The 72,089-nt window shown below is 37.5% G+C and overlaps 3 protein-coding genes, 1 non-coding gene and 1 pseudogene across 4 annotated transcripts; 3 read left to right on the top strand and 2 right to left on the bottom strand.

The window, feature by feature from the left end:
• Window positions 1-14,040: 14,040 nt before the first annotated feature.
• On the top strand, window positions 14,041-18,412 carry LOC107816046 (putative sulfate transporter 3.4). The gene is made up of 12 exons (XM_016641721.2): window positions 14,041-14,549; window positions 15,053-15,260; window positions 16,013-16,184; window positions 16,273-16,338; window positions 16,419-16,526; window positions 16,601-16,717; window positions 16,803-16,929; window positions 17,022-17,308; window positions 17,412-17,602; window positions 17,693-17,778; window positions 17,871-17,947; window positions 18,048-18,412. The coding sequence occupies exons 1-12, from the start codon at window positions 14,168-14,170 to the stop codon at window positions 18,189-18,191; spliced, it is 1,965 nt and encodes a 654-aa protein (XP_016497207.1). The 5' UTR covers window positions 14,041-14,167; the 3' UTR covers window positions 18,192-18,412.
• A 4,050-nt stretch (window positions 18,413-22,462) lies between these two features.
• On the top strand, window positions 22,463-23,992 carry LOC107816042 (protein NRT1/ PTR FAMILY 1.2-like; annotated as a pseudogene).
• Window positions 23,993-25,172: 1,180 nt separating this feature from the next.
• Window positions 25,173-27,939, bottom strand: LOC107816044 (uncharacterized). Its single transcript, XM_016641720.2, has 3 exons — window positions 27,441-27,939; window positions 26,395-26,621; window positions 25,173-25,482 (listed from the first exon to the last, which is right to left on the bottom strand). Exons 1-3 carry the CDS (start codon window positions 27,662-27,664, stop codon window positions 25,409-25,411), a joined length of 525 nt encoding a protein of 174 aa, XP_016497206.1. The 5' UTR covers window positions 27,665-27,939; the 3' UTR covers window positions 25,173-25,408.
• A 1,029-nt stretch (window positions 27,940-28,968) lies between these two features.
• On the top strand, window positions 28,969-29,042 carry TRNAR-UCG (transfer RNA arginine (anticodon UCG)). Its single transcript has one exon. It is a non-coding gene; the product is annotated as a tRNA-Arg (tRNA).
• A 137-nt stretch (window positions 29,043-29,179) lies between these two features.
• On the bottom strand, window positions 29,180-33,743 carry LOC107816043 (MAR-binding filament-like protein 1-1). Its single transcript, XM_016641719.2, has 4 exons — window positions 33,257-33,743; window positions 31,897-31,937; window positions 31,637-31,774; window positions 29,180-31,228 (listed from the first exon to the last, which is right to left on the bottom strand). Exons 1-4 carry the CDS (start codon window positions 33,528-33,530, stop codon window positions 29,504-29,506), a joined length of 2,178 nt encoding a protein of 725 aa, XP_016497205.1. The 5' UTR covers window positions 33,531-33,743; the 3' UTR covers window positions 29,180-29,503.
• Between the last annotated feature and the right edge of the window lie 38,346 nt (window positions 33,744-72,089).

The following is a 72,089-nucleotide window of genomic DNA, read 5'->3' on the forward strand; positions in this document are numbered from 1 at the left end:
GATTTTGGAGTAAAAATGAGGGGTTAGGGCTTGGGATTTTGAAGAATTTAAATTAAGGATTTGAAGGACCAAATGATGTCGGATTTTGATGAATTTTGTATGTATGGACTAGTGAGTAAATGGGATTTCTAGTTTTGTAAATTTTTTCAGATTTCAAGATGTGGGCCCGGGGGCCCGGTTTGAGTCAATTTCGGGTTTTTGGGCTAATTTGGTAGATTTTCTTGTGGAATCATTCCATTAGCGTATATTGATGGTATTGTACTGATTGTGAATAGATTTGGAGCATTTGAAGGCCGAGTCCAGAAATAAGAGCATTGCGGGATAGAGATTAGACCGGTTTGAGGTAAGTAACGATTGTAAATCTAGTCCTGAGGGTATGAAACCCCGGATTTCATATAATTTTACTATTTTGAAGTGACGCACATGCTAGGTGACGGGTGTGTGGGCATGCACTGTTGGGGATTGTGACTTGGTCCGTCCCGTAGCAACTGTAAAGTTGCATATTTTGTTGAAATTATATGATACTTATATGTTTTAGAAAGAGTTTATGTAAATTGGGCTGAATGCCATGTTTGGGGCCTTGTGCCGATGTTGTTTGGACCCTTAGGGGCTTTCCTTAATATCCCCTCACTATTTTCGATTGAAAGTTTATAATCAGTCATGGTTATATATGTTTATTGCATAACTCAGTTTTCTTACTCTATTTTGATGCATATAAATGTTGTTTTGGGCTGAGTACCCTATTTTTACTGAAATGCCCGAGTGGCTTGAGAGGTTTATGACTGAGTGAGGCCGAGGGCTTGATTTGTGAGGATATTTATGGGATCGGGCTGCACGCCGCAGCATGTTCGATATAGGCCGAGGGACTGAGTGATTTATGCCATGATTTGGCTTGATATAGCGCTTGGGCTGAAGGAGCCCCTCCGGAGTCTGTACACACCCCCAGTAAGCGCAGGTACCTACTGAGTGAGAGTGCCGAGTGCTGAGTGACTGGGAGGCATGAGTGATTGTGAGGTATGCCCGAGTGGCATGAGTGATTGTGAGGTATGCCCAAGAGGCATGCGTGACTGTGAGGTTTGCCCGAGGGGCTGTATACGAGTGATTGTGAGGTATGCCCGAGAGGCATGAGTGACTATGAGGTTTGCCCGAGGGGTTGTATACGAGTGATTGTGAGGTATGTACGAGGGGCTGTTGTTTATGATTTCATCATTTTTCTCACCTTTTCATTTAGCCTCTGTTTGAAAACTGTTGAAAAATATCTTTAAATGATTTTACTGGAACTGGGTTTAAACGAGATATTTTGATGCAAATCCTGATTTTTAAAGCATGTGGTATTTTATTGAGATTTCATGATATGAACTTTTTATGCTTTATTGCTCATCACTACTGCTCAGTCTTTATTTATTATTGTTACTTACTGAGTTGGCATACTCACGTTACTCCCTGCACCTTGTGTGCAGATCCAAGTGTAGCTGGATACGGTAGCCGTTGTTGATTATTCTGGCTGCAGATCTTTCTCGGGGATAGCAAGGTAGCTGTTTGGCGATCGCAGCCCTGCTCTTCTCCCTCCTATCTTCCTTTAGTTGTATTAGCTATTTTCCAGACAATGTTAGTCTTGATATTATTAGACAGATTATAGTATATGCTCGTGACTAGCGACACCCCGATGTCGGGCTTTTCTTTTCCGCATTTTTATTTTGATTTGAACTCCTTTATGAAGGTTTTTACGTTATATAGCCTTGAAATTATCCTTGAAATGAAAATATCGGTATGTTTTGGAATGAGTCGGCTTGTCTAGGTCCACAATAGGCGCCATCATGATAGGTTAGGTTTTTGGGTCTTGACATAGTGGCAGTGCCCTACATAGATTTTATCTCATAGTCTTAACATTAGATTTATCAGACTTGAGTAAACCATGTAAAGAATACTTATTTGACCCTTGTTTAGGTTTAGGTTTTGGTTCTCTTTTAGTTTAGGTTCGTTTAGGTTCAGGTTTAGATTTTGGTGGTTGAATTCTAATTAATAACGGATCGGTCTCCAAACTTTTGTATTGGTAAATACAATTTTTGATTTTTCCACTTCTCTATGAGCAAATTAATGTCGATTTTCAGACTTTTTTTTTTTTTATAAAAGATAAACTTCTTAGTCTTGTTCTTGGTTGTAAAAGGATAGAAAAGACGAGGGGGACTTGGCCTAAACCTATTAAATGTAGTTCCAATTTAGTCATTTTTTACCCTAAATATATTAAATGATTTCCAGTTATAATAGACTTTTTTTTAATCGAGTAGTCTTCTTAAAATAAATAAACATAACAATAATCATTGGAAAAAAACACAGACAATATTATAAGGAACAATCATATTAATCCAAAAACATGTTCTTACAATACTACTTTGATCCATTTGAAGTCACTACATATAACTAAAAGCACATATGACGAGCTAAGCATTAGGTGTTCATTGCACTTCAACAAAGAACATCACAGTCCCTGATGTAGCCCCAACTAGTTCAAAGAGAAGAACACTCCCTTTCTTTAGATTATTGTCGACAACAAATTGTTTTTACCCCTTAACGAGTCTTCTCCGAACACCATTTATGAGAGTCGCAGTTCACTCCTTCCTATTACATAGAAGAATTATTTTAGCCGAAATTGGAGGAAGATAGTCACAGATGCTCTTTGGAAGAAACTGCAAAAATATAATGTAAAGATAGGGTTCATGGTTCATTACTAGTTGGGATAATCAATAGAAATCATATCATAAAAATTAAAAAAAAATTACCAGATCATCAAGCTTAATGTACGATCTGGGCACGTTCATCCTAAACCATAGATAGAAATCATCTTCAATCCATCTGTTAGCATTCATATTTAGAGTATCTATTTTATTTGGAGAGTTGAAAATATTGTTTAAGGCTTTAACTTGTGTTTAAGAGATATATAAAGAGTCAAAACTTTTAATTTCCCTCCAATCGTATTTTTACTTTTCCCTTTGTTTCCCTCCGAAAATTTTATTTGAAATTTTAGTCCAAAAATGTCATCTTGTTTTCCCTCCTAATAAGGAAGCTAGAATACATTTTAGTCCTAAAATTTAATCATGTTTTACCTTTTATTATAATTAATATTAACTAATAAAAATATATAGAATTATATATTGACTACTATATAAATGATCAATATGACCGTAATGAATGAAATTATATATTGGCTACGTATAACATAGGCCATATGACTATAACCTTAGTCAATGGACTTATGAATAACTATAGGCCGATACGTATGACCTTAATAAATGAAATTATAAATTGGCTATTATATAAACGGTCAATATAACTATGAATCACAACAATACAATTAGCATAGGCCATATGACTCTAACCTTAGTTAATGGACTTATATGGTTGCTATGAATAACTAGTGGCCGATACGTATGACCTTAATGAATGAAATTATATATTGGCTATTATATAAACGATAAATATAACTATGAATCACAACGATGTAATTAGAATAGGCCATATGAATAAAACCTTAGTCAATGGACTTATATGGTTGCTATGAATAACTAGTGGCCGATACGTATGACCTTAATGAATGAAATTATAAATTGGCTATTATATAAACGGTCAATATAACTATCAATCACAATGATGTAATTAGCATAGGCCATATGACTTTAACCTTAGTCAATGGACTTATATGGTTGCTATGAATAACTAGTGGCCGATACGTATGACCTTAATGAATGAAATTATATATTGGCTATTATATAAACAATCAATATAACTATGAATCACAACGATGTAATTAGCATAGGCCATATGACTATAACCTTAGTCAATAGACTTATATGGTTGTTATGAATAACTAGTGGCCGATACATATGACCTTAATGAATAAAATTATATATTGGCTATTATATAAACGGTCAATACAACTATGAATCACAACGATGTAATTAGCATATCTCATATGACTATAACCTTAGTCAATGGACTTATATGGTTGCTATGAATAACTAGTGGCCGATACATATGACCTTAATGAATGAAATTATATATTGGCTATTATATAAACGATCACTATAACTATGAATCATAACGATGTAATTAGCATATGCCAGATGAATAAAACCTTAGTCAATGAATTTATATGGTTGCTATGAATAACTAGCGGCCGATACGTATGACCTTAATGAATAAAATTATAAATTGGCTATTATATACACTGTCAATATAACTATGAATCACAACGATGTAATTAACATAGGCCATATGACTATAACCTTAGTCAATGGACTTATATGGTTGCTATGAATAACTAGTGGCCGATACGTATGACCTTAATGAATGAAATTATAAATTGGCTATTATATAAACAATCAATATAACTATGAATCACAACGTTGTAATTAACATAGGCCATATGAATAAAACCTTAGTCAATGGACTTATATAGTTGCTATGAATAACTAGTGGCCGATACGTATGGCCTTAATGAATGAAATTATAAATTGACTTTTATATAAACGGTCAATATAATTATGAATCACAATGATGTAATTAGCATAAGTCATATGTGTAATGACCCGACTTGTCATTTTAAGAATTTACGCCCCGTTCAGTGACTTAAGGTCTCGAGTAGCTTCGTAATATGTATTATGACTTGCGAATGTGGTCGAGTTTGATTTTCGGAAGATTTGAAATTTAATTAAAAGAACAATTCTCATTTTTTAAGCTTAAATAAAAAAAAATGACCGGAGATTTGACTTATGTGTAAATGACCTCTGATTCGAATTTTGATGATGTCAATAGCTCCGTATGGTGATTTTGGACTTAGGAGCCTATCCGAAAAATTATTTGGAGGTCCGTAGTAGAATTAAACTTGAAATACCGAAAGTTGAATTTTTGGGAAGTTTGACCGGGGGTGACTTTTTGATATCGAGGTCGGAATTCGATTCTGGAAATTGGAATAGCTTCGTTATATCATTTATAGAATTTGAAAGTTCAAAGTTTATTAGGCTTGAATTGAGGTATGATTCATGGTTTTAGCGTTGTTTGATGTGATTCGAGGCTTCGACTAAGTTCGTATGATATTTTAGGACTTGTTGGTATATTTGGTTGAGGTCCCGAGAAGCTCGGGTGAGTTTCGAGGTGATTTCGGACCATTTCTAGGCCATTTTTAATTGCTGGTTTCTGCCTACAGAGGTGTGCATCGCGATCACGAACTTTTGGTCGCGTTCGCGAAGAGCAAACAGCAGTTTGGGGCCTTGTGAATCGCGATCGCGGAAGCTCTTTCGCGATCACGTAGAATAAATTTCTGTTGCACTGACCCGATTTTGGAAGCTTATATCTTGTAATATATAAGAAATTTGGAGATGATCCAAAAACAAAAGTCGTAGCCCTTGATGTTTAGTTTTCAGAAAATAAACCATTTGTCATTTGGAGTTGTGTACAAAAAGTTATGGTGGATACACTATAGGTTGTCTGGGAAGAGTTCGGAAATCTCTGTTGCACAGGGCTGATTTTGGAAGCTTATATCTAGAAATCTATAAGGAATTGGGAGATGAGAAACAAATAAAAGTTATAGCCCTTGGTGTTTAGTTTTCATAAAATTAAACCATTTACAATTTGGAGTTTTGTACAAAAGGTTATGACCATTATACTAGAGGCTGTCTAGAAGAGTTGGAGGAATTTGTTCTTCGCGATCGCGATTGGTTTTCCGCGATCGCGAAGAGCAATTTTGGGGCTGAAAATTTTTGTGCTTCGCGATCGCAAAGAGTAAATACCTGGGCAGTAGCTATATTTCGAGGTTTCAGCCATTTTTGACATATTTGGAGCTATGGAGCTCGGATTGAAGCGATTTTTGAGGCGTTTTTCACCATATGGATTATGGTAAGTGTTCTATATCCTAAATTGTTTATATTTCATGAATCTATGATTGTATTCATCGTTTAATTCGGATTTTAATGGAAGAAATTAAGATTTTTGTAAAATCTTCCAAAAACAAAAATTTAAGATTTGGAGGTCGAGTTGTTATTGGAATTCGATAAAATTGGTATGGTTGAACTCGTATCGGAATGGGTGTTCGGATTTCATGAAAATTATGTCGGGTTCTAAGAGGCAGGTCCCGCGCTGACTTTTGTTGACTTTTTGGAATAATTTTTTAAGTCGACATATTATTATCCGGAATTATTTCTGACAAATTTTAATGGAGTTATATAATTAATTTGGATAGATTTGAGCTGTCCGGAGGTCAATCCAAGCAAGAAGACTATTTTGGAATATCGACCTAACTTCAAAAAGATAAGTGTCTTGCTTAATCTCGAGTGAAAAAATTACCCCTTAGGCATTAAGTCTTATGTGCCATTTGTGAAATGTGAAAAGCCGTGTACGCGAGGTGACGAGTACGTACTCGGGCTTATACGTGCAAAAATTCATTGAATTAAAGTCTTAGGCATTATTGTGTAGTAAATTGAAAAATTGTGAAAAATTATTAAATCATCTGTTTGCTATGCCTAAATCCTTATTGTTGAATTTATTTTTATATGATAATTTGATGTGATTGTTACTTGAAATATTTATGAAATTTTGTGAGTATTGTTGGTTTAATAGTTCTTGGAAATTAATTCCAATATGAATTTTCTTATGCAAATAATTAATTTAAGCGAGCTTAAGAATAAGTATTAATATAATTATCTAAATTTGCATTAATGAAGGCTTTGCTTTATGCTGAGTAAGTTCTATCTCTATTGATTATTTTTGGGTGTTATATATATTGTGTGGAGCCTTGGGCTATTTGTTGTGAAATTAATTGATTTTGTTATATCTTTGAAATTTGGTTGTGGCCATTGGGCAAATTGTGATATGAATTGATTTTATTATGTTGCCGTGTTAATTTTCCGTGTAAATTATTGTGTTGTGTGAGTTATTATTTTGGGGAGATAAGGGTGGCATTTCACCGTTGATATTATGTGGGTGTAAGGGTTGCATTTCACCGTTGATATTATGTGGGTATAAGGGTTGCATTTCACTGTTGTTGTGTTTGTTGGAATATTGTCTGGGCGGAGCGATAATGGTGGCTATAGGAGCGATAAGGGTGGCAATAGGAGCGATAAGGGTGGCTATTGATATTGTCTGGGCGGAGCGATAAGGGTGGCTATAGGAGTGATAAGGGTGGCAATAGGAGCGATAAAGGTGGCTATTATCAGGGACGATATGTGATGATGTGGGGTTGTGGTGTTGATGATTTTTATGTGATATTGTGATTTTTCTTGTGTTTATTTTTATGCCTTGTGCAATTGGTCTTGTTGATAGTAAATTGATAACAATCTGTTTTATGTTGAAATTGAGAGCATGTGGCTATTGCCAGGCGGATTATAAAATGAAATGTGGGTACGAGGTGCCGTGAGTAAATAATAAGGATATTTGGCACGTGAATTGTCCGTGCAGTTGTGATATGAAATGTGGGCACGAGGCGCTGTGATGAAATGATAATGATAATTGGCACGTGAATCGTCCGTGCAGATGTAATATGAAATGAGGGCACGAGGTGCCGAGAAAATATGATGATTTAATTATGGGCACGGGGTGCCGTAGAAATATAAAAATGGACTGAGACCCGTGTTTAAGAAAAATATGAAAATGGGATGAGACCCGTATTTTTATGATTATGAAATGAGGTGTCACATGGTGACTTTTTAATTGAAAGAATTATATTCAATATATTTATTTGGAAGGATTTTTACTTAGAAAGTATTATATGAAAGAATTGTATTTGAAAGATATTTATTTGAGGAAATTATATTTGAAAAGATTTATTGAAAAATAATTATTTGAGAAAATTATATTTAAAAGAGAGTTATCTCGAAGAATTATATGTGAAAGACATTTATTTGAAGGACTTGATTTAATTGGGTGTAATTGTGTTTATTAATTGTTGAGTGATATTAATGATATTTTGTTGTCTGTTGTGCATATAACTGGTTTTATCCTGCCCTTATTATTATTTATTTTCTATTATTTTGTATATTATATTGCACAGGTTATTAGACTAGTGAGTGTCTTGACTGTACCTCGTCTCTACTCCATTGAGGTTAGTCTTGATACTTACTGGGTACCGACCGTGGTGTACCCATACTATACTTCTGCACATTTTTGTGCAGAGCCAGGTGTTGGAGATATCGGACTGAGCAGAGTTAAAGCGGGATCGTAAGGATTCAAGGTAGAGCTGCTTGGTCGTCGCAGTCCCTTGGAGTCTTTTCATTTCATTGTACTGTTAATTTGTAATCAAACAGTATTGTATATTCGGTCCTCGTGATCATTCCATATATTCAGTTAGAGTTCGTGACTCAGTACTACCAGTCTTGGGAGGTTGTATATCATAATTATTTCCGCTGTTAGTTTTGATTACTTAAAAAAATGGCTTTAAAATGTTATTGAAATCGGCTTACCTAGTCTTAGAGACTAGGTGCCATCACGACGCCTGTGGTGGGATTTTGGGTCGTGACAATATTACTATAACCTTAGTCAATGGACTTCTATGGTTGCTATGAATAACTAGTGGCCGATACGTATGACCTTAATGAGTGAAATTATATATTGGCTATTATATAAACGGTCAATACAACTATGAATCACAACGATGTAATTAGCATATGTCATATGACTATAACCTTAGTCAATGGACTTATATGGTTGCTATGAATAACTAGTGGCCGATACGTATGACCTTAATGAATGAAATTATATATTGGTTATTATATAAACGATCAATATAACTATGAATCACAACGATGTAATTAACATAGGCCATATGAATAAAACCTTAGTCAATGGACTTATATGGTTGCTATGAATAACTAGTGGCCGATACGTATGACCTTAATGAATGAAATTATAAATTGGCTATTATATAAACGGTCAATATAACTATCAATCACAATGATGTAATTAACATAGGCCATATGAATAAAACCTTAGTCAATGGACTTATATGGTTGCTATGAATAACTAGTGGCCGATACGTATGACCTTAATGAATGAAATTATAAATTTGCTATTATATAAACAATTAATAAAACTATGAATCACAACGATGTAATTAGCATAGGCCATATGACTATAACCTTAGTCAATGGACTTATATGGTTGCCATGAATAACTGGTGGCCGATACGTATGACCTTAATGAATGAAATTATATATTTGCTATTATATAAACGGTTAATATAGCTATGAATCACAACGATGTAATTAGCATAGGCCATATGACTATTACCTTAGTCAATGAACTTATATGGTTGCTATGAATAACTAGTGGCCGATACGTATGACCTTAATAAATGAAATTATATATTGGCTATTATATAAACGATCACTATAACTATGAATCATAACGATGTAATTAGCATATGCCAGATGAATAAAACCTTAGTCAATGAACTTATATGGTTGCTATGAATAACTAGTGGCCGATACGTATGACCTTAATGAATGAAATTATAAATTGGCTACTATATACATGGTCAAATCACAACGATGTAATTAGCATAGGCCATATGACTATAACCTTAGTCAATGGACTTATATGGTTGCCATGAATAACTGGTGGCCGATACGTATGACCTTAATGAATGAAATTATATATTTGCTATTATATAAACGGTTAATATAGCTATGAATCACAACGATGTAATTAGCATAGGCCATATGACTATTACCTTAGTCAATGAACTTATATGGTTGCTATGAATAACTAGTGGCCGATACGTATGACCTTAATAAATGAAATTATATATGGGCTATTATATAAATGGTCAATATAACTATGAATCTCAACGATGTAATTAGCATAGGCCATATGACTATAACCTTAGTCAATGGACTTATATGGTTGTTATGAATAACTAGTGGCTGATACGTATGACCTTAATGAATGAAATTATATATTGGCTATTATATAAACGGTCAATATAACTATGAATCACAACAATGTAATTAGCATAGGTCATATGACTATAACCTTAGCCAATGGACTTATATGGTTGCTATGAATAACTAGTGGCCGATACGTATGACCTTAATGAATGGAATTATTAATTGGCTATTATATAAAAGATCATTATAACTATGAATCACAATGATGTAATTAGTATAGGCCATATGACTATAACCTTAGTCAATAGCTATTGATTATTAAAATGGGGCTAAATATGCAAAACACATAACTTAATTCATTAATATTTCATAATCAAAATTGCTACTTAAGATTCAAGGTTACTCGAATTTATATACCGTATAAATTTTCGAAAAACAATATACGTATACATACAAAGGCTTTTGATCTTCCCATCTGTATAAATTTTTTTTAAAAAAAATACATAACATTATACGTATACATACGAAGACTTTTGATCTTCCCATGAGAATGATGATTTTATGGGATTAATGTTTTGGGATAATCAATAGTTATTAGTTTATTTGGGAGGGAAATAATGCATATTAAGCCAAATATGAAATCAAAGAGTTTTAAGGGGATTTCACGGGTGTGGTCATAGTTGGGCTATTATGAGTGTGGCCAAATAGCAACACTCTTAAATATAATGTAAACTTTTTAGCTTGCTTTTAATGTTTACTAAAGTAGTAGTTTGATCACATCCAATGTACGTACGTGCAAATAGGTAGTTCATGCGTTTTTGTATTAAATTTGAAAAGATCACATAATTTGTTCAATAACTACTAATTCAGTCTTTGTGATGTAACTTCTACCTTGGACATGAAGTTTATGATTTTCCAGTTGCCACTTGAGGAAAGGAATAAGCGACTCTTAATTAGTGAGATATATCCCAATTGGCCAAATTAATGATGCTAACTTTAGGCCAGTAAAATAGATCCCGTGCGCAACTATCAATTAGGTAAAATTCCATTTCTCGCAATTCGCTTCCTTTTCTTCAAAGAAAAATATGTTGCCAGCTATAAGCCCTACTTACCTACTTTTCTGTGCAAACCAAAATCTTAGTTGATGGAAATAATCAGGTAATAGGTATAATGCGAAAATTAATAAAGCAAATTTTGAACGATGATAAATTATCAAAAGAGACACAAACATTTAACGTAGATTCGCCCATGTAAAAGCATAATCTTACTGATCATCAAGTCCCTTTATGAGCTTAGCAAGTCAATCATTCCGCCTAATAAAATATTCATTTCAAATTTAAATTATAAGCAGTAAAGTCTTTTATTATTCTTAATTAAGAATTCTATTCCATATCAAATTTAAAGGTACATACATTTAATATTTGACTAGTCATGTTTTAAATACCTATCTTTTCTTCTTATGAGTAGTGGAGAATAATATTGGAATTTGGAGGTCAAAAGCTTTCATCGCACAATGCAGATGATTCTCCTCTTGAGAGAACAAATTAAACTAGAATTAAGCCACATTAATTTGATTGACAGAAGAAATGATCTTTGCATCGGCTGATTCTTTTAATCTTTGGTACTATATGTTAATAATTGAATACTTTGTATACTTGTCTCTTTATCATTTTGAAGTACCATAAATAACGGGGACAACGAATAGCAGTCTTTAACAATTTATATGCGCCGAATGCAGAGCGGAGCCATGATTTCAAGCTTATGGGTTCGGGATTCTAATTTTTTTTAAAAGTTATTGTGTTCTAAATTAATAATGTATACATATTTATTGATTTTTTAAACACAAATACAAAGTTCAAACCAAAGCTATTGGGTTCGGCCGAACCCGCTCTCGATACTCTAGCTCCGCCCTGCACGAATGGGTGGTAGATGCTCCCAATCTCTATGTAAATCCTCAATTTTTTTAAGAAGACAAGACAGTTATAAATCATAAATACTGTTCCAAGAATCCGCAATGGATGGACCAAATTAAAATATGGCCTCTATTGCCACTTCTACATCTATTTTTAGTAATTGCTCAGGGTGCCAAATTGGTCGATGAAATGAGTTATCTTCTAATTATAATATCGTCTTGACAATTTTCATGGTTTCACTTTATGAGTTAAATTTTGAGGTTGATTAACTTGAAGTTAGATTTTCAGGTTAAAGCGTCTGGTCCTAAGTGTGAGAGAATAAGATATTATTTACTTACGTGATCTTGAAAAACAATCATCACTATTTTGAGGTATGAGTTAGGCTGTGAATTGTTATATGAAATTAACATGTTATAGTACAGATAAATGTGAATAGATATCCTACGATATTTTATTTTATCAAGCATTAAATCGTAAATTAAATCTTCACGTATTTTTTCTCTCCCTTTTTGGTCGAGATCTTAATTATATTATTTAATTAAAGGCACAAAAAAAATAGGTGCACATGGCAGTAGCATCACATATAATAGGAGTATAAATCTGATTGCGTTACTATATATCTGTGAACAGAATAAGTGCTGATTCCAGATTTGTATTAACGTTGTTCAAACGTATACCTCCCCAGTTGGGACTGATGTTCATATTTCTAGCAGTAAAGGCTTCAAATATAAAGTTTTCCACAACTTAAACTTTGCAGAATCATCTGAATTTTGTATGGCATATGTGCCACCATTAGTTTCTAGAAGTTGAGAACCAAAAGAAAATCTTATGAGAATATATTTCAACAAAAAGAATGGTCGGTTTGGGAAACTTCGTCAAGATGTGAAGGGAATATATAGGGATAGAGCCACTTCAAAATTTAAACTTCATATAATTGAATTTTAAGAATTTATTTCACATAAGAAATTATGAATTTAGAATTTAATATTTGTTAAAATTATAGTCATTTTTCAATAAATATGAATATTAGATTTTTTTTGTTAATTGGTGAGACTTGAGAGGGATGTCATGACTGCATGCGAAGCTCCAAAAAAACAAGTCCTCTCAAACCATACATGAATACTGCAATGTTATTTTTCTTTTTTATTATTATATAAAAATAGTGACGGGGCTACTTGAACTCGCACCTCGACTATTCTTTAGGCACCTATATATTATCCGCTAAAGCTTAATCAGATGAGAAGAATCACCTAACTAATGTTTTTTGTCCCCGCTCAAATTTGAGTCCTAGCCTCTCATGATTCTCACCTATTTCACTAACTAATAGGCAAAAATGTCAAAATATTGTATCAACTCAATTTTTTTTTTAAAAAGTCCCAATTTCAAATACACGAATGCCACAACTCAAAATATAAAAAATGTCTCAATTCTTAATAAACTGAAATTGGCTATACAAATCTGCATCGCTATAAATTTTGTGTACTCAAGTTATATTCAAACGATTCATCATAGAAAATGCTAGCCTACTATAATTGTTACTATCTTTTATTTAGGTTTAATTTGGGACTAGTTACGCTTTGCCTCACAAAATGTTAATAACAAAAAAGCCTCACCCTCATATGATACAATTACCTAAATTGCTCAATAACCATTCAAGAGTCTCCACTCATTAACCAATTTCCTGTTTAATTAATCCTATACCAATATATAGTAAAGTCATATAATACCCAAAATAATTACGTTGGTATGCCCTAGATGCCTGAACCTACATTTGCTCCCATGTACTTTCCATTTTGAAGAAAAAAATAATCTCAGCTAAATCTGAAACGTTGTACCTTTTTAAATTTTTTTTTTATAAATAAATGCTAGGTAAAAGTTAAGAAATTGAAGTCATAGAATCTCAAATCATAATGTAAGATCGTTAAACACCATCCATAGGTACACGTTATATGTTCGGACTCTGTTGCAAATAAAATTCTATATTATTTAAGTGGATAAAAATAGAGGGTTAACCCATTATGTTATTAGCTCTAGATAATTCTAGTTTTATTATTAATACATAAAAGTGTTAAAGAAAACTATCTTTTAGAGAAATAAAATTTTGTCCTCTCAAAGTTGTTACTAGCACCCCTACCCATTTTATCCAATTATTTTAATTATCCCTAGTATTTCACTACAGTAGTATATTTTTTCTAATGTTTTGGTGAGATTAAACTTTTCTTGTATAAAAAGGGGAGTGTGTCCTTTTCCATTCAAACAACCAAAGATCAACTGCTTGTTATTAACTGATTCTTTCGTCTCTGATCCAAATCAGAAACTACCCCAAACACATGCCCCAACTTCTTATCGTTCTTGAACCAAATTTCTTGTAAAAAAAAAATGACATTAAATTCAATTAAAGTGGAAGATTCGTCATGCAATGCAACAGAAACAGAAGCGGTAACGTCTTCGTCAATGCAATCCTCAGGTGTACATAAGGTTTGTTTGCCGCCGTACAGAACCACTTTTCAGAAACTCCGGCAACGGTTGTCGGAGATTTTCTTTCCCGACGATCCACTTCACAAGTTCAAGAACCAAACGGGGTTGAGGAAATTTGTTTTGGGTCTTCAGTTTTTCTTCCCTGTTTTTGAATGGGGTCCTCTGTACAGTTTCAAACTTGTAAGGTCTGATATAATCTCTGGCCTCACCATTGCTAGCCTTGCTATTCCTCAAGGAATTAGTTATGCTAAACTTGCCAATTTGCCTCCCATTATTGGGTTATGTAAGTGCCACTCTTTTTATCTTTCTTTTTCTTCTTTCTCTATTTTAACATGATAGTCGCCACTAAAACCGGGGAGTAACAGCTTTAGCTGAAAAATTATACTATATATATATATGCCAAATATTACCTTTTGTACGTTCACCCTTAACGAAATTCCTTTGGTTCGCCAACCCTTACTCTTTGTGACGACTAAGGCAATGGTCGCATAAAGTCGCCATGAAATATTCTCATTTCTGGTCAAGAGGTAGTAAATTGAACAACATTCACCGAAAAATTATACTGTGTATATATATGTCAAATATGACTATTTATACATGTATATATAAAATCTTTGAATACCTTTAACAAAATTCCTTCTTTTGCTCGTGCGTGGAACCCTTACTTTTGTGGCGACTAAGGTTATTGACGCGTAGAGTCGTCACTAAAAATTTCATTTCTTGTAGTGTTAACTAAATTATGGAGTAAGTAATTAATTAAAGGTGGAATGGATTTTTGTGAAACAGATTCAAGCTTTGTGCCGCCATTAATATATTCAATTTTGGGAAGTTCAAGACACTTAGCAGTTGGTCCAGTATCTATAGCATCACTAGTGATGGGAACAATGTTAAGCCAAGCAGTTTCATACAGCCAAGAGCCAATTCTATACCTTCAACTTGCTTTCACAGCAACACTTTTTGCTGGATTGTTGCAAGCTTCATTGGGGTTTTTCAGGTATAGTACTCTGTTCATGAACTTTTTGTATTACATTTTTTATTGTGTATAAACAGTGTTACACTAAGTTCTTTTTTTCCTCATTTTCTTTACTTCATGAAGAATAGAATTGCTCTAGCAAACTTTCCCATTCCCAATATCAATGTTACTGTTAATTAAAGTTAATGCTATAATGTAGCAGATAGCAAAGTAGAAACAAACTTTTAGAAAAAGATATACCAACAGAATCATTTAAAAACATTGGGAACATTTGCTGAGAATTCGAAAAAAAAAAAGAAGAAAAAGGTACAGATGATTTTTGGAAAAAGAATAGAAAGGAAAAGGTTGTTGATTCCAAGGTTGACAAAATGAAACTAAATATATTTACCTGCACTTTTCAGAATCTCAATTAACCAGTAAGGCAGTAATCATATTTTGAAAAATATTTTCCTCAAATTTTACCTGACCAAGAATTATCAACATATGAGACCTATGCACTAATGTCATATAGCCTTGATGGTAAAAATTTCAAGTTAGTAACTCATAAATCAGGAGTATTTGTTTTCCCCCGGGGGAGATCATGAAACTGTTTGATTTTCACTTGTGACTTTGTATGTCATAACAATCTATACTTGTAAAGTAATCACTTGATTTTCACACATAAGATTAGCTCCTCAAACTGATTTGCTCTTATGATTTACGAATTATTGGGTTCTGCTGAATTTACTGCAGTTTAATCATAAGGAAATTGACTTAAATTCCATGACTTGCAGGTTAGGATTCATCATTGATTTTCTCTCGAAGGCGACTCTACTAGGGTTCATGGCTGGTGCAGCGGTCATTGTCTCTTTGCAACAACTGAAAGGATTGCTAGGGATATCCCACTTTACAAACCAGATGCAAATAGTTCCTGTTTTGTCTTCTGTTTTCACGCACAAAGATGAGGTTAGAAGTTTCCTCCAACATTGTGCTCTTCTGAGATAATATTGAAGGCATAAAATTGTCATTGTAACTCTGCAACATCTGTTTGCAGTGGTCTTGGCAAACCATTGTTATGGGTGTTAGTTTTCTCATCTTCTTGCTGGCTACAAGGCAAATCGTAAGTTTTTGGTTTATGTGAATGAGAAAGTTTTTGCTTCATGTTCATCTCCTTATTGATCATTTTCTAATTAATGACAGAGTACTAGGAAACCGAAACTTTTCTGGATTTCAGCAGCAGCTCCGTTAGTATCCGTTATTCTCTCAACTATCATAGTTTTCCTACTTAAATCCAAGACTATTCAGACTGTGAGTAACATGCATCATTTCTAGTTTCATCCCTTAAATTTAGGCGGAAAAGACTAAAGATTCTTTTGTTGTAGATTGGACACCTACCAAAGGGGATAAATCCACCATCATTGAACATGTTACATTTTAGTGGCCCTCATCTCGCTCTTGCTATCAAAACTGGCATTGTAACTGGAGTCTTATCGCTCACAGTAAGTGAATACTAACTACTACTACCAGCATTTTATTCCTCAAAGAAAGAAAAAGAGGAGATTTGTGATCGACATAGCCCTGCAGGAAGGGATAGCGGTAGGAAGGACATTTGCTGCTATGCAAAATTACCAAGTTGACGGTAACAAAGAAATGATAGCTATCGGACTTATGAACATGGCTGGCTCTTGTGCTTCCTGCTTTGTCACTACAGGTACAACCCAAGCAACACTCTTATTCTTAGTTGTAACTAAAGCTTGCTAAGTTTCCTCTTACTCTTATTCCAACTAAAATTCAATTTTGCAGGATCATTTTCTCGATCTGCTGTAAATTACAATGCTGGAGCAAAAACTGTCGTTTCAAATATAATAATGGCGGCAACTGTGCTTATCACCCTGCTGTTTCTCATGCCGCTGTTCCATTACACCCCTAACCTCATCTTGGCAGCAATTATCATAACAGCAGTGATCGGCCTAATTGATTATCAAGCTGCATTCCGTTTATGGAAAGTTGACAAACTAGATTTTGTGGCTTGCTTGTCTTCCTTTTTCGGTGTCCTTTTCATCTCAGTGCCTCTTGGCCTAGCAATAGCAGTAATCTTCTCCTCATAAATCTGACATACTCTCGGATGCCTTGAAATTTCTACTTCTCATGTTTAATAATATATTCTAATTTTGTTCATGAAAAAAATTTCAGGTTGGTGTTTCAGTTTTCAAGATCCTATTGCATGTTACAAGGCCAAATACTAATGTTTTGGGCTACATTCCTGGCACTCAATCATTTCAAAGCCTAAGCAGATATAGCGCAGCTGTTAGGATTCCTTCTTTCCTTATCATAGCTGTTGAGGCTCCTTTCTACTTTGCAAATTCTACCTACCTACAAGAAAGGTAAGTTTAACTTTCTACAATAATAAGTGAAGTAGTAAAGTTGTTAAATTTGTGTTACATCACAGTTGTATCAAGCAATTGTAATTACAGGACATTGAGATGGATTCGGGAAGAGGAAGAGAGGATAGAAGTCAAAAAAGAAACTGCAATCAAATGTGTAATTCTTGACATGACAGGTTGGTTGAAAAAGAAAACACATCTTCTCATGTTTTCTTTCACTAGTAATCTACACGTCTAGTAACGAAATTATGGGGTTATCCTTCTGCAGCTGTGACAGCTATAGACACTAGTGGCATTGATACAATATGTGAACTCAGAAGGATACTTGAGAAAAGATCACTGAAGGTAAATATACTGTCAATTATATTGTGTCAAGCTTTTATTTGCAGAATTGCGTTATCCTTTCCTTTCTTGCTCGTTTATGCTTTGATGTATACTGCTTCAGCTCGTGCTGGCAAATCCAGTTGGAAACGTTATGGAAAAGCTGCATAACTCGCATGCTCTTGAGGCCTTTGGATTAGACGGATTATATCTAACAGTTTCTGAAGCTGTGGCCGATATTTCATCTTCTTGGAAGACTGAACCATGAATTACTAATACTATACATAAGATTTGGTCGGAGACCAGCAGAATTAATACTCTGAAGTTTTGGTGTAACTTGCTTTTTTGGGTTAAGCTCTTCTAAGAAGAGATTTTGATGTATAATATTTATCTTGATCTAGAATGAAGAGAAATCATTTGCTTGAATCAAAGTTGGATTATCGTTTTTTGTACAGTATCTAGAAAGAAATGAAATTTTTATTTTTCCTCTCTTCTTCTATTCCCTTTGTTTTCTCTCTTTCGGTAACAAGAAGAAACTAAGAACTACAATCAGCAAAGTATTCTTTTCGTACCTCGTCCTCTTTGCTTCTTTAAAGTAACACTATGATATAATATAATACTCGATCTCTTTGCTTCTTAAAGTAACACTATGATATAATATAATACGTAACAATCATCCAAACAAACCGTTAGTTTTCCTTCTTCTTTTTTTAATCTTCATCAATAAGGAAAAATAAAATGAAAACATCTTCGGTGTTCTTCTCAAACTTGGAATTAATTTGTTGTTGAGGTGTGTTGTCTAGTGCAAAGAACAATTTATTACTATAACTTCTATTGAAGAACTATGGAAGAAATATATAGTTAAGTCATAGTATTTTTAAACGCTATATTTTATTGTTTTCAACTGCCGAGTTCAGAGTTAGAATTAAACTATCAGAAAAACTAACAAGTCAACTAAATTGATGAAGAGAAAGTAAACATTCAATTTTACACTTTGATGTAACGTTTTGTATCAATCTAATTCATCAATTATCATTTAGTATGGGTTAGGAAATAAACACCTCATACTTATACGGAATTCTATTCTAGCCCTCTAACTTCACGAGTTATCATCTAGACACATGAACGTGTTTAAGATTACTATTTTAAACACCTCCAATCTTACATGTGACGTGAATAACACATCAAATCCATGTCATCAACAAAAAGAACCCTTCTTCTCCATCTTTTTCATCCATTATTGATTTCAAGGTCACCACCCCAAAGGTAAACTCTGAACATTTTATTTCCATCTATACCATCTTTCCCACCCAAAATATATATCTAGGCAAAGAAATATCTTCTTAAGTGGATTTTATCTAAGGTGGATCAACATTAGTGGAGAGGGGCACAATTGGGCTATTTAGCTAACGATGGACATTAGGGGGTACGAACCTGATAACCCGCACCAACCCGATAATTCGAGTCAACCCGAAAAAAAAACCTACTAGTGGTTTGGTTTGACTTGATTTGATATTGAAAAATAAAACCCGACCATAATAGGTTTGGTTTGATATTAACTAAAAAAAAATCAAACCGAAACCAAACCAATCCGACATTACATGTATACATATTTTATATATTAGATAGATAAAAATATTTATTAGAATGTAAGTTATAAATATTTCTTAACTTTTTTATAATTTCTGTATTTAACATAATATTTTATGTTGGTTATATAGCCCATGTAAATATTTTTTTTTTATCTGGCCCATAAAAGAATAATTGAACCCAAACCAAAAACTAGTTCTAAAGCAGAACTAGACTAAGTCCCAAACTAGTTCTAAAACACTAAAACAATCGAAACCATTTTGCCTCTTCTCCACTAAATTGTGACTATTTAACTGTCTCCGGATGCGATTGCAATGGACACTATTAAACATGAGAAAGTAAGGAAATTTGAGGAGTTTGTTGATCGTCGTCTGTACCAGATCTTGTGGATGTGCAAATATTCTATAAAGGACTTCTCTATATGTTCCTTTAAAAAGATTATCTTTGGAAGAGAATGTATGATTGATTAAAGTTTCCATCAGTTTTCTAGAACTGAAATTGGAACCATACAACCTATTACCTAGCATAGTTGAGGTCAATGCTAAAAAATAAAAACATGGTTGTTATTGGTAAAATATTTTTAGGACTAAAGAAATATTTGGAGCATAAGTTTATTAGAAAAAAACCCGAAAAACACGAAAAAATCGAGAAATCTGAGAAAAACCGATATTGAAAAACCCGACTTTTGTTGGTTTAGTTTGATTTATAGATTTAAAAACCCAATACAATTAGTTTGGTTTGATAATTGCAAAATCCAAACAAACCCGAGCTATGTACCCCTAATGGACATAATTATTCTATTTCCAATAGTTCACGAGCAAAATGGACTCTTTTTCCTTTTTTTCTTGACAAGCAATTCTTATTTCTTTCACGAAAATATAATGTGAGGGGGATAGTGATTTAGGTAGGATAAAATGGTATTTGAATCAGGCAGACTAAGGAGGCCTTATGTAGTATTTCTATATAGGAGAGCGGTCTTTCTCAATACGGGGTATAGCACAAAAAGCCTTAAAATACAAGATAGGGCCATTCACATGGCAAAAATGAATGAAAGGTTAAGTTGACTTAAATTGAATTCTAAAAAGAAAAAAATGAATGAAAGGTGACTTAATTGAATTGTAATAATTCCTTAATCACGTGGCTAACCCACATTGGATATATTGTAAACGTTAATCCCCTATTCCTTTTTTCTTTCGAGGACGGCAAGTGTAATTTTCATGGTGAATCCACTCTAAGTATTTATTGAATTGAAATTTACCGAAGGGAAAACCGAAACAAATGAAGACTTAAGCGTTCAGACATATATACATTATTTGTAACTCGATATTTATTTTGTAAATGTTTATCATTTATTTCTACTTCAACTTGAAGCATTTCATCCCAAATTGAAAAACTAGTTTTAGAAATATTTCTAGTTAAATTTCGATTATGTTGGAGGTAGGGGCGAAGCTATGTTGGCCCAATAGTTGATCACCCTTCGCCGAAAAATTATACTACGTATAAGGTAAAATATTACTCCCTCCGTTCAATTTTATTTGGCACGTTTTGACTTTTTACGCCCCTTAAAAAATAATAAATAAAGTGCATAATTTACCATGATACCCATATTAATTGATGCATATTTTATTGGATTTGAGAAAATGATTTGAAATGAGTAATAAATAATGTGGGTATAACAGGAAAAAAATTTTATCTTCTCTTGATATGCGTAAAATGATAAGTAAAAATGAAAATCTATTTTTAGTATACATGCTAAGTAAAAGTGAACGGAGGGAGTACTTGTTATTGATTAAAAATAGACTTTGAACACCCTTGCATAACCCACAGACAAAGAAATTTGAACACGTTTATTGAATTTATTGGATTCGCCAACGGTTCGAGGATAGAGGAAAGTGAAGGAAAACGAGGGATATTAATAATTGAATTTAACACCTATATGTGAGAGTCACATTTATACAATTAAAACACAGTCTCAGCTCCTCTTCCTCTGCTGCTGCTTAATTTCCAGTAGTTAAATGGAGCAGGATTTGACAGAGATGCTTTCTTTAGATCAGGAGCAGCAAACTTCTTCTCATTCTTCTTCAATTCCAATTAAAAGTAGACCAAAGGGTGGCCTCGTTACCATGCCTTTTATTATAGGTGCCATTTCTTGTTCTCTTTTTTTTTTTTTTTTTTACTTCTTTATTTCTGGATATGCATGTAATTAATTTTCTTTTGTTTCTTGGTTTTATGTTAATAGCAAATGAGGCATTGGAGAAAGTGGCAAGCTATGGGCTTTTACCCAATATGACATTTTATCTAATGAAAGATTATAGGATGGAGGTTACTACTGCTCAAAATTTACTGTTTTTCTGGTCAGCAGCTACTAATTTCTTGCCTTTAGTTGGTGCTTTTGTTGCTGATTCATATCTGGGTCGTTTCGTCACCATTGGCCTTGGTTCCATCTTCAGTTTCCTGGTAATTTACATTTCGGTCATGAACGTGGAGTTATATTATAAGTTCAATCTTTAAGGTTCTTAGCCGTAAATATATTATAGTACTATTTTCTAAATCTCCGATAGTAAATCTCGGTGATTGGCAGATTGCATGGCCTTACACTGAAAGGGCAACAGTGTTCCAATAATGTCTAGGGGTATGTTGTCCCTTAAGGCCATAACCACAAGCTGAAGAAGATATAAATGCAGCAGTTCAATTAGTTAAACCCCACCACCCCCACCCCAATATTAGCAAAATGTAAAAGATGGGGTCAGCCATAAGACAAGACAATCATAGTTAATTTACCAACTTCAACACCTTAATGCCAAAGGCTAATCCAAGATTTAGATATAACGGTTCAACCTTTAAGGTCCTTAACATTTAAACATATTATATTAGATCTAAGTATATTCATTGAAGCTATTAGTTTTTCACATATACATCTATGTTATTTGGTGGAAATACTGGATTCAGTTAAACCCACTATATTAGGCTGCATTTGCCTCTGCTTATACTTGCACTTTTTGTTGCAGGGGACAACTATGTTGTGGTTAACAGCAATAATTCCGAAAGCAAGGCTAACGCCTTGCGATCAATTAGGGCAGGTTTGTAAATTTGCCACAACAACGCAATACATGCTCTTGGTCTTTTCATTTCTGCTCATGTCAATTGGTGTTGGTGGTATAAGACCATGTTCTTTAGCCTTTGGTGCTAACCAGTTTGACAAGAGAGATAATCCCAACAACCAAAGGGTGTTGGAGAGCTTCTTTGCCTGATATTATGCTTCATCCATCGCCTCTGTTCTGATTGCATTGACGGGTATCGTTTACCTTCAAGATAAGATGGGCTGGAAAATAGGTTTTGGAGTTCCTGCAATTCTCATGTTCTTATCCGCGCTGTTTTTCTTCCTTGCTTCTCCGTTTTATATCAAGCAAAAGGTTCGCTCAAACTTGTTTGGCAGCTTTATTCAAGTAATTGTGGTTGCCTACAAGAATAGGAAACTCCCATACCCTATTCAGAATTCTGATTACCTTCACAGTAATGGTTCAGAACTTCAAGTGCCAACGGAGAAATTGAGATACTTAAACAAAGCTTGCATTATTAAGACCCCTGAAGATGTTAAGCCAAATGGAGTTGCGGTCAATCCATGGAACCTTTGCACAGTAGAGCAAGTTGAGGAGCTAAAAGCCCTCATTAGAGTCATGCCATTGTGGTCGACGGGGATCATGATATCAATAAACTTGAGCCAAGTGTCATTCCCTTTGCTACAAGCTCAATCCATGGATAGACATCTAACGAAAAAATTTCAAATTCCAGCTGGCTCATTTGGTATTTTTCTTATGATCGCATTAACACTTTGGGTTTTTCTCTATGACCGTGTGATCCTTCCATTGGCATCGATGATCAGGGGAAGACCAGTTCGACTACAACCTATTGTCAGAATGGGAATTGGCATATTCATCTCTTGCATGTCCATGTTAGTCTCTGGTATTGTGGAACATGTTCGACGAAGAAGACCAATCGATCAAGGGCTCTTCAACAAACCTGAAGGTTTGGTGGCAATGTCAGCAATGTGGCTCATACTGCAAAACAGTTTGAATGGGATAGCAGAGGCATTCAGTGCAATCGGCCAAACAGAGTTCTATTATTCTGAGCTCCCGAGGAGTATGTCAAGTCTCGCGTCTGCACTCTTAGGACTAGGAATGGCAGTGGCAAATCTGTTAGCAAGTGTAATCCTGAGTGCTGTGGATAAGTATACTAAAGGAGATGAGAAAGAGAGTTGCGTTTCAAGCAGTATCAACAAGGGTCACTATGAATATTACTACTGGTTTCTTGCTATTATGACAGCGTTTAATCTGCTTTATTTTATGGTTTGTAGCTGGGCATATGGACCTTGTGCTGACATTAACATCACTAAGAGAATGTTAGAGGTTAGTGATGATGATGATCTGCCACAGGAGAATGTACCTATTCTACAAGGAAAACGACAGTGAACATATTCAATCATATAATTACCACATAAGTATTTATTTACCTATTTACCCTTTAGTATATTCTTTCCTCTTTTCTTCTTATTGGAAGAGGCAGAAGGGGCGGAGTGGAGAGCTTATGGCTAGCACTCTGGTCATCCTCCTATATTCATAGCTCAAACCATTCATTTGAAGGAAATGGTACAACATAACCCTTTACAATTTGAATAGAAGAAAATAATCATACAAAGATATCCTATATTTTATTTTCAGTTCTTTAACATGTAAAAATAAAAATAAAAATCTCCTAGGGGATTGGCCATATAATTTAGTAAAGGATTGCAATGGACCACAAAATCAAATATAGGATATCTTTGTCCCAGCATGAAGAAGAACAGGAGGAACAAGAAGCATTAAGCAACTTTCAATTACTGTATCAGAAGACTTAACAAAAGAACATCGAGTGCAACACCATCATACCATGCAATTTAACATTAAAAATGTTCAAATAACAAAATGCTTCCCGAGGGTGTGAAATCTACTATAGCACACAGTCATCTCATTCAAAATGCTATTTCACTCTGCTTAGCTTGTACATAAAATGCTAAGCACTGATCTGCTTAGCTTGTTTCCTGTTCAGCATTTCAATCTACCAATACATTCGATTTGTCATTTCTGCCGCCAAAAGGAAATAAATTGCATCTAGAAGCTTCAGGTGTCAGATCAGAAGACAAGCTTGTGATCTCACAAGCTTATCCAAGATCCTCTCCTTGGAAAACAAAGAAGCCACCATGATAAAATCAGAGGATACTTGTTCTTGCTATTGAGTTTCAACTCAGTCAAACATCTACGCATTTTAATGTATTTCAATAAATTAGTCATACTAGCAGAATTAGGACAACAACAACAACAACCCAGTATAATCCCTCTAGTGGGGTCTGGGGAGGGTAGTTTGTATGCAGACCTTACCCCTACCCTGGGTAGAGAGGCTGTTTCCGATAGACCCTCGGCTCCCTCCCTCCAAGAACTCCCACCTTGCTTTTGGAGTGACTCGAACTCACAACCTAGCAGAATTAGGACCTTATCTAGTATTCATACACACAGTATGGCATGTGAACTTCCAATAGATGCGCATCAAATACTATACTAAAGTCACATAGTGGTGAGTTGCTCTTCTGATATGCGTAATAAATAGTTGTCAAACTGAGACTCTCTTTTTGATAAGTAAAGATAATTTTATTTCAAAAAACAACAGTACCAAGACGATACTGCATCAGTACAAAAATACTGGAATTAGATCCCTTAAATCTGGAGAGAATCTAAGAATTCCAGCACAACATCAGCGTCAAAATAAAAAAATGCATTAAACCAAATCATAAGATGCTGAATATATCTGTTACATACAAAAGCAATGGTTTCCTCCCTGTCATCAGAACACCTACAATTTCTTTCAAGCCATATTGTCCACACTATACAAAGGGATTCCCTCATCCAAATCTTCTTTTGTCTCCTCTCTGACTGACCCTGCCAATCATAATTTAGATCTTCTCTCAGTACAAATTGAGAGTTCCAATACACAAGCCTAACAGATAACTAAAGCAAAGTCGGAAGCAGAAGTGCAACAAATAGCTGGCAATGTTCTTCTCCTGTTTTCTGAAGCTCAAGGTGAACAATAGGACACCAAATAGTATGGAAATCACACATCTACTTTATGCAGATGACACCCGAATTTATGGAACTATTTAATTTAAATAGTTCCATCAACTTCAACTGTACCACTTTCTTCTAGTTCAACCTCACCTCCCCTTCACCTTTTTTTGCCTTACTCTCATTTAACAAATTTATTAGTGCAACCACTGCTCTAATTTATTGAAAAACTTAGTGAATGACGACATCAAGTACCAACTACCTCTTGCACCCAAATAATTCAGATAGGAACAAGATGGAGTTAATAAATCATACACAATATCTCATTTTTAGCCTATGACTATGACAAGCTGCAATCTGACCACCCTTGAAAGAGGAAACTCACAAAGTTTACTACTATAGTTAAATTGACGAAGATCTTCATACTCTATGGAATGGTGAAGAGAAATGAGGTGTAAGTGTAACCGACCTCCAGTGAGAACCAAACAGCTATAGCATAAATATTAACTCAAGTGCTTCAACTTGGAATTTAAATAAATGATCCAAAAATTTCGATAAAGATAAATGATCCAAAATAAAACACAAAAAGCATTAACACAATACAGAATAAGGTAGCGTCAATAATCAGGATCCTGGAGAGAAGATAAAATAATGTGTAAAGTTGAAAGATGGCACTTGGCAGAACAAAGTGATAGTGTTCAGGCCAGTGAGATGGAGAGAGATGAAATAACGAAAGAAGCTGTTCTCAGTCAGAAATTATTCTATAACCACTAAGGAAAAGGAGCTTACTTGACCGGTATCTTGTAATTGGAATTTCTAGTAATTCACGTCTTATACACAAGTATTCACCTAACAATGCCATCACTGCAAGCCCAGTAATATTCACAACCCACCATGTTATTGAAGAAGGCCAACCTCCATAGACAATACATATGAAAAGATGGACAATGTAGAGTGTTGCCGAAAAATCTAAGCACTTCTTTGCCCTCTCAATCAAATAAAGTAAAAGGCCCGCTCTGCATATCGCAAAGAGAAAAATATTCAATTATGCATGTTGAACCAGATTTCCTAGGAAGTTATGTAACCGTTACAGAACATAATTTTTCTCACCTGAGACCAGCATGCGTAAGAACAACTACACAAAAAGAATCGAACTAAAGTACAAATTGGAGGGATAAAAGTATCATGGTATTTCATTGTCCACTCCTTCTCTGGTTTATTTAAGGTTACATTTCCAATTCCTTTTCTTCCCTAGAGTAAGTAGTCCTCAGCCTTCTTTTACCCTTTCCCCCAAATTCTAGGTTTTGCAAACATAAGAATAGAAGATATAGTAAAACGATTCAACCAGCTAAATAGTTCAATGTCAAAGATTAAATTAACATGCTGTAAAACACTGATGACATTTCTTTAAACTCCCAATACTGAACCCCTATTTCTGCTACACTGTTTATGTATCAACAAGCTCACCAAACCCAAGCTAAATATATAATCATACAAAATGGACACTGGAAATTAGACTGATTTCAGCAGCCAATTCTACTTAATTATTTTCTTCACTACACATCTATGCTAGAAAATTTGGAATGAAGAATATTATACAACAACAACACAACTATGCCTCAATATCAAACAAGTTGGGGTCAACTATATGAATCCTCATAGACAGCGTTACTCCATTTAAAATCATCTCATGCCAATGTTATTGCAAATACAAATATTATCCTATCATTTAGATTAGATCAGCAAAAGACAAAGGAAATCAAGAGGGAACTGAAACAAAAGCTTCCTAAATAGAGAAGACAGAAAAAGAAAACAAAAGTTACCAGAAATCTCACCCTGCAAGTGAAGTGAGAATAAATGCGGCAATGACGCACCATCCGGTGACGGTGGAAGCAGTAACAGTGGCGTAATCAAAGAAATAGACCAAACTCATTCGAGTAACCCGAGTCCCGACAAGAATTGCCAAAAATATCCCCAGCGTCAAATAGTATAGGCATTGTAAACACACAATCTGCGCTACAATAAGCCACGGATCCCATACCGCTGTACCATAGAACATGACTGTTCCAATTCCTCTAGAATATGCACCAAACTACTGTTTTGATAGAATCAGAATTCAAAGCACAGAGTTTTTTTACAATAAATTGCTTGAGGTCGATTCATTCAGCGTTCAAGCGGATAATGACAATTGAAGTGAATTGAAAGTAAAAATTAATTTAATAGCGCTAAAAGCGACGGATGATGAGTAATTGGGATCGGAAACAGAAGGAGAAACCCTAATCGCGACAGGTCGAAGCGAGTTGCTTGAAATCCAGCTGATGGAAAACGAAATCTAAATTTCAAATCTGGGAAAAAGAAAGAGTATAAATTTGGTAAAAACAATTACCGAACGATGACTTCGGTTCTAATTGGAGAGAACTTGGGGCAGCGTCTCCACCTGAACTCTTTCTGGTATTTTTTTTTCATTTTCCAAACATTACATAGTAGTACTATTTGCTTTATTATCAAAATAAATTACTTCTAAAAGATAAAACAAAACTTTAAAAAAATAAGAGACATGCAAAATCAAATTAAACTTACTAAATTAATAGTCTATACACATTTAGATATTTAGTAACACTTTGAAATCACCTTTAAATGTTGCATTATCATCCTCTTAATTTTCACCTATTTTCCCTCCCTAGAGTATTGTGTAAAAGTTCTTCTTTATGCTTCCTTTCATCTTATTATTTTTAATGTAAAATTATTATTACTACCTTTTAAATAAAATTTGTGGTTGTTTTGTGTTAGAAACTCAGTACAAATCCGATACATGTTTTATGAAAATCCGATACATTACTATTTTGTTTTGTGTTTAGTGTTTGGCTAAGCTTTTAGAAGGAAAAAAATATTTTTGAGCAGAAGCGGAAGCAGTGTTTGAGAAGCAGAAAAATGTAGTTTCTCTCCAAAAAGCACTTTTGAGAAAAATTCACTTAGAAATAATTTTTAAAAGTTTGGCCAAACACTAATTACTACTCAAAAGTATTTTTCAAATTAATTAGCCAAACACAAACCGATTCTCACCAAAAGTACTTTTTTGAAAAACACTTTTCAAAAAAATACTTCTCAAAATAAGCAGATTTTAGTAATTTGGCCAAACAAGTTGTTAATGCAGATAGAAACTTATGGACTTCATATAACACTTTTAGAAAATACAAAGTTCTAGCGATTCTAGATTAAATGAGAATATATAACTCAAATAAATTGTTATTTATATGGCGTTCTACTTCAAATGAGATGGTGTTCTACTTCAGTTGAGATTTTGAGAATGTAGCTGAAGGATTCTGATAACAAGAATATGTTTATTGGACCATGTAACAAGAAGACCGCATAGCGCAGTGGATTAGCGCGTTTGACTTCGGATCAAAAGGTCGTGGGTTCGACTCCCACTGTGGTCAGGCAATTTTGATGCACTTTATTTTTCAATTCTAAGATAGATGGTATCAGCTGCATTTTCATTTTTATTACAGTGGAAAAATGTTAATCTGCTAAACAAGGGGACCTGAGAAAGTACTCTACAGTCTACACAATGATATCATACAATCCCTTCAACTTTCGTACATTTTTATTACAGTGGAAAAATGTTAAATCTGCTAGACAAGGGGAACTGAGAAAGTACTCTACATATTGATATCATACAATCCCTTCCAAATTTCGTACTTGCAACAATAATATCTCATTTATTTGTGCAACTTCTCGCCTGGAAATTTACTCACTGAGAATACAGCTTGCAGAAAGTTTCTTACAAAGGCAATATCCTCATTCTGGTTTTCTATAATGAACCACTAATCTACCCTCGTTGCAATTAATATGAGTCAAGGAAAAAAGGAAGGATATATGTCACTTCAGAAACAGCAAATTATGAGCCTTCTTGTTGAGAAGCAGGAGTAGCAGTCTTCCTCCTCCTGGTTGTTCTCTTCACTGTTACTGTTGCCTTTTCCCCAGCTTCAACTTTTTCCTCTTTGTTAACAGGAGCTTTTACCGAATTTACTTGTGTCCGCAACCGCAAAATCTCACCTTTTGCTGATGCCATTTCATCTTCCAATTTCTTTGCTCTCTTCTCCAGACTCTCGCGTTCCTTGCCAAGTTTCATCACCAGGCTATGGGCATCTTCAAGGTTTTCTCGGGCTTCTTGAGAAATTTGCTTCTGCTCAGAAACAGACTTTTGGAGCACTTCTCTCTCGTCTTTGAGGCTAGAAATACGAGAATTAGCGAGCTCCAGCTCCTTTGCAAGTGCAAAAGCATTTCTGTTCATCTCATCAAGTGATTCTGTAGCCCTTTCCAACTCTTCTTCCAGATTCTTCCGTGACTCTTTCTCTCTTGTAATTTGAGCCTCCAAAAATGTTAGCTCTTTCTCCAATGTCACGACAATATTCTTTTCTTGTTTCAGTTCATTAACAGCACGTTCTGCTTTCTTGTAGACATCAACTAGCTCCGTCTGTAAGTTATCACGATTTTCAGTAACAGCAGCTAGTTCATTGGATATGGTGTGCATTTCTTCATTTGTTTTCTTTAGAAGCTCCCTAGTAGTGGTCAGCTCCGCAGCTAAGAGCTCTGCACCACGTTTTGTCTCATCAATGTTCTTCTGTAACAATGTCCTTGTTTCCTCCAATTCCATCTGAAGCTTAGAAACCTCAGCTTCAAGCTTAGAGCAAAGATGCCTCGACTGCTGTAGTTGTTCTACTATATCAGAAGCTTCACTTCTTGATTTCTCAAGAGTTTCCTGAGTAACCTGGACCTCTAGCTTCAACTTGCTTACATTTTCCAGCTCAGCGTCCAGCATTCTCCTTAGGTTTTCTTTTTCTTGAGTCAGATTAGCAATTAGCACTTTATTTTTTCTTACTTCACCTACGGCAGTACCAAGTTGTTCCTCGAGCTGGTGTAGTCTCTTTTCTTGTTCCCCCAACAGCTTGGCATCTGAAGCCACTTTCTTCTCTGAAATGGACTTGAACTCGCTGTATTCCTTTTGAATAGCATCAAGCTCTTTTTTAGATTCATCTCTCTCAACGAGCAAAGAATTTAATTGCACATTCAGGTTGTCTTCTGATTCACATCTCAACTCTAGTTCTCTCTCTCTTTTCTGGACTTCATCTTTAAGTTCTTTGATTTCTGAAGTCAAATTCATCAGCTGATCCTGGGATTCCTGATACATTGAGCTCAATTTATCTACCTCTGATTCTTTTTCAGCTATTTTAGAGGTGGTACTCTGAAGACTTGCCTCTTTATCTTTGATCTCTGTAGTAAGTAAAGTTATCTTTTCCTGCAGAACTTGTATCAAATCAAGCTTCTCTTTAAGCTCCTCCTGCAATTTCTTCTTATCGTCCTTCGTCTGCATGAGGTTATTTTGAAGGCCGTCGATCTTAACTTTGAGCTCTTCAGCAAATCTTTTTTCTTTTTGCAGCTCCTGACCAAGGTTAGTTACTGTACTCTTTGCTGAATTCAATTGGTTAACCAGAGCTTGCTGCTCTTCGCCTGCTCTCTTAAGTTGACTATTTCGAACTTCTCTTTCGTTCAGCAGCTCAGACTCAAATTTCTTCTCCATTGAAACAAATGCAGCTTCTTTCTCCTTCAGCTTATTTTTCATCTGAGTACATGAAAGCAGATCCTAATTAGTAAAAGCAACCCAAGAAACTAAAACTCATTCTTTCTGCCTATATTCTTACAATTTAGAATAAAGTTTAAGCTAATGGTCTAAGCATGTTAAGATCACTTGCAGATGTTTTATGTTTAAACTGTTAGCAATAAGTTAAGTTCAGGCCAAACTGCGACTAATTTAGACAAGTTGCCCCTTCATTGTATTCTGCAGTCTCTGCTAAGAAATGTTGCTCAAGGGCATTATACTTTCAGAAGTAATCGTACCATGTAATAGATATAGAATGTCAGTAAGATGATAGTAACACTTTGCTTTAAGATCCCAACTGCGTCCATTGAGACTTAAAATTACAGAAAACTTATATAACAGAACATATACAGAAGAACATATCTAGCTTACAGATTCAATGGTTGCATCAGAAAGGGCCTTCTCGTTTCGAGCCAAGGCATAAAGAGAACCAAGCACGCCCGAACCAAAAACTCCAAGTCCATTAAGTAGAGAAAAGAAGGGATTCTCTGCATTTCCTTGGATTGTTTGCTGGTTACAAGAAAACATTCAAACTGAGAGCATATAAAGCTGATGATGATATAGAAATGAAGCTATAGCAAAATCCACTTTCTCAATCTTTTCTCAAGGAGATGCTAGGCATAAATTCAGACCTCTGTTTCCTCTTTCTGTGGCTGTGCCTTTACTTGAGAATCTGAGTTACGATGAGAGCAGAGTTAGGCAGTTTTTGGAAAAGGCATCAGAGGTTAAAAACCTTTCACAAATCCAAATACAAGTGCACAATATCTAGCAAGAACTTTCAGATATTAACCATAACCACAAACAACATATGCAATAGTTCCTGTTAATCTTCAATATGCTGGATATTACTACTCAGGTACCAAAACAAAAAATTAAAACACAGAAAGGAGATTGAATGCAATGACTTCTGATAAATAAGGTCTAGTGATAAAAAAAATTATGGAAAGAAGCTGTGCTATCTATTGGTCTTTGATATGAACATGTACTTCTGCTACTTTTTGTCCCCTCACCCCCAAAGTTTAGAAGTGCATACTTCCACCATACCAGATGAACAAAGCAAAGACACATAGGTAACCCCAATCTTAGTATCTTGCAGTCTCATATTCCCAGTTTGTTCTTTCGATCTTTCTCTTTCATCTGTTGCGATGAGGATCGAGTGACGCTACAATAAGAAACTGACAAAGGAATGATGGAATAGATTATTTTATAAGCCGAGATAAGGTTCCAAGGAAGCAATCTAACGCTTTCTTGGCATTTCATTAACTTTAAACAAAATTAGAAATTCAGCTGACACCATATAACATTAAGGAGAGAACATAATTAAGAACTGCGCTAAAAAGCATGTGAATCAAGTATGTAAGGTTCTCAATAACAATCGAGCAACAAATATATAAATCTGGAGACAGAAATTATTGACAAGAAAGTCAATCTTAGTACTCTTAGATTGAAGTAGAAGTCTATTATTGCATTGGCAACCTAAATTTGCAAATGAAGAAAGATAAAAGCTGGACAAATATAAATTAACTGTAAGCAGTTATGTCTTCAGAGAACTAATCTTGTTTATAAAAGGGAAAAAAGAATATGAAAAGAAATGACATTGTCATTCTTTCCAAATACCTTTAGCAAACAGTACAGTCAGGATACTACTGCACCTTAGATCTTCCTATAGAATCGCCAAATTATCCAATCATAATTGCCATTAATTCGAAGTGCCAGCTGATGGAAAAAGACTAAATGGCAATGGCCGTAAATCCTATAAATCAGAATTTATTGCCAAATACAAAATTGCAACACTTCAAGAAATTCGTACTGGTCACAATTAAGCCACTGAAATGGCCGAAGCTTTTATCATATTCACCGATTCTATAAATTAAAGAACACATTTTGACTTAAAGATAAAAAGAAGCTAAAGAACCCTATAACTTTTTCAACTCAGAGCAAGTAATGTCAAACCAAATAAAGGGCAAGAAAGAATCAAGAAAAATGATTGACCTACTGACAAGCCTTCAACAGCATTTGCCCTCAAGTTGAGAAGTGGAAGAACAGAGAACCCCACGAAAAGAATCGTTCTTCTGCTACAGAAATCGACTTCCTTTTGATTCTCCGAGTGCATACATAACATTGTAGCTGGCCTTTTCTTTTTACAATTTTGCGCATTTCTTGGGGAAATAAGCAAGGGCGTTAATTGGGAAGAACACAATGATGAAGAAGAAGCAGAAAAGAGAGAATGAGAGAGGGGAGATTGGGGAAAGCAGGAACTTCCCATTACGAAGTTAGTCGATTTCCCCTGATTTCCACTCTGAAAGTGATAAAAAGAAGAAGATTTCAGAGGCCAGTGATTGCTCTATCTGCCTATTAGCTAAGACTCATGTTACAGTCGTTACTAGGAGGACCACAATGACCTTACTTCTAATTTTCCTCAAACTCTTTATACTTGTGGGAAATTGGGGATTTCAGTACTTTAAGCTCAATTCGGACTATAAATTACTCCCTCCAAATTTACATTTATAGTTACTACTTACTAGTATTTAAGCTACTACTAGTTCCATTTAATATGTCATAGTATGTTATTATATTAATTTATTAAGTAATGTATTATCCAAATCGGAGTATTAGATTACGTTTAAGCTATATACACTATCAATATAAAAATTTATAATTATGTTTATTAACAAGGGAATTTGGATTAGAAATTACTCCCTCCAAATTCATATTTATATTTTATGCATCACCGTTAATAGAATATGATGTTTTATATCCTATCGAGAAATGACCTTCTATAGCCGGTTCAACTTGAATGAAGAAAATAAATTTATTAAAAAAACTCATGTGTTATATTTTCTTGATTTATCGTAAAACTAATTATATAAGACCAAGTTCCCGATAATACAATGTTTATACATTTCTTTTCAAGTTTGCTCATCAAACTTAAATTGTTACGTTCTCCTTGGCTCTTCACCATATTAATTATAGGATGTAGCTTTCGCCTTTCTGTATCATATACTTTCATGTTATGTTTATATGTGACGGTTCGCTTTTCGTTCTACATTGGCAGAAAGTTCTTTTGATTTAATAGTACGTAAATTATAAGAACATCTTAATTCATTATTTATTTTGTTTCAACAGTTCCTAGGGACATAGATGGACATAATCTAAGGGTAATCGGTAGAATTACATATAGTCAAACATTTCAAAATATATGTTATATGTGTACACTGTAAAATTTAGAAAGCTTATAATGGCACACTGTAAAAAGTGGGTGATATGTGAGGCAATATTCTACCGTCAAGTCCACGTAAGGAAGATCATGTTCTTTTCAATATATGCCAACACACACAGTGGAGCACCTTTATCCATAACCTTATCACTGCTTTAGTTTCTTCCTACCTTAACTTACTACAGTAACCTTATAAAAGCATTTAATTTGTTTTGATTAAGCAAAATAGAATTACATTAACTAATTAAGCAATCATATAAAACTTAAGTGAAAGGGAGATCAAAGGTACTTAAACGGCATAAAGAAATAAGTATTAATGATCATTTACTTCATAGTGTCAACGATTCGGGCATTAAAATTGGAAAAAGAAAAATATGTTATAAGAAAAATCAAATTATGGTGGATGTCTACTCTTTCTTGATGATCTTCCTTCATGATCTTCTCAAATACTTAATGACATATTCAATGACGTATTTCTATGCTTAATGACATATTTAATGACATATTTTTCTTCACTTTTCATGCTTATATAAAAGCCTTGTAATAGATAGGAAGAAATACACTATTGAAGAAGAAATAAGAAATTTTCTCCTCTCTTTCTCTCTATATCTATTAGCTTATTTTTCCTTATTTTATATTGTTACTTTGAGCTATATTTTATAACATGTCATCAGCACGAAGCCTCTAACCTCAAGGTTGAATTCCACTTGTGTGTTACAGGCACGTCTTTCTGCTACATCAACAAGTCTGAGCTTTAAACCAGATAAGTTTATACCAATATTTGGAATAAGCAATGGTCTGGTTATTAGAAAATTAGTATTAATAGGCTGCTAAGGATGTCACCTTGTTAAATTTTTATGAATTAAATAATAGGTGGCATGAGGTATACTAAATAATTTACAAAATTAAAATTATTGTTTATTATGTATGCTTATAGTTTTACCTTATAATACGATTTTAGTATGCCTAGTATAATGATTATACATTAGTTTACTGTCAAATATAGTATAATAATAATATTACTCGTAACTATTTTATTTTAATAAGATAAAATATTAGTACAAGAAGTATGTACTACACCAAAATTTTCATTGATGATAGTTCTTATCAAATTAACATGTTGAATCATTTCTATATGGAAAGCATATAGTAGTAGATAGTAGACAGAGATTTGTCCACTATTTTTTTGATTCCCTGATTGACTTAAAGGTTCTGCTATATCTTTTTATTTTTCTAGAGAGCATAATACTTAGTTTTCACAAAAGTGCATGGTAAACTAGTAGTACTATATTATTCTATTTGATACATTATTTTTCTTTAATGTTCTGGTCATATCACTTTCATCTTGAAGTAAGCTTATTGCAGCAAAGACCACATGTGAATTTTTAATATTATTTTGTATTTTCATATATCTGTTTGACACTAATTACTTAGTTGATTTGAGTAAACGAAAGTCTATTGTTGAGAATTATATCCAAAAGACATTATGAAGAGTTTAACTCAAGAGGTAAGCATTTCCTTCGTATTTGAAATTATTTTTGTCCTTTTCTATTAATGATATCAACTTAAATGAGTTCAAGTCGTAATGTACCATGAGGGTGAGACATCAGGATCAAGTCTTAATGCTCCATGATGATAAGAGTTAGGTTTGAATCCCAATTCATTATGGCCAAACATGCCTTTATATTGGTAAGACATTGGGTTTGAGTCCCACTATACCATATTGATGATATAATGATGACTAAAGAAAAATAATATATATTTTCATGAAAAGGCATGAATATTGTCCCACTTGATTTGCACCATTCTTGAAGTGAATGTGGTAGCGGCACATAATTAGTCTAAATGAAGACAAGTGGTGTTGAATTATGAATATGGACGTTCCAAAGATCAAAATAATAATAATCATAACTACTATTATTATAAGAGAACAATATGGGTTCTTAAAATAGTCCTTCAAAATGTGAAGGCAATGTTTACCATCAAATTGGTATGAAAAATAATAAAGTACGCCGCTGATTATGATCCATTCCTTGAAGAGAATGTGACTTGTGATAAGCATTGAGAATGCAGACCCATTCCTAAAGGTGAATGTGGTAATATGTGATAAAAGTAATGAATAAAGACATGCAATGCATGATTAGATGAATACCACACAACTCACCTCAAAGGTAGGTTTGAGTGAAATAAAGAGAATAAATATTATTGTGTGGTTACATGAATATATCATTGGTCGCGTACATGTGATACGCCAAAAATTATTTTGTTGTGTCTTATAAAAGGTTATTAAAGGCAAAATTAAAGTAAAAAATAATTTTACTTATGATGATTTTGACTATAACAATTTATTATGATATAATTTTCTCCGTGAATGAGACATTTACCATATGAATGGTGTGACAAAAGATCTTGTAGTATAAAAATTGTTAAGAGCTCCGAAAAAATTAATTTGTTACTATCCGGATGAATAAAATTATTCACGATATTGATATTGTAAAGTCTCAAAAGAAACTTTTTGAGTTTCAAATGTATAAGTCAAAGTGGTTGGCATATTGAGACTATAAATGAAATGAATATTGAATATCTTCATATTTCTATAATCATAACGGGTAAATATGAAAGATTACCCGATTTTCTTTCTATTTGTACTACACAAATATAAGCATGATGATGGAATCATATGTCACAAGTAAACTAGAGGTTTACTGAAACAAATATTAGTTGGCATGACCGGTTGACCATCTCGGTTCAATTATGATGTAAAAAATTAATTGAGAATTACATTGGCATATATTGAAAAAATATAATATTCTTCAAGAATTCTCTTGTGTTGCTTATTCTCATGATATACCAGTTAAGGTTGAGATTGAATCTCTTGATTTCTAGAACAAATAAAAGGTGATAAATATATGGGCCCAATCACCTGCCATGTGGACCATTTACTATTATATGATTTTAATAGATGCATCTATTCCATGGTCACATGTGCATTTGTTATCAACTTGCAGTTTAGCTTTTGCAAGATTGATTGCTCAAATTATTAGAGCACAGTTTCAGAATATAAATTATGATGATTTATCTTGATAATACTGGTTTAAATCCAAGTTGGTTTAGCAGAAATTATATGTAACGATCCGACCGGTCATTTTACTTTCTAGAACCTCATTCCCCTAAATAAAACTTACCGTACGTGCTTTTACTATTTTATGACTTGCGGGGATGGTTGATTCGGGATTTGGAAGGGTTCCAGTTGAAATCGGAACACTTGGTTCCTTTTGGCCTTAAAAGGCTAAGTTTGACTTTGGTCAATATTTTGAGTAAACGACCTCGGAATCGGGATTTGACAGTTCCAATAGGATCGTATGATGATTTTGGACTTGGACGTATGTTCAGATCGGGTTTTGAATGATCCGAGAGCGTCTTGGCGCCTAATAGTGAAAGTTGGTTCTTTGAAGGTTTTAAAAGTTCTTTAAATTTGGTTTGGAGCGGATTTTGGTGATATCGAGGTCCAAATGGAATTTTGAGATAGGGAATAGTTCCGTAATATCATTTAATACTTACACGCAAAATTTAGTGCCATTCCAAGTAGTTTAAGTACGTTTCGGTGCATTGGGAGTAAATTGTAGAACTTGAAGTTCATAAGTTTGATTCAATTGGTTTTGGGGTATGATTCTTAGATTTAATATTGTTTTGGGCATTCCGAGAGTTTGAGCGAGTCCATCTTATGATTCCAAACTTGTTGGTATATTTAGACGGGGGCCTGGGGACCCCGAGTGTCAATCTGACGAGGCTCAGACCAAGTTGGAAATTGGGAGCAACAACTGAAGCTCCCAGTTGCTGTCATAATCGCACCTGCGCTTGGCCAGCCGCAGGTGCGAGCTCGTAGAAGCGAGCCAGAGCTCGCAGAAGCGGCCAAGGAAGGGCAGCCCGGGATCCACAGGTGTGTCCCAACCTTCACAGAAGCGGGACCCCATCCGCAGAAGCGGAGCAAGCCTGCCTGGGCACTTCCGCAGAAGCAGACTTTTGTCCGTAGAAGTGATAACGCAGGTGCAGCCCTGCGACCGCAGGTGCTAGATCGCTGGAGGCAGTGAGGTCTCTTTTAAAACGGGACTTAGTCATTTTGGCTCATTTATTTCCATTGTTGGGCGATTTTTGGAGCTCTTAGAGAGGGGACTTCACCTAGCACTTTGAGTTGCGAGTCGTTTGGCACCAAATTGAGGGTTTGGGCACAATCTTAGACCGGAAAGTAGGCCTTGAGACGAGGTAAGTCTCTTTTCTAACCTTGCAAGAGGGAATTAACCCCATAGGTGAATTTAATCATTATGTACTTCTATTTGTGGGGGGTACGTACGTACGAAGTGACGAGAGTCCATGCGTAGCTACTATTCATGCTTATGTTTGGGTAGATTTAGGCTTACACCATGTTTTTGTTGATACTATTGCTTGTTTATGATTACTAATTGTTTGGATTAAAGCGGAGGTTGAGGATTTCAATATTTTAAAGGTTCCTAGCTGAATTTCTTACCTTGAAAAAAAAATTGAGAAATATTATGATAACTTGAGAAAATCTATATTCAACCTCTTCCCAAGTATATTCCACGAGCGGGGTAAATTTCTATTACTCTCATGGAAGCGGGCTTCGCCTCGCCAGGTTGATTGATGTATCTATAGTTCGGGTCGTTTGCCCCTCGGCAGTGCACAATATATTTATATGTATATTTGGATCGGGCCGTAAGTCCTCGGCATAATTCGTGCATAAAGATATTGGAACCCCTTTATATTTAATATTGTTCCATGGACTTGAAAGGTGAAAGGATTAGACGAGAGAAATGACTTGGTTCTTACTTGAAATGAAAGGACTGTTTACTTATTTTCCTGCTTTGAGTTCTATTATCATTTTATATATCATGTTTAATTAGAACTTCATACTATTATATTTTTGGCCCATAGTAAGTGTCGAAGTCGACCCCTCGTCACTACTTCTTCGAGGTTAGACAAGATACTTACTGGGTACATGTTGTTTATGTACTCACGCTACACTTCTGTACTTGATGTGCAGGATCTGAGCCAGGTGCATCTGGTTATCAGTCCGGCGCACACGTTTGACTTCTGTCCCGAGATCACATGGTGAGCTGCCCTTTCGAGCCGTTCAGGAGTAACCGGAGTCTCTCTTTTGATTTATTTTCTGTCTATTTCCTTTTAGACAGTAGACTAGTATTCTTTTGTATATTCTACTAGAATGTTCATATACTTGTGACACCAGGTCTTGGCACACACTAGTAGACTTATGATTTTGGATTTATTTCTATGATTATGATTTGCACCCAGTTGCTTTCGTTTAATTATTTTACATATGTAAATTCCTAAATCTTTTAACAATGAGGAATGTTATTCACTTAACAAACTTGTTAAAAATGGGAAACCACTAAATTGATCAGTGTTGGCTTGCCTAACAAGGGTGTTGGGCGCTATCACGGCTTATAATGGAAATTGAGTCATGACAACATGGTATCAGAGCACTAGATTCACGTAGGTCTCACAAGTTATGGCAGACCTAATAGAGTTTTGTAGATCGGTGCGGAGATCCGTACTTATCTTCGAGAGGCTATAGGGTGTTAGGAAACTACTCTTTATTCATCTCCTATCATGCAGTTGATGGTATACTAAGTTCTTTCTCTTATTCTCTCACAGATGGTGAGAACACGCGCAACAGATATTCCGGATCCGGGAGGAGCTGCTCCCCCTGTTGTGAGAGGCCAAGGCAGAGGTCGGGGGAGGTTACCAGCCCCAGGTAGGGGACGAGGACATCCCAAAGTTGCCCAGTTGTACCACCAACGAATCCAGTGGAGGATCCCATTGTTGAGGAGCAGGGCGAGGTGCCCGCAGCAGAGCCAGCCCCGGTAGATTTCATGTCAGCACCGGGCTTTCAGGAGGTCATGGGTCGTATGCTGTGGTTCATGGATTCTATGATCCAAGCTGGTTTATTTCCAGCAGACCCAGCCATATCTCAGGTGGGAGGGTAAGCACAAACCCCTACTGCTCAGGCACCTGGGTATGCAACTGCCGTATATCAGACCTCGGGTACACTACCCGTAGGTGGGGCCTAGCCAGTTGCAGCGGTTGTGCCTGAGCCTAGACCAGCTGCGGCCGACGAGCCGCAGAAGCTTTTGGACAGATGGACTAGGCTACACCCTCCTGTCTTCGGAGGTGAGCGACATGAGGATCCCCAAGACTTCATTGATAGGTGCAGGGACAGACTACACAACATAAATATATTGGAGTCCCATGGGGTGGATTTCACTACTTTCCATTTGGAGGGCAGGGCCCGTAGGTGGTGGCAATCTTATCTTCTCGTTAGGCCAGTGGTTTCTTCTCCCATGACTTGGGACCAGTTTACACAGCTTTTCTTGGATAGGTATATCCCACCCTCCCAGAGGGAAGAGTTGCGGTGTCAGTTTGAGCAGCTCGAGCAGGGTCAGATGTCAGTGACCGATTATGAGGCATCTGAGTTATCTCGCCATGCACTTATGATACTTCCTACTGACGCAGAGAGAGTACGGAGGTTTGTTGCGGGGTTGCACTCCGGTATTCGGGCTAGTATGGCCCGAGAGGTTGAAATGGGGACTTCTTATAAGCTAGTGGTGGAGATTGCTCGGAGGATTGAGGGCTACCACCAGAGGGGTAGAGTGCAGATGCAGCGGGACAAGAGGACCCGTTTCTCTGGAGAGTTTAGAGGTGCCCCGGCTAGGGCAGAGGTGAGTTTGGGAGTGGTCAGCCTAGCATGCCCACATATCCAACACCACCACCTCCTCGGAGTGCTCCAGCGCGACCCTAGTTTAATGCTATGCCAGAGAGTTCTTACCGCCCACCAGCTATTCAGGGTTCTTCCAGTGGGTACTCGGGTCATCAGGGTTCTTCCAACGTCTATTTCAGTGCCATGCCAGAGAGTTCATACCGCCCACCAGCCATCCAGGGTTCTTCTAGTGAGTATTCAGGCCATCAAGGTCAAACTTCGGAGCAATAGTCTATAGTGCCGAGAGGTTGTTACAAGTGTGGGGATCTGGGTCAGATAAAGAGGTTTTGCCCCAGACTTCGGGGCAAGGCAGTATATCAGGGTCATCAGCCCATGATTTCAGCACCAGCTGTCCGACCGCCCAGAGGCGGAGGGCAGGCGGGTAGGGGCCATCCTAGAGGTGGAGGCCAGGCAGGGGGTGGTCAGCTAGCTACTGTTCAGTCAGGCGGAGGCCAGCCAGTCGGTGCTCCAATTAGGTTCTATGCTTTTCCATCCAGACAGATGCAGTTGCCTCAGATGCCGTGATCACATGTATTATTTCTGTCTACGGTAAGGATGTTTCGGTATTATTTGATCCAGGGTCTACCTATTCATATGTATCATCTTATTTTGCTCATTTCTTGGTTATTCCTCGTGAGTCCTTGGGTACTCCTGTTTATGTGTCCACTCCTGTAGGTGATTCTGTGGTGGTGGATCGGATCTATCGGTCCTGTGTGGTCACATTCTGTGGTTACGAGACTAGAGCGGATTTTCTGTTGCTCGATATTATCACACCTCTTTTTTTCCCACACAAACCTTATTACGAGGTTGAGTTAGAAGAGTTTTTCCAATTGAAGTGACGTTTTGAAAAGGGATTATTTATTTGGAGTCGACACTTGGAATTGAGTTTTGGTATTCCAAGTCATCTTTTATCTTGAATCCCTTATCAAAAGGAAGGTTTGACTCCTAATTTATAGTCTACGAAAACAGAAGACTGAGTAAGGAATTTTGTCGACCGAGGGGAAGGTGTAAGATACCCCTAGAGTCCTGTGGTTCTAGCAATGTTGCTTTATTGACTAAATGTAAGACTTAAATCGGTTTTTGGCTATTCTTGTAATTTATTGGTTGTGGTTTGCCTACTACTGCTTAATTAATTATTATATTTTATTAATTGTTTGAACCCAGATGCGATATGCACACAAGGTATTTCTTTGAAGTTAGATGTTAAACCAAGGTATAAAATGTACACATGATTAAATTAATTATTTTTAAATTAAAAGGCATCGAGATGCGGGAATACGCACATGACCCTTTTATTACTTAAACGTATAAATCCAAGGTTCGGATATGAACACATTGGCTAATATTTAAAGTACATCTAAAATTTTCTAGCATTTTAGAATATTTTAATTATTTTGTCTCTTTTAGATTCGAGATATATATTTACTTATTGGAACGAGTCTTGAATTAGTTCATGGATCATTTCTCTCCCTCACAATTATTTGCGCTTCTATTTGTTTAACTGATGGAATAAGCCCAAAGTAATATTTAGGCTCACTTTTTTAGCTAACTCTAAACTCAAATTTATTCCCCTTATTGTTCCACTTACTAATGAGCTATATTGATTCCAACACACGGCAAATTAACATAAAATAAAATTATGTCCGTTAAACTATATGTCATGACATGCTCAAAGATTAATAACACAATAAAGTTATATAAATGAACTAAAGACACTTCTTATCTAATTAAATATTAACCCTTTGGCAATACAGACATTATATCCAACAAAGAATAAATTCAATTGATGACAACACAATCTAACAAAATCTCAAGCACATATTGATAACTATATTATCTAAAAAAATGAATGACTAAATATAACACTATATTTTGAAGTTTTAAAATGTAAACATAATTAAAAAAATATTTAACAATGTGGTAGAACCAAACAAATGAAAATGTATTACTTAACTAAAAACAAAACTTAACACAATTAAAAACCAAAGAATTATCAGAATATTTTGGATTTATGCTTTTGGGTACTTCTACCTGGATTTTGAGTGTGATGACCCAAAATGTCATCTTTAAATTTAATAAGTAATTCTGTATTCTAAGACCTTAAAAAATACCATTTATCATTTCTCGACTTACGTGCGCAGTTCGTAAAATTTTCCGGAAAGTTTTCATGTGAAAAATGAATTAAAATGTGAAATAGAGCTTTAAAACTCAAGTGAATTGACTTTGGTCAACATTTTTAGCAAATGAATCTGGATCAGTATTTTGACAGTTCCGGTAACTCCGTATCGTGATTTGGGACCTCGGCGTATGCCCGAAATTTAATTTGGAGGTCCCTAGCTCAAGTTATGACCATTTAACGGAACTAGCAATTTAAAGGCTAAAGATTTCCAAGTTTGACCACGGGTTGACTTTTTGATATCGGAGCCGGAATCCGATTCTAAAAATTTGAACAACTTTGTTATGTCATTTATAAACTTATGTGCCAAATTTGAAGTCATTCCGGATTCATTTAATATGTTTTGGCACGAGATTTGCAAATTGAAAGTTTAAAACTCAAAGTTTGAATCGGGGTATGAATTGAAATTTCAGCGTTGTTTGGAGTGATACGAGACTCCGAGTAAGTCCGTATTATGTTATTGGACTTGTTGGTATATTCGTACGGGGTCCCGAGTACCCCGAGAGTGATACGGATTGAAATCGGATCAAGAATTGGACTTAAGCAAAATCTGAATTTTTGCCTTCTGTTATAATCGCACCTGTGGATTTTTGACCACCGGTGCGAGCTCGCAGAAGCGAGCCTTCGATCGCAGATGCACCCGGGCATGGCTGGGCAAAAGTCCGCAGGTGCGGAAATCTGCACGTACCCGCGCGTTCGTAGAAGCGTGTCCGCAGATGCAGACATACGCTAGCAGCCCCTTTTCCGCAGATGCGAGAGTTTCTTGCAAATGCGAACTCGCATGTGCAAGCCCAGGCACCGCAAGTGTGGAAATGCCTGGGCAGTGTATATATCGAAGAGTCCGAAATTATTTTTATATTTTGGTCGTTTTGAGCTCTGTTAAGGTGAATGTTTGGGCGATTTTCACGGGAAACATTGGGGTAAGTGTTCCTTATCTTATATTGATTATATTTCATGATTCAATACTCGTTTATATTATGAATCCATGAATTTATGGAAGAAAAATCAGATTTTTCTAAAATCTTCCAAAAACGAAAAATTTAGATTTGAAGGTCCATTTGATATCGGAATTGGATAATTTTTGTATGGTTAAACTTGTAGCGGAACGGGTGTTCGGATTTTGTAAGTTTTTTCGGAATTTGAGACGTAGGTCCCACTATCGAATATTTAAATAAATTTCGGATTTTTATCCAAAAAATTAGTAAATTCATATGGAATTAATTCCTATGATTAGTATTGAATATATCGAATTGTTTATGAATAGATTTGAAGCTTACGGAGGCAAATTTAAAAGGAAAAGTTGTGGTTGAATAATTGATTGGAATTTGCAAAGCGAGGTAAGTGTCGTGGTTAACCTTGACTTGAGGGAATAGAACTCTTAAATTATTTGTTATGTGAATTGCATGTGAACAACGTTTCGGCGAGGTGACGAGTGTCTATACGTCGTCAAATTAATTGTTTGCCTGCTTACTTGAAAAATCATAAATTATTTTTAATCATAAATTAATTATCATAATAATTGTTTCTCTCTTATTCTTTGTCAAATATTAATTCTTGAATTTCTGCATTAATTTTTACATGCTATTTAAATTATGTGTTTTAATTGTTATTTGACATTAAGCATATTAAATATTAAACTGCCTATTTTCTCCCTGATTTCTATAATAATTTGCTATTTGTCATTGTTTGTTTCATAATTAAATCATAATTGTTGTATGCTTGTTGTCTTATAATTTTATATTAATTATTACATTTATTGGGGGAATTTCTTCTATAAGAATTGATTGAAATGAATATATTGGAGGATCAGGTTCCACGCCGCAACAGACTTATTAAAAGTCAATATTGGAGGATCGGGTTGCACGCCGCAATAGACTTATTAAAAAGTCCATATTAAAGGATCGGGTTGCACGCTGCAACAGACTTATTAAAAGTCAATATTGGGGGATCGGATTGCACGCCGCAATAGGATTATTAAAAATTTAATATTCGGGGATCGGATTGCACGCTGCAACAGACTTATTTAAAAGTCTATATATATACTTGATTGAAATAAATATATAACAGACTTATTAAAAGTCAATATTGGGGGATCGGATTGCACGCCGCAATAGACTTATTGAAAAGTCAATATTGGGGGATCGGATTGCACGCCGCAATAGACTTATTTAAAAGTCTATATATATACTTGATTGAAATAAATATATGACAGACTTGATTAAAAGTTAAATATTGGGAGAGCGGGTTGCACGCTGTAACAGAATTGAATGTGAATATATTGTGAGAGCGGGTTGCACGCTGCAACAGAATTTGTTGAAATAATAATGGATTATGACTGTTGGGTTGGCTTCAATTATTATAAATGAGTTACCTAATTTATTTCTATTATTTGTTGTTGTTATTAATATTGCGTACAGGTTAATGTAAGTGAACCGCCTTAGCCTCGTCACTACTTCGTCGAGGTTAGGCTCAGCACTTACCAGTACATGGGGTCGATTGTACTGATACTACACTCTGCACTTCTTGTGCAGATTTTGGAGTTGGTATCAATGGCGTACCATAGACTTGCTCGGATTTCAGCTACCAGAGGAGACTTGAGGTATAACTGCATGGTGTCCGCAGTTCTGAAGTCCCCGTCTATTTTATTTTAGCTGTGTGTTTATTTCCAGACATCTTTATTTTATGCAGACCTTTATTTGTATTTATTCTAGAAGCTCATGCACTTGTGACACCAATTCTGGGATGGTATTTAGATATAGTTGTTTTTATGGATTATTTCACTATGTTTCAAACTTTGCTTCCGCTTTTGTTTCCTTGATTATTAATAATTTAAAAATGGTTTAAAAATTTGTTAATATTATTCTAACGTTGGCTTGCCTAGCAAGTGAAATGTTAGGCGCCATCGCGGTCCGAAGGAGGAAATTTCGGGTCGTGACAGTTGGTATCAGAGCACTAGGTTACATAGGTCTCACGAGTCACGAGCAAGATTAGTAGAGTCTGAAGGATCGGTACGGAGACGTCTGTACTTATCTCTCAGAGGCTATGAAGTTTAGGAACAATATCACTTCTTTCTTATTCTGTCGTGCGGTTTTATTCTATCATCGATGATTGAACCATTCTACTCTTATTCTCTCGCAGATGGTGAGAACACGTAATACCTCTACCGATGGACAGGGACCAGAACCCCCGGTGGCAACTATGTCCAGGGGTAGAGGTCAAGGCAGAGGCCGAGATAGAGCTCAGTCCAGAGCTCGAGCAGCTGCACCTGTTGTAGAACCTCAGGTGGACCTTTAGGAGGAGGTTCCAGTTTAGAATGTACCAGTTGGACTAGTTCAGGTCCCGGAAGATTTCATAGCCACTCCAGTACTTCAGGACGCTCTAGTCCATTTGGTAAGTCTTATGGAGGGCGTGGCCCAGAATGGTACATTTTCAGTGGCACCAGCCGTCTCACAAGCTGAGGGAGGAGCACAAACTCCCACTACTCCCGCTCCGGAGCAGATGGCTCCCCAGAATCATGCTCCAACAGCCCCGCCAGTTGGGGTAGTTCAGCTAGTTGTTACGGCATAGATCGATGATAGGCCCGCCATGTCTTTTGAGGCCTTATTGAGACTGGATAAGTTTACCAAGCTCTTTCCAGTTCACTTCAGTGGTACACCTTCTGAGGACCCACAGGATTATCTTGAACACTGCCATGAGGTGCTGCGGAACATGGGTATAGTTGAGACCAATAGGGTCGATTTTGTTGTATTTCAGATGATGGGTTCCGCTAAGAGGTGATGGAGAGATTATACATTGACCCGACCAGTCGGATCACCTGCACTTACCTGGGAGCAGTTCTCTCAGCTATTTCTGGAGAAGTTCCTCCCTATCACACTGAGAGAGGAATTCCGCAAGCAATTTGAGCGTCTACAACAGGACAGTATGACTGTTACTCAGTATGAGTCCCATTTTGTGGATTTGGCCCGTCATGCTCTCCTTTTAATACCTACGGAGCGAGAGAGAGTGAGGAGGTTTATTGAGGGACTCACTCACCCTATCAGACTTCAGATGGCCAAGGAAACCGGAAGTGAGATTTCTTTTCAGGCGGCTGCTAATGTCGCAAGTAGGATCGAGATGGTTCTTGCATAGGAGAAAGGGCAAAGGTCCGATAAGAGGCCTCGTCAGTTTGGTGGTTTCAGTGGTACCTCATCTGGAGGCAGGGGTAATTTTGGTCGGGGTCATCCTCCCAGACTATTTCATTCAGTACTTCATGTATCTCCCGGTGCTTCAGGGAGTCACGGTCCTATTATGCCTTACTCTGGACAACTAGTATTCAGTGCACATTCAGCTCCTATCAGTGCATCACCACTCCAGAGTTACTACAGCGGTTATCCGGCCCATTTGGGTCAGCTTCAGCTTCAGCAGCCATGACATCATGATGGGTGTTACGAGTGTGGAAACATTGGTCACATCAGGAGGTATTGCCCTAGATTGGCGAGTAACAGATCTCAGCCAGATTCTCGTGCCATCATACCAGCACCGGTTGCTTCACTGCCTGCTCAGCTAGCTAGAGGTAGGGGTCAAGCAGCTAGAGGGGGAGGTTAGGCCATTAGAGGTGGAGGTCAGGCCATTAGAAGTGGAGGTCAGACCGTTAGAGGTGTAGGCCAACCAATTAGAGGCCGTCTTAGAGACGCAGTTCAGAGTGGTGGGGCCCAGCCCCGATTTTATGCTTTTCCAACTAGGCCTGAGGCCGAGTCATCTGATGTTGTGATCACAGGTATTATTCCAGTTTGCCATAGAGGTGCTTCAGTTCTATTTGATCCAAGATCTACTTATTCCTATGTGTCCTCCTATTTTGCTTCATATTTGGTTGTGCCTTGTGATTCTCTGAGTGATTTTGTGTGTGTATATACACCGGTGGGAGACTTTATTGTAGTAGATCATGTCTATCGTTCGTGTATGGTTACTATTGGTAATCTTGAGACTAGTGTGGATCTTCTAATTCTTGATATGGTAGATTTTGATGTCATCTTGGGTATGGATTGGCTGTCTCCTTATCATGCTCTATTGGATTGTCATGCCAAGACAGTGACCCTAGCTATGCCGGGGTTACCTCGGTTAGAGTAGAAAGGAACTCCTGGCCGTTCTGCTAGCAGGGTTATTTCTTATACGAAAGCTCGGCGTATGGTAGAGAAAGGGTGTCTAGCCTATTTGGCTTATATTCGCGATCCCAGTGCGGATGTCCCTTCTATGGACTCATTACCAGTTGTTCGTGAATTTTCAGAAGTATTTCCTGCAAATCTGTCGAGGATGCCACCCGACAGAGATATTGACTTATTTATTGATTTGGCTCCGGGCACTCAGCCCATTTCTATTCCACCATACCGTATGGCCCCGCCAGAGTTGAAAGAATTAAAAGAGCAGTTACAAGACTTGCTTGACTAGGGATTCATTAGACCTAGTGTCTCGCCCTGGGGTGCACCCGTATTATTTGTAAAGAAGAAAGATGGCTCTATGCGGATGTGTATAGACTCTCGGCAATTGAACAAGGCCATTATCAAAAACAAATATCCGCTGCCAAGAATTGATGACTTATTTGATCAGCTTCAGGGTGTCAAGGTATTTTCGAAGATCGATTTGAGGTATGGTTACCATCAGTTGAAGATTAGGGCCTTTGATGTCCCTAAAACAGTTTTTCGAACTCGGTATGGGCATTACGAATTCCTAGTGATGTCATTTGGGTTGACAAATGCCCATCGGCATTTATGGATTTGATGAATCGGGTGTTCAAGTCTTATTTGGACTCTTTTGTATGAGTAGCATCTTCGAAGTGTGCTTCACACTTTGAAGAATAATCAGTTATATGCCAAGTTTTCAAAATGTGAGTTTTGGTTAGACTCAGTTTCCTTTTTGGGGCATGTGTTATCGGCAGAAGGCATAAAGGTGGATCCTAAGAAGATTGAGGCTGTTTAGAATTGGCCTAGACCTACTTCAGTTACAGAGATCCGGAGTTTCCTGGGTTTTGCAGGTTATTATCGTCGGTTGGTGGAAGGGTTTTCATCTATAGCAAGCATACTGACCAGACTAACCCAGAAGAATGTCCTATTCAGATGGTCAGATGAGTGTGAGTTAAGCTTTCAGAAGCTCAAGACCGCTTTGACTACGGCGCCAGTGTTGGTATTACCCACAGGTTTAGGATCGTATACGGTATATTGTGACATATCTCACAATGGGATTGGTGCAGTATTAATGCAAGATGGCAAGGTAATTGCATATGCGTCACGACATTTGAAAGTTCACGAGAAGAATTATCTTGTTCATGACTTAGAATTGGCAGCAATTGTTCATGCGCTGAAGATTTGAAGGCACTACCTCTACGGTGTCTCGTGTGAGGTATTTACTGATCATCGCAGCCTTCAGTATCTGTTCAAACAAAAAGATCTTAATTTGAGTCAGAGAAGATGGTTGGAGTTATTGAAAGACTATGATATCACCATTTTGTATCACCCCGAAAAGGCCAACATGGTGGCCGATGCTTTGAGTAGAAAGGCTGTGAGTATGGGCAGTCTTGCGTATATTCCGGTTGGTGAGAGGCCATTAGCTGTAGATGTTCAGACTTTGGCTAATCAGTTCCTGAGGTTAGATGTTTCAAAACCCAGTCGGGTTCTAGCTTGCACAGTCGCTCGGTCTTCTTTATATGAGCGCTTTAGAGAGAGGCAGTATGATGATCCTCACTTACTTGTCCTTAAGGACACAGTGCGGCACGGTGATGCCAAACAGGTTGTTGTGGGGGGGGGGGAAGATGGGGTTCTACGAATGCAAGGTCGTATTTGTTTGCCTAATGTGGATGGGCTTCATGAATTAATTCTTGAAAAAGCACACAGTTCCAGGTATTCTATTCATCCAGGCACCGCCAAAATGTATCAAGATTTGTGGCAACATTATTGGTGGAGGGGAATGAAAAAGGATATAGTTGCATATGCAGCTCGATGTCTGAATTGTCAGCAAGTTAAATACGAGCATTAGAGACCTGGTGGTTTGTTTCAGAAGTTAGAAATTCCAAAGTGGAAGTGGGAGCGTATCACTATGGATTTTATTGTTGGGCTCCCACGGACTCAGAGAAAGTTTGACGCAGTTTGGGTCATTGTGGACAGGTTGACCAAGTCAGCACATTTCATTCCAGTGGCAGCTACCTATTCTTCAGAGAGGTTAGCTGAAATTTACATTCGTGAGATTTTCCGTCTTCACGGTATGCCCGTGTCTATTATTTCAGATCGAGGTACGCAATTTACCTCACATTTCTGGAGGGCTGTACAGCATGAATTAGGCATGCAGGTGGAGTTGAGTACAATATTTTATCCACAAACAGACGGACAGTCAGAGCGAACTATTTAGATATTGGAAGATATGCTTCTTGCTTGTGTTATAGACTTTGGAGGTTCTTGGGATCATTTATTGCCACTTGTGGAGTTTGCTTATAATAATAGCTACCAGTCGAGCATTTAGATGGCTCCATATGAGGCATTATACGGAAGGCGATGCCGATTGCCAGTTGGTTCGTTTGAACCAGGAGAGGCTCAGTTTTTGGGTACCGATTTGGTACAGGATGCCTTGGATAAGGTCAAGATTATTCAGGATCAACTTTGCACAACTCAGTCTACGTAAAAGAGTTATGCCGACCGTAAAGTTTGTGATATTACATTCATGGTTGGAGAAAGAATATTGCTCTGGGTTTCACCTATGAAAGGTGTAATGAGGTTCGGAAAGAAGGGTAATTTGAGCCCTAGGTATATCGGACCCTTTGAAATTCTTAAAAGGGTGGATGAAGTAGCCTACAGGCTTGCATTACCACCTAGTTTATCAGCGGTTCATCCGATGTTCCATGTGTCTATGCTCCGAAAATATCATGGTGATTCGTCCCATGTGTTAGATTTCAGCTCAGTTCAATTGTACAAAGATTTGACTTACGAGGAGGAGCCAGTGGCTATTCTAGCCCGGCAAGTTCGACAGTTGAGGTCTAAGAGTTATCCTTCAGTTCAGGTGCAATGGAGAGGTCAGTCGGTAGAGACATCTATCTGGGAGTCCGAGTCGGACATGCAGAATAAATATCCACACCTTTTCTCCAGCTCAGGTACTTTTTCTAACTCCGTTCGAGGACGAACATTTGTTTTAAAGGTGGAGAATGTGATGTCCCGAAATGTTATCTTTAAATTTAATAAGTAATTCTGTGTTCTAAGACCTCGAAAAATACCATTTATAATTCCTCGACTTGCGTGCGTAGTCCGTAAAATTTTCCGGAAAGTTTTCATGTGAAAAATAAATTAAAATGTGAAATAAAGCTTTAAAACTCAAGTGAGTTGACTTTGGTCAACATTTTTATCAAACGGACTCGGATCAGTATTTTGATAGTTCCGGTAGCTCCGTATCGTAATTTGGGACTTGGGCGTATGCCCGAAATTTAATTTGGAGGTCCCTAGCTCAAGTTATGACCATTTAACGGAACTAGCAATTTAAAGGTTAACGATTTTCAAGTTTGACCACGGGGTTGACTTTTTGATATCGGAACCGGAAACCGATTCTGGAAATTTGAACAGCTCTGTTATGTCATTTATGACTTATGTGCCAAATTTGAAGTCATTCCGGATTCATTTAATATGTTTTGGCACGAGATTTGCAAATTAAAAGTTTAAAACTCAAAGTTTGAATTGAGATGTGAATTATAATTTCAGCGTTGTTTGGAGTGATACGAGACCCCGAGTAAGTCTGTATTATGTTATTGGACTTGTTGGTATATTCGTACGGGATCCCGAGTACCCCGAGAGTGATACAGGTTGAAATCGGATCAAGAATTGGACTTAAGAAAAATCTGAATTTTTGCCTTCTGTTATAATCGCACCTGCGAATTTTTGACCGCAGGTGCGAGCTCGCAGAAGCAAGCCTTCGATCGCAGATGCGCCCGGGCGTGGCTGGGAAAGAGTCTGCAGGTGCGGAAATCTGCACGCACCTGCGCGTTCGCAGAAGCGTGTCCGCAAATGCGCACCAATCACGCAGATGCGTACATACGCTGGCACCCCCTTTTCCACAGATGCGAGAGTTTCTCGCAAATGCGAACTCGCATGTGCGAGCCCAGGCACCGCAGGTGCGGAAATGCCTGGGCAATGTATATATCGAACAGTCCGAAATTATTTTCATATTTTGGTCGTTTTGAGTTCGGTTAAGGCAAAATTTTGGGCGATTGTCACGGGAAACATTGGGGTAAGTGTTCCTTATCCTATATTGATTATATTTCATGATTCCATACTTGTTTATATCATAAATCCCTGAATTTATGGAAGAAAAATCAGATTTTTCTAAAATCTTCCAAAAACGAGAAATTTAGATTTGAAGGTCCATTTGATATCGGAATTGGATAATTTTTGTATGGTTGAACTCGTAGCGGAACGGGTGTTCGGATTTAGCGAGTTTTTCCGGGATTTGAGACGTGGGTCCCACTATCGAATATTTAAATGAATTTCGTATTTTTATCCGAAAAATTAGTAAATTCATATGGAATTAATTCCTATGATTAGTATTGAATATATCGAATTGTTTGTGAATAGATTTGAAACTTTCGGAGGCAAATTTAAAAGGAAAAGTTGTGGTTGAATAATTGATTGGAATTTGCAAAGCGAGATAAGTATCGTGGTTAACCTTAACTTGAGGGAATAGAACCCTTAAATTATTTGTTATATGAATTGCATGTGAACGACGTATAGGCGAGGTGACGAGTGTCTATACGTCGTCAAATTAATTGTTTGCGTGCTTACTTGAAATATCATAAATTGTTTTAAATTATAAATTAATTATTATAATAATTTTTTCTCTCCTATTCTTTGTCAAATATTAATTCTTGAATTCCTACATTAATTGTTACTTGCTATTTGAATTATGTGTTTTAATTGTTATTTGATATTTAGCATATTAAATATTAAACTGCCTATTTTTTCCCTGATCTTTATAATAATTTACTATTTGTCATTGTTTGTTTCATAATTAAATCATAATTGTTGTATGCTTGTTGTCTTATAATTTTATATTAATTATTGCATTTATTGGGAAAATTTCTTCTATAAGAATTGATTGAAATGGATATATTGGAGGATCAGGTTGCACGCTGCAACTGACTTATTAAAAGTCAATATTGGGGGATCAGATTGCATGCCGCAATAGACTTATTGAAAAGTCAATATTGGGGGATCGGATTGCACGCCGCAATAGACTTATTGAAAAGTCAATATTGGGAGATCGGATTGCATGCCGCAATAGACTTATTTAAAAGTCTATATATATACTTGATTGAAATAAATATATAACAGACTTATTAAAAGTCAATATTGGAGGATCGGATTGCACGCCGCAATAGACTTATTGAAAAGTCAATATTGGGGGATCGGATTGGATGCCGCAACAGACTTATTTAAAAGGCTATATATATACTTGATTGAAATAAATATATGACAGACTTGATTAAAAGAAAAATATTGGAAGAGCGGGTTGCACGCTGCAACAGAATTGAATGTGAATATATTGTGAGAGCGGGTTGCACGTTACAACAGAATTGGTTGAAATAATAATGGATTATGACTGATGGGTTGGCTTCAATTATTATAAATGAGTTACCTCATTTATTTCTATTATTTGTTGTTGTTATTAATATTGCATACAAGTTAATGTAAGTGAACCGCCTTAGCCTCGTCACTACTTCGTCGAGGTTAGGCTCAGCACTTACCAGTACATGGGGTCGGTTGTACTGATACTACACTCTGCACTTTTTGTGCAGATTTTAGAGTTGGTCCCAACGGCGTAGCATAGACTTGCTCGGATTTCAGCTACCAGAGGAGACTTGAGGTATAACTGCATGGCGTCCGCAGTTCTGAAGTCCCCGTCTATTTTACTTTAGCTGTGTGTTTATTTTCAGACATCTTTATTTTATTCAGACCTTTATTTGTATTTATTCTAGAAGCTCGTGCACTTGTGACACCAATTCTGGGATGGTATTTAGACATAATTATTTTTTTGGATTATTTCACTATGTTTAAAACTTTGCTTCCGCTTTTGTTTCCTTGATTATTAATAATTTTAAAATGGTTTAAAATTTTGTTAATATTATTCTAACGTTGGCTTGCCTAACAAGTGAAATGTTAGGCACCATCGCGGTCCGAAGGAGGGAATTTCGGGTCGTGACAGTGAGTTATTTAATTAAATACCACATTAAATTATAAATAAATGAACTAGAACGATGCTTGCGTTAAAATTCAATTGTACGAATACTAACTTTTTTTTTTTTGAACTAATGGGGTCCTAACCACATCCAAGTAATCTGCCTACCATAAATTATATGAGCCAATTCTAAAACTACTCAGAGTAAGTAAAACTAAATTACACCAAACTTATCACTAACTTAGTTACCTAGATGCTAGTTCGAGAGAGAAGGAAAAAAAAGTTTTAATCCTAAATAAATAATAAGGACATAACAGATTTGCAAAGAATTACAAAAATAAAGACAATAACTAGAACTGGTAGGAATGAACTCACACATTAACTAGGACTTAACTCAAGAAGTATTGTCTTGACAAACTTGAAATGATTTTTTTATCAATTAACTATGATTTAAAAATTTCATGAAAATTATGGCAAGATAATAGATTTAGAACTAAAATTTAAAAGTTAGGAACATACAAAAATATAAATTGCAAAGCATACATACATTAACAATAAGAAGAGAAAAAGATCACTTAAGATACAAAGGAAAGTAAAGGAATAATTAAACTTCATGAACTAACATCATATATTCAATAATACGTTACATTAAACTAGCAGAAGAACTTAATTGTTACCTTTTATGAAACTTTCAAAGGGCAAAGGTAACAACTATAATCTACTCGCTTGAGTGCGCGAACTTAAAATTTGAAACGACGCTTCGATCTCCGACTCCAAACAGAGCAATTCCACTGAATAACTATCTCTTCAAGCCAACTTTTTACTCTAAAAAAAAATATTATTTTCTCCTAATTGCTGAATTTTTTCCTTATCAGGTTGCTTTTTTTGCATTCTCCCAAAGAAGCTCGTTTCTTTCCTCCTCCAAAATGCTAAAAGTGAATTTCCCCCTTTTCCTTTTTTTTTTCCTTTCGTTCTTTTTTCTCCTCTTTATAAAGAGGAACAAAAGTAGTTATCTAATCTTGTACAAATGAGTTAAAGTGGGGACGTGGGATTGAGGTTCAGGAAAGAATTGAAATATAAGGGTGTGTGATGGGGAGACGTGAAATGTGGGGGACTTAGGGGTTTGGGATGTGACGTGATTAGTGGGGAAGTTTGTTAACAAAACTTTACCTATTTTTGACATATTTTTAACTTCATTATGTTTTCTTCTTCTTTTTATTTTGTCTTTTATTTCAAAAGATAAGGCAACTTATGAAGATGATAATATTGATCAACCACTTTTTATACCAAGAAAAAATATATAAGAAAACTAAATATTTACATATAATTTAACTAATACTAAAAATACCATAGCTTACTTATTAAAATACTAATTAAAGAAACTAAATATTTTTTTGTAAATTTTCTTTTTCTCTTTACAAATAGAAATGAAATATATTCTATAAGTATGTGAAATTTTCTTTTTTGTTGTAATAATTTTTTTTTAATTTTATTTTTCAAATAAAACCTATTAAGAGTAAGATAAAAGTTTAAAATATCAAGATTAGACCTAAAAGAAATATTTATACCAAAATATTATCGAATTCGGGTGTGGTCAAAAATTAGTTGTTCACAACATGCCCCTCTTTGCTTGGAAACATGAAGAATTTTCAGGTAAAGAAAAATGAACAAGATGACTGATTTTTGACCTTACTATTATTTAAAAAGAAAAATAAGATAAAAGAAAAGTATGCGACTGAGCCTTGGTTTTAGGCAGCCTACATATCCTGGGTTATAAGAGAATCAAGTCACGTGTAGTTCGAGTGGAAAATGACTGATAGAGTATGCTTAGATAGAGAGTCAAGCGAAGTTCCGTCGAGGTTCCGATCCGCGGTTCCTACTATTACATCAAAATAAAAAGGAAATTACATACTCTTGAAATCTAAGAGTTACAAAATTTCAATCTAAATGCCATCTGGACTCTTGTCTTGATTCTTGACTTGCTTCCCCCATTGACTTTAGACTGAAACTTGATGCTCACGATGTAACATACTATAAATATATTCTCACAAGCTTGTTTCCTGATCAGATGATGAGAAGATGGATCTTGAGACTCCATGTCTCCGCATGCATTATATCAAAGCTGGTTGTGACTGGTATTGAGATCAAACGTTCCACTTTCTTTGGCAAGAGCTAGAATCTTAATTTTCACACATCCAATCCATGCTTTGCAGAAAAACCAACAAGCCATCAGAAATAAACAAAACGAACAAACATTGTCTATCCCAGTTTGTAACGACCCGACCGGTTATTTTGAGAGTAATATCCCCGATCACCTATTTTATGCTTTTCCCATATCTGTTTCTGCTTATGTGACTTGCCGGGAGGTCTTGTTTTTAGTTTTGGAGTGTTGGGACATGTAGTCCCTAAAACGGAAGCTTAAGTCTTAGGATTTTGACAGTAGTCAGAATTAGGTGAAGACGACTCCAGAATGGAGTTCCATCAGTTTCGTTAGATCCGTTGGGTGATTTTGGACTTAGGAGCGTGTCCGGGCTGTAAATTTGAGGTATGTAGCTGATTTAAGCTTGAATTGGCGAAAGTCAAATTTTTGGAGATTTTGACCAGTAATGGACTTTTCGATATCGGGGTCAGATTGTGATTCCGATTTTGAAAGTTGGAGTAGACCCGTAATGTTGAATATGACATGTGTGCAAAATATGAGGTCAATCAGTCGTGGTTTGATAGGTTTCGGAATCGGTTGTAGAAATTTAAAGTTTCAAGTTCATTAAGTTTGGATTGGAGGGTGATTCATATTTTTGTTGTTGTTTGACGTCTTTTTGAGGGCTCGGCTAAGTTCGTATGGTATTTTAAGACTTGTTGGTATATTTGGTTGAGGTCCCGGGGGGGCTCAGGTATGGTTCAGATGCTTAACGGATTAAATTTGGACTTAGGCAAATGGCTAAAGCTTCTGATATATCGTATTTTTGCACCTGCGGTGGGGAGACCGCAAGTGTGGGATCGCAAGTGCTCAAGGTTTATCATAGAAGTGGAGTTGAGAGGTTTGGTCAGGGATCGCAGATGCGTGGAAAATGTCACATCTGCGATGTCCGCAGATGCGCTAGAGGGACCGCAGAAGCGGACAAGATTCCGCAGGCATGCACTCGCAGGTGCGGCCCCGTCATCACAGGTGCGGAGGCAGAGTGGAGTAAGTGGTTTGCGCAAAAAAGCTCATTTTTCCGCACAAGCAAACGCGCAGGTGCGAGCCCAGGCTTCGCATGTGCAGAAATGCCTGGGCAGAACCTACATAAGCGAGACTTCGAGATTTTGGCCATTTTCATCATTTTGAGCTCGGGTTTGGCGATTTCTTAAGAGCATTTTCGAGGGATTTCGTGAGGTAAGTCCCTTGTGCTTATTTTTTATCAAGAATCTTGCGTCCCCATTTATTTTTCCACCTAGTTAGTGTATATTTAAGGTGGAATTTGGGACTTTGAGGCTAGGGATTTGAGTGTTTGCTTTTTTGCTTTTGAGTGGTCATTTGAGGTCGGAGTTTGATAAATTTGGTATTGTTGGACTCGTGAGTGAATAGGCTTTCGAATTTTGTGATTTTTGCCCAATTTTGAGATATTTGTGTGGGGAAAATCCCCTTAGGATTTGGTACGGTTGTGATATGTAAGCGCCGTGTACGTGAGGTGACGAGTACGTACACGGGCTATTTATTGAAAAACCCATTTTATTTTACTGAGTAGCAACTTGGTTTTCCTTTAATTTTAGTTATACCGTTTAAATGAGTATTAGTTTGTTTTCATTCTTAATTGAGCTATTCCAATGTGCGTAGTTATCCTGTTTAGTCTAATATAGCATGTCTACGTGCTTTAACTACTTATTTGAACTCTGTGAAGCATGCCTAGTTGATTTCCTGCTTTTTCTTGTTCTTTATCAGTCTTAACTGTAGAATTCTTGCTATTAACTAAGGTATTTATCGGTTGAGCTATGTGTTTACTTTTGAGACTACGAGGCGATTCCTCGGGAGTTCTCCCTGTATATTTACTTTTGAGACTACGAGGCGGTACCTCGGGAGTTCTCCTTGCACATTTACTTTTGAGACTATAAGGCGGTACCTCGGGAGTTCTCCTTGCACATTTACTTTTGAGACTACGAGGCAGTACCTCGGGAGTTCTCCGTGTATATTTACTTTTGAGACTACGAGGCGGGACTTCGGGAGTTCTCTCTGCATATTTATTTTGGGACTACGCGATGGTATCTCAGGAGATCCCCTGCTGTTTATCCCTATGTGTTGTATTGTTATATCGCTGTGTTTTCCTTTTGTTAAATTCATGTCTCTTATTATACTGTTATATTCTCCTGCTTTATTTATTATATACCAGTGGGCCTGACCTGACCTCGTCACTACTCTACCGAGGTTAGGCTTGGCACTTACTGGGTACCGTTGTGGTATACTCATGCTACTCTTCTGCACATATTTTTTGTGCATATCTAGGTACTACTTATCAGCCCCGCTATTAGATGATAGTGCTTGCTGCTATGCGGAGAATTCAAGGTACATCTACCGTGTCCGCAGACCTCGGAGTCCCCCTCTATTCTCTCCTATGTCATTTACCTTCCGTACTTCTTTTATTAGACTCTGGTGTATAGAGATAATAGTTTTCTTCAGTAGCTTGTGACTTATGATGTTCCGGGTTTTGGAAAAACTGTGTATTTATAGAGTATTGGTTATTGTACATGCCGAGCGGCATTTTTACTAGTTATTCAGTTATCCAGTGCTGTTAGTTGTCAAGGTTTACTTTCATTTTGTTATTTTTCGCAATTTGTTAGGCTTACCTAGTTGTAAAGACTAGGTGCCGTCACGACATTATACGGAGGGAGTTTGGGTTGTACAAGTTGGTATCAGAGCTCTAGGTTCATAGGTGTCGTGAGTCACAAGCAAGTTTAGTAGAGTCTCGCGGATCGGTTCAGAGACGTCTGTATTTATCTTCGGGAGGCTATGGAACTATTAGGAAAAAAATCATTTCTTTGATTCCTTGTCGTGCAAATTTGTTGATCTCGAAATTCTAAACCTTTGTATTTTATTCTCTCACAGATGGTGAGGACACGTACCGGAGGATCTGATGACCAGGCACCTGCGCCCCTACTAGAGCCACGAGAGGTCGGGGCTGGGGTAGAGGCCGAGGACGAACACACGGTGCAGCCAGAGCACCCGCGCGCGCTGCGACAGAGGAGCCCCCAGTAGCTCCAATTGGCGGGCAGGCACCTGAGGTGCCTATTGCTGCACCAGCTCTTCAGGAGACTCTAGCCCAGTTTCTAAGCATGTTCAGCACCTTAGCTCAGGCTGGATTGATTCCACTTGCTCCTGCCACATCTCAGGCCGGGGGAGGGGCACAGACTCCCGCATCCCGTACTCCTGAGCAAAGGGTCCAGGTTGATCAGGCCCCAGAGTATATTCCTATGCCCCTATATCTCTGGTTCAGCACGAGACTAGGACATCTGCTTCTTAGGCGGAGCAACTCAGACTTGAGAGGTACAAGAAGTACCACCCACCTACCTTCAGCGGATTGGCTACGGATGATGCTCAGGGTTTTCTAGAAGGGTGTCATTGTATTCTCCGTACTATGGGCATAGAGGAGACGAGTGAGGTTTCTTTTACCACCTTCCAGCTTAGAGTAGCAGCCTATCAGTGGTGGCATGCTTATGAGTTGAGTAGTCCGGATGAGGCAGCTTCACTTACATGGACTCATTTCTCGGACATGTTTTTGAGCGAGTATGTCCCTCAAAGCCTCAAGGACTCATGGCGCGCAAAGTTTGAGCAACTGTGCCAGGGTGCTATGACTGTGTCAGAGTATGCAGTCTGCTTCAATGATTTGGCCTGACATGCACCGGCCTTGGTTGCCAGAGTTCGAGAGAGGGTTCAACAATTTATTGAGGGACTCCACCCTAGTATCCAGATTAGTATGGCCAAGGAGTTAGATATGGATATTTCTTATCAGCAGGTTGTGAGTATTGCCAGGAGATTGGAGGGCATGCTTGCCTGGGATAAAGAGGAGAGGGAGGCCAAGAGGTCTCGAGAGTCTGACACTTACAGCGGTACTCGTGCCCCAGCTGCAGTTCGACATGGTAGGGGTTATGGGAGTCTCCCCGTTCATTTAGCTCTTCCATCCTCCAGTGGTGTTCCAGCCCCTGCTAGGCCCCATGAGCCTTATTATGCACCGCCAGTATCTAGTGTGCCTCCTGCTCGGGGTGCTTTCAGTGGCCAGTCCAGCAGACCTGGCCCGAGTCAGTCACAGCAGCCACGCCCTCCGAGGGGTTGTTTTGAGTGTGGCAACACCCGCCATATGGTGAGGGATTGCCCCAGACTTAGGAGGGGTACACCTCTACAGACTTTGCAACCACCACGTGCTCTACTGGGTCCTCAGGCTATGATTCCAGCACCAGCTACTGCCTCACCTACTTAGCCAGCTCGAGGTGGAGGTCGGGGAGGTCGAGGTCGCCCTAGAGGGGGAGGCCAGGCCAGATATTATGCTCTTTCAGCTCGTACAGAGGTAGTTGCTTCCGACTCTGTCATTATAGGTATTGTTCTGGTCTATCATAGAGATGCGTCAGTATTATTTGACCCAAGCTCTACATATTCCTATGTGTCCTCTTATTTTGCCCTGTATATGGGCATACCTTGGGATTCTTTGAGTTTCCCTGTTTATGTGTCTACTCTTGTGGGAGATTCTCTTGTTGTGGACCGCGTGTATCGGTTGTGTTTGATTGCTCTTAGTGGTTTTGAGACCAGAGTTGATTAATTATTACTTGGCATGGTAGACTTTGATGTTATCTTGGGCATGGACTAGTTGTCACCCCATTATGCTATTTTTGATTGTCACGCAAAAACCGTGACGTTGGCTATGCCAGGATTACCATGATTAGAGTGGAGAGGTACCTTAGAGTATACTCCCAGTAGAGTTATTTCATTTCTGAAAGCACAACGAATGGTTGAGAAGCGGTGTGACGCGTATCTAGCTTATGTGAGATATATAAGTATTGATACCCCTATAGTTGAGTCAGTTCCAGTAGTGAAGGACTTTCCAGAAGTGTTTCCAACTGATCTTTCGGGCATGCCGCCCGACAGAGATATTGATTTTGGCATTGATTTGTTGCCGGCCACTCAGCCCATCTTTATTCCTCCATATCGTATGGCTCCTCATGAATTGAAGGAGTTGAAGGAGAAGTTATAGGAGTTGCTTGATAATGGTTTCATTCGGTCCAGTGTGTCACCATAGGGTGCTCCTGTCTTATTTGTAAAGAAGAAGGACGGTTCTATGCAGATGTGTATTGATTACCACCAGTTGAACAAAGTCACAGTGAGGAACATGTATCCATTGTCTCGTATTGCTGACTTATTTGATCAGTTACAGGGTGCCAGAGTGTTTTCCAAGATTGACTTACCTTCAGGCTATCATCAGTTAAAGATTCTGGAGCCAGATATCCCTAAGACTGCTTTCAGGACTCCATATGGTCACTACGAGTTTCTTGTGATGTCATTTGGGCTAACCAACGCCCCAACAGCATTTATGCACTTTATGCGTAGTGTGTTTTGACCCTATCTTGACTCATTCGTCATTATGTTTATTGACGACATTCTGGTGTACTCCCAGACTCGGGAATATTATGAGCAGCACCTGAGGACTGCGCTTCAAACCTTGAGAGAAAAGAAGTTGTATGCAAAATTTTCAAAGTGTGAGTTCTTACTAGACTCGGTGGCATTCTTGGGTCATGTAGTATCCAGTGATGGGATCTAGGTTGATCCGAAGAAGATTGAAGCAGTGCATAGTTGGCCCAGACCGTCCTCAGCTACAGAGATCCAAAGTTTTCTTAGTTTGGCGGGGTATTACCGTCGATTTGTAGAGGGCTTCTCATCTATTGCAGCACCTATGACCAGGCTGACCCAGAACTATGCTCCGTTCAGGTGGACAGAGGAGAGTGAGGAGAGCTTTCAGAAGCTCAAGACATCTTTGACTACATCCCCAGTATTGGTATTGCCTACAAGTTCGGGGTCTTATACTGTATATTGTGATGCATCGCGGATTGGTCTCGGTGCGGTGTTGATGCAGGAAGGTAGGATAATTGCCTACGCGACCAGAGAACTGAAGGTGCATGAAAAGTACTATCATGTCCACGACCTTGAGTTAGCAGCAATTTTTCATGCCTTGAAGATTTGGCGGCACTATTTGTACGGTGTCCCTTGTGAGATCTACACCGATCACCAGAGTTTGTAGCATCTGTTCAAATAGAAGGATCTTAACTTGCGTCAGCGGAGATGGTTGGAGTTGCTTAAGGATTATGCTATCACCAATTTGTACCATCCCGGGAAGGTCAATGTGGTGGCCGATGCTTTGAGTCACCGGGCGGAGAGTTTGGGGAGCTTAGCATATCTACCAACAGCAGAGAGGCCATTTGGCGTTGGATGTTCAGGCCTTAGCCAGCCAGTTTATTAGATTTGATATTTCTGACCCGAGTCGAGTATTGGCTTGTGTGGTCTCTCGGTCTTCTCTTTATGATCGTATCAGGGAGCGTCAGTATGATGACCCCCATCTGCTTGTCCTTAAGGATACAGTCCAGCACGGTGATGCTAAGGAGGTCACTATTGGGGATGATGGTGCATTGAGGATGCATGGCAGGTTATGTGTCCCCAATGTAGATTGTTTGTGAGAGTTGATTCTTCAGAAGGCTCACAATTCGCGGTACTCCATTCATCTGGGTGCCGCAAAGATGTATCAGGACTTGAGGCAGCATTACTGGTGGAGGATGATGAAGAAATACATAGTGAAGTATGTGGCTCGCTGTCTAATATACCAGCAGGTGAAGTATGTGGCTCGATGTCTAAATTACCAGCAGGTGAAGTATGAGAATCAGCGGCCAGGTGGGTTGCTTCAGAAGTTAGAGATTCCGGAGTGAAAATAGGAACAGATCACTATGGATTTCGTTGTTGGACTCACACGGACTCAACGGGGGTTTGATGCAGTCTGTGTGATTGTGGATAGGCTGACCAAGTTAGCTCATTTCATTCATGTGATGACTACATATTCTTCCGAGCAGTTGGCTCCAATTTATATCCGCGAGATCGTCAGGCTTCATGGCGTACCGGTATCCATCATCTTTGACCGGGGTACGCAGATTACATCACGATTTTGGAAGGCTGTACAACAGGAGTTAGGTACCCGTCTTGAGTTGAGCACAACATTTCACCCTCATACGGACGGACAGTCCGAGCGCACTATTCAGATACTGGAGGATATGCTTCGCGCTTGTGTGATAGATTTTGGGGGTGCTTGGGATCAGTTCTTGCCACTTTCAGAGTTTGCCTACAATAACAGTTATCAGTTGAGCATTCATATGGCACCGTATGAGGCTTTGTATGGTAGGCGGTGTCGGTCTCCAGTGGGTTGGTTCGAGCCGGGCGAGGCTAGATTATTGGGCACGGACTTGGTTCAAGATGTCCTGGATAAGGTAAAGGTGATTCAGGATCGACTTCGCACAACCCAGTCCAGACGAAAGAGTTATGCAGACCGGAATGTTTGCGATGTTGCATTTATGGTTGGAGAGCGGGTCTTGCTCCGAGTTTCGCCTATGAAGGGCGTTATGAGGTTCGGAAAGAAGGGAAAGTTGAGCCCAAGGTTCATTGGTCCCTTTGAGGTGTTGCGACGTGTTGGGGAAGTTGCTTATGAGCTTGCCTTGCCTCCTAGTCTTGCAGGGGTCCATCCAGTATTCCATGTTTCTATGCTCCGGAAGTATCACGACGATCTGGCTCATGTGTTGAATTTCAGCTCAGTTCAGTTAGACAAGGATCTATCTTATGTTGAGGAGCCAGTGGCTATTTTGGAAATCCAGGTTCGAAAGCTGAGGTCAAAGAACATTGCTTCCGTGAAGGTTCAATGGAGGGGTCAGTCGGTCGAGGAGGCGACTTGGGAGACCTAGCGGGATATGCACAATCGTTATCCTCATCTTTTCACCACTTCAGGTATGTCTTTATGCTCGTTTGAGGACGAACGATTGTTTTAAGAGTGGGAGGATGTAACGACCCGGCCGGTCGTTTTGAGAGTAATAGCCCCGATCCTCTATTTTATGCTTTCCCTGTATCTGTTTCTGCTTATGTAACTTGCAGGGAGGTCTTTATTTTTTGTTTTGGAGTGTCTTGGGACATGTAGTCCCTAAAACGGAAGCTTAGGTCTTAGGATTTTGACAGTAGTTAGAACTGGGTGAAGAGGGCTCCGAAATGGAGTTCCGTCGATTCCGTTAGCTCCGTTGGGTGATTTTTGACTTAGGAGTGTGCCCGGACTGTAAATTTGAGGTATGTAGCTAATTTAGGCTTGAATTGGCGAAAGTCAAATTTTTGGAGATTTTGACCGGTAGTGGGCTTTTTGATATCGGGGCCGGATTCCGATTTCGGAAGTTGGAGTAGGTCAGTAATGTTGAATATGACTTGTGTGTAAAATGTGAGGTCAATCGAACATGGTTTGATAGGTTTCGGCATCGGTTATAAAAATTTGAAGTTTCAAGTTCATTAATTTTGGATTGGAGGGTGATTTGTGTTTTTGTTGTTGTTTGACGTGTTTTTGAGGGCTCGGCTAAGTTCGTATGGTATTTTAGGACTTGTTGGTATATTTGGTTGAGGTCCCAGGGGTCCTCTTGTGTGTTTCGGATGCTTAATGGATTGAATTTGGTCTTGGGCAAATGGCTGAAGCTTCTGGTTTCTTGTATTTTTGCACCTGCTGCGGTGGGGAGACCGCAGGTGCGGAATCGCACGTGCGCAAGGTTTATCGCAGAAGCGGAGTTGGGAGGTTTGGACAGGGGTCATAGATGCATGGAAAATGCCGCATCTGCAATGTCCGCAGATGTGCTAGAGGGACCGCATGTGCGTAGAGGGGTCGCAGGTGCGGACTAGATTCCGTAGGAGCGCACTCGCAAGTGCGGCCCCGTCATCGCAGGTGAGGAGGCAGAGGGGAGTAAGTGGTTTGCGAAAAAGCGCTCATTTTTCTGCACAAGCAGACGCGCAGGTACAAGCCCAGGCTTTGCAGGTGCGGAAATGCCTGGGCAGAACCTACTTAAGCGAGACTTTGAGATTTTGGCCATTTTCATCATTTTGAGCTCGGGTTTGGCGATTTCTTGACAGCATTTTCGAGGGATTTGGTGAGGTAACTCCCTTGTGCTTATTTTTTATCAAGAATCTTGCATCCCAATTTATGTTTCCACCTAGTTAGTGTGTATTTAAGGTGGAATTTGGGACTTTGAGGCTAGGGATTTGAAGAGTTTGATTTTGGGTTTTGAGTGGTCATTTGAGGTCGGATTTTGATAAATTTGGTATTGTTGGACTCGTGAGTGAATGACCTTTCGGATTTTGTGATTTTTGCCTGATTCTGAGATGTTTGTGTGGGGGGGGAAATCCCCTTAGTATTTGGTATAGTTGTGATATGTGAGCACCGTGTACGTGAGGTGACGAGTACATACACGGGCTATTTGTTGAAAACCCCATTTTATTTTACTGAGTAGCAACTTGGTTTTCCTTTAATTTTAGTTATACCGTTTAAATGAGTATTAGTCTGGTTTCATTCTTAATTGAGTTATTCCATTGTGCGTAGTTATCCTGTTTAGTCTAATGTAGCATGTCTACGTGCTTTAACTGCTTATTTGAACTATGCGAAGCATGCCTAGTTGATTTCCTGCTTTTCCTTGTTCCTTATCAGTCTTAACTGTAAAATTCTTGCTGTTAACTAAGGTATTTATCGGTTGAGCTATGTGTTTACTTTTGAGACTATGAGGCGGTTCCTCGGGAGTTCTCCCTGTATATTTACTTTTGAGAATACGAGGCGGTACCTCGGGAGTTCTCCTTGCACATTTATTTTTGAGACTACGAGGTGGTACCTTGGGAGTTCTCCTTGCACATTTACTTTTGAGACTACAAGGCAGTACCTCGGGAGTTCTCCTTGCATATTTACTTTTGAGACTACGAGGCGGTACCTCGGGAGTTCTCCGTGTATATTTACTTTTGAGACTACGAGGCTGTACCTCGGGAGTTCTCCCTGCATATTTATTTTGGGATTACGAGATGGTATCTCGGGAGATCCCCTGATGTTTATCCCTATGTGTTGTATTGTTATATCGTCGTATTTTCCTTTTGTTAAATTCATGTCTCTTATTATACTTTTATATTCTCCTGCTTTATTTATTATATACCAGTGGGCCTGACCTAACCTCGTCACTACTCTACCGAGGTTAGGCTTGGCACTTAATGGGTACCATTGTGGTGTACTCATGCTACTCTTCTGCACATGTTTTGTGTGAAGATCCAGGTACTACTTATCAGCCCCGCTATTAGCTGAGAGTGCTTGCTACTTTTCAGAGACTTCAAGGTACATCTGCCGCGTCCGCAGACCTCGGAGTCCCTCTCTATTCTTTCCTATGTCATTTACCTTCTGTACTTCTTTTATTAGACTCTGGTGTATAGAGATACTAGTTTTCTTCTGTAGCTTGTGACTTACGATGTTTCGGGTTTTGGGAAAACTGTGTATTTATAGAGTATTGGTTATTGTACATGACGAGTGGTATTTTTACTAGTTATTCAGTTATCCACTGCTGTTAGTTATCAAGTTTTACTTTCATTTTATTATTTTCTGCAATTTGTTAGGCTTATTAAAGCTACGTAAAACGTCAAACATAGTAACTTTTGACAGCGTCTGCATTGACAGTTGTATGGGGAACATTTTCTTCGATGTCTCCCAAATACAGTACTGTCACGACCCAAAATCCAAAAAGGTTGTGATGGCGCCGGACACCACTGTCAGGCAAGCCAGCCATAATCAATTAACTTAATTACCCATTTTAGTATTTTTTTAAATAAAAATTTATTCAATGAAATAGTAAAGATAAAACTCATAGAATAAATGATAAATATTTTTAGCAACTAAATTTCTAAACAATTCACAACCATTCCCAAAACCTGGTGTCACAAGTGCATGAGTATTTACTAGGGAATTAAAATAAAATACAGTACATGTCCAGAATACAAATTAGACATGAAAAAATATAATAACTCTGAAGGAGACTCTGTTAGCTGCGGATCGTAATATAGAATGCAGCTCACCTATGTCCCCACAATTATTAACCACACCTCTACGCCCACAAGGCTGCTATACATATATGTACCTGCACAATAAAATATGCAGCAAGTGCAATATGAGTACGAAAATAACGTGTACCCAGTAAGTATCAAGCCTAGTCTTGAAGTGGTAGAGACGAGATAACCAACTTTGACACTCACTATGGGTCAATAATAATAATTGAAATAAAACTAGAATATCTAAATCAACATGATTCACAGAATTTACAATAATTTATTTAACCAACAAAAATAATCAAATTCCTTCAAATGCAAAATTCTCAATATATTAATTAAATTCCTTCAATTCAAATAATTTCTAATTTATCAATTAATCTCATTTACAAGAATAACAATTAATTCCTTAACAAGCAGGAATAATAATTCATTAAATTTCAAGGATTCTCCAATTTATCAAATTAGCTTTGCAAGCTGAAATAATCTATTAAGGTATCGTGTAATTATTATTATTAAGCATGATTTCGGCCGAGGACATACGACCCGATCCAGAGTGTCATGTAAACTGCCGAGGGACGTGCGGCACGATCTATAGATGCATCTATCCTGCCGAGGCGTTCGGCCCTCTCCACAAGAAAGGAGGACATTTTCTTATGTACCTCCAGAAGGAGAGTATATTTATTATAAGATAAATTCGGGAGGAAGAATAATTTCTTTTAACAATTAATTAATTTAAATAGAAAATCAAGCATAAGAGATTTCCATCCTTTAATATCTTTATCTAACAATTCACAATATATTCATATATATCAATTAATATTAATTAAACAAAGAATACAATTTATACAAGTAATTCATGCTTTGAGTCCTAAACTACCCGGACTTTAGCATTAATAGTAGCTACGCACAGACACTCGTCACATCGTGCGTACGTAGCCCCCCGCAATTTACAAAAATTATTCAATTTAATCTCTATGGGGTAATTTTCACCTCACAAGATTAGACAAGAGACTTACCTCATCTCAAAGTCCACTTTCTGATTACCACGTCGCGTTGAATTCTCAATTCGACGCCGAAAATCCAAAACTATCCAAATATTATAGAAAATAATTAATATATGCAAAATAATTCAAAATTTATCTATTAAATAAATTACTTTATCCAAAATGGTAAATTTTCTAAAATTTACCCTGGGCCCACGTGCTAGGATTCTGGAAACTTTCGGATGAAAACATTACCCATAATCTCAAGAACTTAAATATATAATTTCTACCCAATTCCATAACTATTTTCGTGGTTAAAATCTCATTTTTATAAAAATCTAGGTTTTTCATCTAAATCTTTGATTTCTAAGATTTACTAGTTATAATCTACCTATAATCTATGTATTTAACTCAAGAGGTGTGGAATTAACTTACCTTTCAATTGCTAGTTGAAACCCCCTTCTCAAAAGCTCTGAAATCGCCCAACAATGGATGAAAACTAGAAAGAAATGGACTGAGTTTTCGTCCGTTTTAAGGTTCTACCCAGATTGGTTTTTCGCACCTGCGGAAGGAGTACCGCACATGCGGCTTTCGCACCTGCGGAAATTCCTCGTAGGTGTGCATTTTCCCTCTTTTCCTGGTTCCGCACCTGCGAAAGAAGAGCTCGCTTCTGCGCAAGTGCAGGTGCGCCCATTCCTTCGCACCTACGCATCCCTCCGCTTCAGCGCACAAGACCTTCGCACCTGCGCGTTCGCAGGTGCGTCAAATTACTCTGCATCTGCGATGGCTGGGCAGGCTCCTCTCTTTCGCACCTGCGATTGGTGGCTCGCACCTGCGGCTGTCCAACCGAAGGTGCGATTATGACAGTAGCTGGAGCTTCAGTCCTTGCTCAATTTTTCAAAAATGGTCCGAGCCTCGTCCGGCTAACACTCGAGACCCCCGGGGCCCCGCCCGAACATACCAATAGGTTTGAAATCATAAAATGGACTCGCTCGAACTCTCGGAACGCATAAAACAACATCAAATCTAAGAATCATACCCTAAACCAAATTGATTCAAACTTAAGAATTTCAAGTTCTTCAATTTACTTCCAATACGCCGAAATATACTTAAACTACTCGGAATGACATGAAAATTTGCGTGCAAGTCTTAAATCACTATACGGAACTATTCCCAAACTCGGAATTCCAAACGGACTTCAATTACTCAAAATCCTACTCCAAACCAAATTTTAAAGGATTTTAAACCTTCAAATAGTTAATTTTTACTATTAAGCGTCAAAACGCTCCCGGTTTATCCAAAACCCGATTCGAATATACGCCCAAGTCCAAAATCATCATACGAACTTATTGGAACCATCAAATCCCGATTTCGGGGTCTTTTTTCAAAATGCTGACCGAAGTCAAACTTGGCTTTTTAAGGCTAACTTGAGGAACCAAGTGTTCCGATTTCACCCCAAACGCTTCCAAATCCCGAACCAACCATCCTCGCAAGTCAATAATCATGAAAATTTTATTTTAGGGAACGGGATTCTAAAAGTTAAAATGACTGGTTGGGTCATTACATTCTCTCCCACTTAAATATACGTTCGTCCTCGAACATGCTAAGGATTGTTCCGGAGTTGTCCAAAATCACAATTAAACACTTAGAGCACCTACTCGTGCTACCACACCCAATTGAGCACATTAGCTCGAGCCAATCTGAAGATTCTCCCCTTTATTTAGGCGATTAAGCCTTAGAGCCCAATTCTAACATCCAGAATTCTTCACCATGCCTGTTTCCAACCTACAAACACCGTATCAATCACTACACGATGCACCAATACATAGTTGCATACCTTGGGTGAATTTAGACCATGCACCGCACCATTCACATGATCATAATATCATCATCGGATAACAATAGCCGAAATTCCACGAATCTGATTTTCACAACATACCTCATGATACCTATTATTCCTGTTCCAACTCTTGAACTGCTTCCACGATGGAAGAAATGTGTAGAAATTCATAACCAATAGCTGAGTCAACAAATTATTGAGTTTCTCCTTCTGACAAGAACCATTGCCTCATTATGGACCAAATAATGGTATTTGCTCTTTATTATACTTCATATAATCTGATCGTACTGATCCCGGATCCAATAACCTCGTCTCACTTAGTATAAGTTGCTCAGGCAATAAGCCACCTCAGACATGACAAAAAGTCTCATATGACGCCACAATGAGCTAATAAGCTACTGACTCGATTGCGATACATAAGGAAAACAGACTATGGAAAGGATTACTCAACCCACATGACTAATTAAACAACTGAAAAGGTGTCATGAACCTTTCTCAGAAAACGGGACACAAAACAAACAAAATAGAATATAGGTGACTGTACTCGACATCACACTATTGCGGCATGCAACCCGATCCATACATGATACCCGTGGCGGCATGCCACCCGATCCGCACAAAAAGAGTCTATAAGAAAATACTTATCGAGCTAGAATGTTCATTATTACAAAATATCCGAATATCGGACACAAGCACGCTCAGTGCATAATATCATCCTTGGAAGGACCGACAGCGTCGTACGCTACAAAACTCAAGCACAACTAAGGTGCGATATATGCTCTGAATCTTGTGAGCCATCCTGCTCACACAACACCATCGCTACGCGGAACCTCAACACATAAGAATTTTATCAAGCCGTTTCATAACTCACATGGCACAATATAGTATTACATGAAATAACCGACGACTAAACGACATCCAATGTCCAAATACTCCTCCATAGGGAGCTTTTATGCTGAAATGAACACATCCAGCCTGATATGGAGCCCGTATTCATATTTAAATCCATCCACAGACTTAAGACGATTCTGATCGCACCCTACTAGGCTAATAACCTTTCAAGGATCCATAATATCCCTTTTCCCCATAACACACAAGAATATCCATCATAATCGGAACAAACTTCCATAGTCCACAACCAAATAAACCGGGCGCCCTCCAGGCATAAATTCTCGAATCTGCGATATTACCACAATCTTCATACTTGGTTTCAATATTCACTCAATCAAGTGACTACATGTCACTCTTACACAATCTTTCTATGAGACATGCTCCAACGACCTTCCGCACCAAGTAACAAGTCTGCACATCCATGCTACCCGTTACACTAATGCTGTAAATCATATCAAGAATCCACAAATCAATACACAAGGTCTCTTACACCTGACATCGACCTTAAATGATGCCAAAAACAATACCATCTTACTTTAAACATCTAAATCCCTTTCCTGCTCATCCGAGCTCATGAGATCCTTGTCAACACCAAATCGAAATCTTAAATCCTCAACTTTCGAATCCCATGCTACTTAGTGCACTTAACCACGTCAA

Source organism: Nicotiana tabacum, chromosome 4, assembly GCF_000715075.1.
Source record: "Nicotiana tabacum cultivar K326 chromosome 4, ASM71507v2, whole genome shotgun sequence".
NCBI classification, from domain to species: Eukaryota; Viridiplantae; Streptophyta; class Magnoliopsida; order Solanales; family Solanaceae; genus Nicotiana; species Nicotiana tabacum.

Bases quoted from the DNA above. Each gene is read 5' to 3' on its own strand.
- LOC107816043 (XM_016641719.2), bottom strand. From the start codon at position 33,530: ATGGGAAGTTCCTGCTTTCCCCAATCTCCCCTCTCTCATTCTCTCTTT. The intron at 31,938-33,256 runs GTCAATCATTTT...ATCGTAACTCAG, and splicing joins TGTTGAAGGCTTGTCAGTAG to ATTCTCAAGTAAAGGCACAG. The intron at 31,229-31,636 runs GTAAGCTAGATA...TCATGTACTCAG, and splicing joins CTGATGCAACCATTGAATCT to ATGAAAAATAAGCTGAAGGA.
- LOC107816044 (XM_016641720.2), bottom strand. From the start codon at position 27,664: ATGTTCTATGGTACAGCGGTATGGGATCCGTGGCTTATTGTAGCGCAG. The intron at 26,622-27,440 runs GTGAGATTTCTG...TGCGATATGCAG, and splicing joins ATTCTCACTTCACTTGCAGG to AGCGGGCCTTTTACTTTATT. The intron at 25,483-26,394 runs GTAAGCTCCTTT...TATGATTGGCAG, and splicing joins AATTACAAGATACCGGTCAA to GGTCAGTCAGAGAGGAGACA.
- LOC107816046 (XM_016641721.2), top strand. From the start codon at position 14,168: ATGACATTAAATTCAATTAAAGTGGAAGATTCGTCATGCAATGCAACA. The intron at 14,550-15,052 runs GTAAGTGCCACT...TTTGTGAAACAG, and splicing joins GCCTCCCATTATTGGGTTAT to ATTCAAGCTTTGTGCCGCCA. The intron at 17,603-17,692 runs GTAAGTTTAACT...TTGTAATTACAG, and splicing joins TCTACCTACCTACAAGAAAG to GACATTGAGATGGATTCGGG.